Source organism: Ursus arctos, unplaced genomic scaffold, assembly GCF_023065955.2.
Source record: "Ursus arctos isolate Adak ecotype North America unplaced genomic scaffold, UrsArc2.0 scaffold_19, whole genome shotgun sequence".
NCBI lineage: Eukaryota > Metazoa > Chordata > Mammalia > Carnivora > Ursidae > Ursus > Ursus arctos.
In genome coordinates, this window is record NW_026622863.1 from 50,711,583 (window position 1) to 50,770,314 (window position 58,732).

Sequence of the window (58,732 nt, forward strand, 5' to 3'; positions counted from 1 at the left end):
AGAGCTTTCTCTTTGAGAGACTGATGTCATTTCCTCAGGACAAATATCCAGAAGTGGGATTGCTGCATCCTATGGTAGTTCTATTATGTTTATATTATTTTTTTGAGGAAACTTCATACCATTTTCCATAGTGGCTGCACCAATTTACATTCCCACCAGCAGATGCTTAACCAACTGAGCCACCCAGGTGCCCCAACACTTCTGTCTTTTTGGTGATGGCCATCCCAACTGGTGTGAGGCAATATCTCATTGTGGCTGTGGTTTGCATCTCCCTGATGATGAGTGAGTGCACTGAATCTTGAAGGAACATGAAGATCTGATGTGACTGGAGAGCAACCCAGGCCAAGGGGACAGCATGTGCAAAGGCCCAGAGGTAGGAAACAGCCTGGCGGGAACTTAATGGTTTGAATGGTCACACACACCCCCAAAAAAAAGATATGTCCACGTCCTCACCCCTGGAACCTATGCGTGTGACCTTATTTGGAAAAACAGTCCTTGCAGATATAATAAAGTTAAGGATCTCCAGCTAAGATCATCCTGTGTTACCCGAGTGGGCCCTACATCTAATGGCAAGTATCCTTGTAAGAGACACCCAGGGGAGAGATGCTTCTAGAGAAGAAGGCCAGGTGAAGACACAGGGATGGAGTTATGCAGATACAAGCCAAGGATCCCTGCAGCCCCCCAGAAGCTACACTTAGCCCACACATCCAAGGTGGAGGTGAGCTGTGTCCCAAGGAGCCAGAGGTCAGGGCAGAGCAGCAGCAGGGAAGTCTGTGGGTGCGGCTCCAGGTGGGGGCGCCCTCTGTTGGCTCCACATGCACCCCTCACCTGCCCCCCCACCCACCTCGCCCCGGGGCCCCTTCTGTCTCTTCTTTTCCAGGTCCCATTCCACTCCATCCAGGGCTTGGCCCTCCTCCTTCTGGCTCCTCTGTCCATCTCGGACCGGCTTTCCCTATTCGAAGGAAGGATGAAGGCCCCAGGCTGGCCCCCTCCTTGCCCTGTGGGTATTGCTCCTGGCTGGAGGCAGCTCCCCCTTTGTCCTGTGTCCCAGCTGGGGCTTCGACCCAACTCAGGGCTCTGGGGCGCGAGTCCCGCGGAGGCGCCCTCAGCGGCATGAGGCGCCACCTGTCACCACCAGGTGGCGCCCCTTGCCTCAGCCAGATCCACCCCGGCTCACTGTCGCCCCCCAAAATTTCCTTTCGCTTTCGATCTCTGGCTGTCACCCGGCCTGGCCCCTTCCACGCCCTGCCGGGGCAAGCCTGGTGCGTGAGGAGAAATGGACTCCGGGTCCCCGAGGGGCGGGGCTGGGGTCCCCCTCCTGGCTGAGGGAGGAGGGATGGGGGTCAGGTCGCTGGGTCCCTGGCCTGAGGAGAGTTCCGAGGACCGGACGTCGGGGTTCTTAGAAGGGGAGATGAGTTTTCACCGTAACTGGGGCTCACGCAGGAAGCCCGAGGGAGTAGGAGGCGGAAACTTAGCCACATCAAGGAGCCAAGGGAGGGGTGGGGAGGTGAAGGGGCGGGTGAGGAAGGGACTGGGGTGTGGGGGTCTGAGACTCCCTCTTCTGTCCCTTCTAAGATCCGGCCATAGGCATGAGGGGCCTCCGGCCGAGATGATAGTGCTGGCGCCAGCCTGGAGCCCAACTGTGCGTATACTGGGGGACAAGGCGGGGGAAAGGCAGAGCGGTACCAAGATGGGCAGAGCTGAGAGAGCAGATGGACAGAGGTGGGGGACATGGACAGGAGTAAGGGAGAGATGGACGGGGTGGGGGATGTGCACAGGGGCGGGGAACATGCACAGAGAACATGCAGAGGGGTGAGGACATGGACAGGGGTGGGGACATGGGCAGGGGTGGGGGATGTGCACAGAGGTGGGGGACGTGGAGGGGTGGGGGACATGGACAGAGGAGGGGGACATGGACAGAGGAGGGGGACATGGACAGGGGTGGGGGATATGGGCAGGGGTTGGGGATGTGCACAGAGGTGGGTGACATGGACAGAGGAGGTGGGCATGGACGGGGTGGGGACATGGGCGGAGGAGGGGGACATGGACAGGGGTGGGGGACATGGGCAGGGGTGGGGACATGGACAGAGGAGGGGGACATGGACGGGTGGGGAGGACATGGACAGAAGAGGGGGACATGGACAGGGGTGGGGGACATGGACAGGTGTGGGGGAACATGGGCAGGGGTGGGGACATGGACAGGGGAGGGGGACATGGACAGGGGTGGGGGACATGGACAGGGGTGGGGGGCATGGACAGAGGAGGGGGACATGGACAGGGGTGGGGGACATGGGCAGGGGTGGGGACATGGACAGAGGAGGGGGACATGGACAGGGGTTGGGGATGTGCACAGAGGTGGGTGACATGCGCAGGGGTGGGGGAAAGACACGGAGGGAGGAGGGTACAAATGGGGAAGGCAGGACCCAGGTGGAGGGAGAAACAGGAGAGAGGAACAGAGAGGGGCAAGTGGGTGGGCAGAGAGGGAATGTCTGGGGCTGAGGTGAGCAGAAACGGGGAGCCTTGGGTGCAGCCGGGAAGTGGGGAGAGGAGCCAGAAAGGCCAGCATAGAGGCAGAGAGGACTAGGGAAGGCTGGTCCCAGATGGACACAGGAGCCAGAAGCAGGAGGGCCAAGCCCTGGACGGAAGGGAATGAGACCTGGAAAGGGAGAAAGAGGGGAGACAGATCCGGGCCAGGGGGGCCCAGATGAGGGGTGCATGTGGAGCCAACAGAGGGCGCCCCCTCCCCGTGTCGCGCCCACAGACCTCCCTGCTGCTGCTGCTGCTGCTCAGCCCCGGCCTCCGCGGGACCCCCGACTGCTCCTTCAGCCACAGCCCCATCTCCTCCACCTTCTCGGTCACCATCCGCAAGCTGGTGAGAGCCTTGTCCCATCCTCCCTGGGCGCCTTTCTGAGGCCCAGGTTCTGTCATTGGCGCTGAGCTCCCCCACCTAGGTGTCCTTCTTTGGGGCTCCCTGTCCCCTTTCCCTGGCTCGCTGTCCCCTCTCTGGATCGCTGTCTCCCCCCTCTCTCTGTGGGTCCCTGTCCCCCACTCTCTCTGTGTCCCTGTCCTCCCCCTCTGGCTCGCTGTCCCCCTTTCTCTGGGCCCCTGTCCTCCGCTCTCTTCATTGGTCCCCTCTCTCTGGGTCTCTGGGTCTCTGTCCCCCCCCAGGCTCACTGTCCCCCCCTTTCTCTGGGTCCCTGTCCCCTGCTCTCTGGCCCACTGTCCCCCTCTCTCGGGGTCCCTGTCCCCTAACCTCTGGGTCTCCATAGTTCTGTTTTCTCCTGTCTTCGGCCAGGCCTGACCCTGTTTTCTCCCGCAGTCTGATTACCTGCTTCAGGACTACCCAGTCACTGTCGCCTCCAACCTCCAGGACGTGAGTCACAGACGGGAAGGGCTGGGGCAGTGGGGGAAGGAGAGACTCGAGAAGCACCACCCCTCAGGGGACCAGTTGGCTGACCTGCCCCCTCCTCCCCTGGGACGCAGGACTCCCGGCCCCAGCCCCTCACCCTTCCAGCCCCCAGCCCCCTCTGCTGACTGGCCCCTGAGCTTGGGTTGTCTCTCCCAGGACGAGCTCTGCGGGCCGTTCTGGCGGCTGGTCCTGGCCCAGCGCTGGATGGAACAGCTCAAGGCTGTGGCCGGGTCCCAGATGCAAATCCTGCTGGAGGCTGTCAACACAGAGATACACTTTGTCACCTTATGTGCCTTGCAGGTCAGCCCTGAACTTGGGGGACAAGCTAGGGGAGCGAGTTGCCTTCCTAGGGACTGGAGGCCAAGCTCTGCTAGGCCTTGCTGGAGATTTCTTTTGATTAGCAACCCACGGGAGCTGCAGCTGGAACCCCAGTCCCACTGGGGGCCCCTTGCTGAGAAAGCTCTTCTGTAGGCACTGACAGAGGGCGGGGGTCCTGAGCCCGGTGCGCCGATTCTGAGTTTCTTTCTCAGGCCCCATTGCTGGGCACCCTCCCCGAGCAGTCCGGGGGGCAGGGGTCCAATGTCTCTCTGTGACCCAGGCCTCACGGGGCCCCGGTAGGCATTGCCAGGCAGGGAAGGCCCTTGGCCTGAGCAGACTGCGGGGGTGATGCCCTGGTAACATCTCCCTCCCCTGCTCCCAGCCCTTCCCCAGCTGTCTTCGCTTCGTCCAGACCAACATCTCCCACCTCCTGCAGGACACCTCCAAGCACCTGGCCGCCTTGAAGCCCCGGATCACCCGCAGGAATTTCTCTGGGTGCCTGGAGCTGCGGTGTCAGCCGGGTAAAGGCCCCCAGCGCCCCTCCAGCTCCTCCCCCGCCTCTCCCATCCCGCAGCCCCTCACCCCCTCCGCCCGCCTGGGCCAGCCCAGACCCCACCCTGCTCCCATTGGCTGTGTTCTCACTTTGTCCCCACACTTCCGATCATTTCACCCTCTATGTTAAGCTCCATGGGTCACCCATACTTACATTTATGACTATTCGTTCATTTGACTGCATTTTGGTAGCCACAGCTCTGGGGTGCCTGGCATTGGCAACACAGCTCAGGACAAGACCCAAGTGTTGCACATGTGGGTCTGACATGCTAATTGAGGCAACAGACAATAAACATGTGAGCAAAGAATTAACAGTAAATTCTCTGAGCGTAATGAGCCCTACGCAGGCAAATTACAACAGGGTGATGGAATCATGGCGTGAGGTGGTTGGATGGAGAGTCACTGAAAGTTGGGAACAAGACAGCAGCCAGTGCAAAGGCCCTGAGGCAGAAACCTGCCTACGTGTTTCAGGAACAGTGAAGAGGCACAGGTGGCTAGAGTCTAGCAAGTGAGGGGAAGAGAGAGCAGCTGGGTGAGTGTATAGAGGGAACAAAGATTGGGGCGATCTTTGTTTCATTACTTGTCAATTTGTCATTTGGTCCAATATTTAATGTATGAAATTAAGCTATTATAATATTATTTAACGAGCACTAAGTAGTACGTTCTGGCAATAAATAAGACAGAGAAGGTCCCCGGCGCCCACAGGGAGCTCACAGCCCACTGGAGGAAAAAGAGGAATAAACAAATCGATGCATAAGCACTAGAAGTATATTTGTCCAATTGTAAAAGAAAATGCAAGCTGACCAGGTGCCACACTGTTCTGAGAACTTCCTGTGTGGCCACTCATTTAATGTTTGTGACCACCTTACGCAGTAGGTATAATGAATATCCCCATTTTACAGATGAGGAGACTGAGGCACAGAGAGGCGAGCGGCCCACCTGAGGTCACACAGCCAGCACCAGGGCTGCTTTTATTTCCTTCCCTTCTCTGGCCCGGCCTTTCTCCTTGGTCACCCGGCCTCCTCTCTCCCCTCAGACTCTTCCACGCTGCTGCCCCCAAGGAGCCCCGGGGCCTTGGAGGCCACAGCCCTGCCGGCCCCCCAGGCCCCTCTGCTCCTCCTCTTGCTGCTGCTGCTGCCCGCGGCTCTCCTGCTGATGTCCGCGGCCTGGTGCCTGCGCTGGCGGAGGCGGAGGCGGAGGCGGAGGACGCCCTACCCTGGGGAGCAGGTGAGTCTGCAGGTGGACAGAGGGCATGGGGAGGTCTGAGGGGGTGGCGCTGACCCTGTGTGGCCACAGCTGACCTGCGCCTCCAGTCTCCACGACGTGCTGCGCCTGTGGCTCGTGGCATATGGACTCATCTTGGTAAATCCTTCACCAAGCTGAGAACCGTGGACTTGGGGGGTGGGGGTGGAAGGGACGTGAGTCTTCTCTGGATGAGGAAGACCACTCTGGGGCCATGAGGGGGGACAGACTGGAGGCCGGGTGAGGGTCCAGGGAGAGAGGACAAGGCTTAGGCAGGGCCAGGACCAGCAGCATGGGGACAGAGAGGAGGGGACAGGCAGAGTCAGGGCTCAGGCATCAAGAAGGACAGGGCGGGAGGGGTCGTTGGCTGGCTCAGTCAGTGGAGATATGACTCTTGATCTCTGGGTTGTGAGTTTGATCCTCACGTTGGGTGTGGAGATTACTTAAAAATAAAATCTTAAAAAAAAAGAAGGGGGGGGGAGGACAGCACTGGAGATTGACAGACTTGGGCAGGTGACGCAGACGACCCTGGGTCTGGCCCAGTGGGAAATCTGGGGGAACAGGGAGATTAGGGAAAGAGGGTGAGCTCAGTGGGGACCTGGGGGGGCGGTGAGGGGCCCCAGGGGAGATATTTGGCTGCAGGGGTCTGCAAGCAAGGAGAGAGTGGCCTCCTGAAGGAAGCGGGCAGAGAGGACCACCTCTGCAAAGCCCTCCAGGTGTGAAAAAGCTCTGAGTGTTCCAGTAACTTCAGCGAGCCTGGGGTGGGTGTGAGTGAGAGTGTGAAAAATCTAGGCCTCAAACACCAAGCGAGGGAGCTGGGACTTCCTGCCCAGGGCAGCAGGGAGCCAGGGGAGGTGAGTGATGGAGGAAAGGACGTGGGAACAGGTGTGGAGGCAGGAGGCAGCTGGGCCAGGAGGGAGGAAGCGGGGGAGGCCCTAGTGGGTTCTTGATGGACCCAGAGGGTTCTAACAAGAAACATTTTGCCATAATTGCTCACACATACAATGCCTCAGCGATACAGCCCTTATGCTGGGGCTTTCCACGAACTAACTTCATTGAGAAGCTGGTGCCATTATTATCCTGTTTCATAGAGGCTGAAACCAAGGCACAGAGAGGTAAATGATTTGCCAAAAGTTTCCCAGCACGTGAGTGACAGAGTCAGGATTGACTCTGGGCCTTCTGGACATCGAAGCTTCTCATTCTTCTGCCTCAGTTTCTTTATCTGTACAAAAGATTCTAATAATAGTCTTTCTACCATAGAGTTGTCTGGAGGTTTAAGTAATGCATGCAAAGCCCTTAAAAGAGAACACAACAGAAAAAGAACACAAGCCACACACGTCATTTCAAACTTTCTAATAGGGAGGCTCAGTCGGTTAAGCGTCTACCTACAGGTCAGGTCATGATCCCAGAGTCCTGTCATCGAGTCCTGCATCGGGCTCCTTGCTCAGCGGGGAGCCTGCTTCTCCCTCTGGCTGCCTCTCCCCCTGCTTGTGTGCTTGCGCGGGCACGCGCTCTCTCTCTCTCTCTCTCTCTGGCATATAAATAAATAATCTTTCAAAATTTTTTTAAAAATAAAACTTTCTAATAATTGGGGTGCCTGGCTCTCTCAGTCAGTAAAGCATGTGACTTTTGATCTCAAGGTTGTGAGTTCAAGCCCCACATTGGGCATAGAGATCACTTAAAAAAAAAAAACTTTCTAGGGGTACCTGGGTGGCTCAGTCAGTTGAGTGTCGGACTCTTGGTCTCAGCTCAGGTCTTGATCTCAGGATCATGGGTTCGGCCTGCGCTGGGCTCTACTATGGATGTCGAGCCTACTTAAACAAACAAACAAACAAACAAACGAAAACTTATGTATTTAAAGTTCTTGAAATTTACATTTACAAAAGTAGATTCACCTGCTTAAGTTGTTCAAAACAGAAGTTTTCAAAAAAAAAAGGAAGGAAGGAAGGAAGGAAGGAAGGAAGAAAGGAAAGAAAGAAACAAGTTTTCCAATAACTGAATCCAAGATTGGTTTCTTTTTTTCTTTTTTTAGAGACAGAGAGCACGTGGGTGCATGGTGGTAGGTGGAGGGGCGGAGGGAGAGGGAGAGAGAGAATCTTAAGCAGGCTCCACGCCCAGTGGGACTCATTCCCCAACCCTGAGATCTTGACCCAAGTCAAAAATCAAGGGTTGGACGCTTGGGGCGCCTGGGTGGCACAGTCGTTAAGCGTCTGCCTTCGGCTCAGGGCGTGATCCCAGGGTTCTGGCATCAGGCTCCCTGCTCTGCTAGGAAGCCTGCTTCTTCCTCTCCCACTCCCCCTGCTGGTGTTCCCTCTCTTGCTGGCTGTCTCTCTCTCTCTCTGTCAAATAAATAAATAAAATCTTAAAAAAAAAAAAAAGAAAAGAGTCGGACGCTTAACCATTGAGCCATGCAGTCGCGCCCAGGATCAGTTTCTTTGTTTAAATGATTTTTCATTTCAGCACTTGTTTCTGTACAATAATCTTTATTACAACTTTTTTGGAAAAGGTAATCTGTTGAGAAGTTTTCCTCGCATCCTTGCTCCTGTCCCCTCTGCTTTCCTGCTCTCCTAATAAGCACATTACCAGTTTAAGTTTAAATTAGGTAAAATGTAAACCTCAGCTCCTCAGTTGCCCTGGGGGCATTTGGAGTGCCCAGTGTTCCCACGTGGCTGCTCTGTAACTGTGTGGGAGAGCCCATATTGCTCGGTTTCCATCTTTGCGAAGAGTTCTCTTGGAACTAAAACACAGTGGGCACTCGCTGGAAATGGAATTGTTTTCAGTACTCAGTCTGTGCAGAGCGCTGAGCTTGGTGCTCTCCTCTCCTCTGTCCACGATCCCCAGACGGCCCAGTGAGACAGACATGTCTATCATCCCATTTTACAGAGGTCACTGAGGCCCAGCGAGATGAGTCACCTGCCAGAGGACACAGAGCTGGGACTTGGAGGAAGTCAGCTAGAGACTGGTCCCTTCTTCGACGGTGGTGCCCCGCTCACTCTCTCCCCAGGACGGAGGCAACGCCAGCCCCCAACGCCAGCCCCAGCCCCACCTATCCCCCTCTGTACAAAGTCCTTGTCCCCAGGAAATTGTATATAAACCATTTTTTTCTACCAGCTGTGGCTAGGCCTGTCTGTAGATGGGACAGGGTGCACACGGGGCAGTTGGGGTGTGAGTCCTGGTTTTTCAGTTAATGTAATGATTCATCTGGTACCGGTTTTCTGAGACCTCTCGGGGCCCAGAGCCGGTGCGCAGCAGTGCTGGGACCCAGACCGAGCCAGAACCCGCCCTCTCGGAGCTCCTGATCTATGGGGAAGAAGACAAGGGACCAGGGTGCTTCAGTACAGCGGGCCACCCGCTCTAACGGCAGCAGTACAGGCACTCCGGGAGCCCAGGGAGGGGTACCTGACCCAGCCTGACATCCCGAGACTCGCTCTGGAGGAAACAGCTCTTGAGCCAAAAAGCCCTGGGACTGTGACAGGCCAGATTTTAGAAGGTGGGGCTGGAGGGGAGGACATCCGAGGCAAGGGACACAGCCAAAGAGAAGGTCTAGAAGCCATCTGGAACTCATTCCCTTATGCACGCTTGGATCTCACAGGGAAAACTACTTCCACCTGTTTTACAGATGGGGATACTGAGGCCCAGACAGGGCGGGGGATTCGGCCAGGTCACAAGGAAGCAGAAGAGGTACCGGAATCGACCTTTAAGCCTAGAATGAGCGCTGAAGAGAGAGCCCACTTGCCCCCTGCGGGCTACCACGTGCCCTGCAGCCTGCTGTCGCCTGAGCGAGTGACGGCGCTCTCCCCGCCCCCCCGCCCCCGCACACACCCGGGCAACCCCGAAGAGGGAGATTAACGGCCCCTCAAAAATATGGCGGCCGAGGCTGGCCAGCCCCGCCCCAGCAGAGCCGTTTCCTACCCCACGTGATCTCTCGCCCCGCACAGCAATGGCTGCCTAACAGCTGACGGGAAGGATTGGAACCAGATTGGACAGTCAGAAGATGACCCGCCTTCTAGAGGGGCCCCTCTGCGCACGCGCAAGACACTTGGTCCAATGAAAAGACGGAAGGCTGCCCGCACAGCCCATGCGGCGTCACTTCCTCCGCCCCTGTTTCAAGGGATAAGAAACCCTGCGCCGAACCTTCCTTCTTTCCCAGGCGGCTGCCGAAGATGGCGGAGGGGCAGGTGCGGGCTCCGCGCGGGCCGGGGAGGCGTGGGGCTGGGTGGGATCCAGGCCAGAGCGAGGTTGAGCCCTCTTTCTCCTCGTAGGTGTGTTGTGAAAGCTAAACTCGATAATTGATCGAAATGAGAGGCTTTGGGCCTAAAAAAGTTTGCAACGGGGGAATAATACGAAATACTGGGACGGTTTTTTTGACCCGGGGCTAAAATGCGGCATCATCCGTTCGTTAGGGGCGACTGTGGGGGCTCCCAGCACGGGGAGAGTTACTTTAAAATTAACTCTGATTTTGCCATTCGAGTCGGCCAGATTTTGGCCGAGTCGGGGTCATGTGTCCCTAGCTACGGGGAAGCGCGCGGAAAGCGCATGGGCAGCTGCGGGGCGATGGGGAACCGAGGATTGGCCAAAATGGAGGGCGCTCCCGCACTGCCCCAGGCGCGCGGCGCTTCACCCTCGTGGGAGTGCTCATCCGTGTCCTGCAGCCCTGGACGCTTTGCTGGGAGATTTTACGCAGTGGGTCCAGAGCGTTCGTTCGTGCCTACAAGACGTCTAGGAACGAATGGCTCTCTCTTGTTCGTTGGGGCTGACGGATGGTTTAAAATGCCAGAGAGCTGCTAAAAGGCTCCACTGCCCTTAACCACCTGGGGGCCCTCGAGGGGCACAGCAGAAGCTTAGCTCCGAGTCCCTGGATTCCTCGTCTCCTTTGTTCTATGTAAAGGAGGGGATGGCTCGGGAAAGGGTATCCATGTGAATTTCCTGTAAGGAGTCTGAGCGGTGGGGGAAGGAAGGAGCACGTTTGTGGGGTCAGGAAGGTGGCAGAGTTCCCGAAACACGTGTTTTCTGCATTTATTGGGTGCCTGGCACAGTTTGCTTTATATTTGGTGTCATTCGGTTAACTTACAATAATGTTCCTGAGGCAGATCCTGTTATCCTCATCTTCTAGGTGAGGAAGCTGGAGATTTTTAGCCAAAGTCACATTGTCAGGAAGCCTGGCTTTAGATTCTGTACCCTTCTGCCTTCCAACAATCACAAGTATATAACAAGTACTCGGTAAGAGTGGGCACTTGACTCGTGGTGAAGCTGAGGATTTGGTTTTGAGCAGTTCAGCCAGGGACACAGAGTTCAATTCAGCATAAGATACAGCCCAGGCTCCTGACTACTCGCAGAGCCTCACCACTCTGAGCCTGTTTCCTTTAGGATTCAGTTTGCACTGGAAACTTTCACCTTGAGAGAAGTGGTCTGTTGGAATTCCACAACTTGTGTCAGGGATTATACATTCTGACTGGATCAATGGACAGTGTTGCCAGCCTTTGTTCAAATCCCAGCTCATCCTCACCCTTCAATGTAATCGGGGCTTAAGAATTTCGGCCCTTCAGGCAGCTGAGATGTGAGGAAAGGGCTTTGTTCTATGCCATTAACTGAAATCGTGAGTCAGCCATTTGTTTTCTTGGCCACATCTGTAGTGGGGCTTGGATTCTAGTTTCCAGGCCTGTTCATGGATAGGAGGCACTCTAGGGATGCAGTGTTGCTTTGGGGGGGGGTCAAGCTGAGGGTCCATCTAAGCCTTTTCACCCTATTATCTCCACCAGGTCCTGGTGCTCGATGGCCGAGGCCATCTCCTGGGCCGCCTGGCGGCCATCGTGGCCAAACAGGTGCTTCTGGGTAAGTCTTCTCTGCCCACAGCTCCCCTGGGCATGAGTCCCAGCCAGTGGTCAGTGATGAGCAACAATCACCATCTTTCGTTTGAGTCTCACGACCATGAGATCAACCCCATGCACCGCTCTGAGACCTGCTGCCTACTTCCTTTCTTGGGGTCTGGGGCTCTGAGGTGGAAAATTCTTTTCTGTCGGCTGTTACTTGAAGCACAAATCCAGCTCTGCTGGGGTCTTGGCTTTCTTGTGCATTGTGGTCAGCTCCACGGATGAACCCTGTTTCCGGTCCTCAGCAATAACTGGGCAAGTGGGTGGCGGCCAGTTTGTAGGTAGACTCCTTGGGTGGCTTCATCGCCTTTGTCCTTATTTGCCTTACTTTCCTTCTTTAGGTCGGAAGGTTGTAGTCGTGCGCTGTGAGGGCATTAACATTTCTGGCAACTTCTACAGAAACAAGTGTAAGTTAGCACCTGGGAGAAGGGCTGGAGAGGGTGGACCTGGGAGATTCGCGGCCGCCTTCGGCTCCAGAAGTGAGCCTGCTAGTGGTGGGAGGTGCTCATTTGCGTTCCCTAACAGGCCCTTGGGAGTATGGATGTGTGTGTTGAAGAAGGTAGCATGTGGCTGGGGGCTGAGGCCTGGCACCCTCTCTCTCCCCAGTGAAGTACCTGGCCTTCCTCCGCAAGCGCATGAACACCAACCCATCCCGTGGCCCCTACCACTTCCGAGCACCCAGCCGCATCTTTTGGCGGACAGTGCGAGGTGAGCTGGGCCTGAGGACTGCAGGTGGCGGTGGGATGGGTGGCCAGTGATGAGGACTTCTCCCACTCGTGTTCGAGTCCCCCGACCATGAGATGACTCCACATGCACTACCATCTGAGGCCACCAGTGTGCCTGCTTGGGGGGGTGGGGGGTGGGGTCCTCGTGAGCCCCGCGGAGCGAGCCTGCTGTCCCTCCACCCACAGGCATGCTGCCCCACAAGACCAAGCGAGGCCAGGCTGCCCTGGACCGCCTGAAGGTATTCGATGGGATCCCACCACCCTACGACAAGGTGAGCTCGACGGCCGTCTGCGCAGCAGCCGTGTGTCTGGCGTCTGTGATGTTGCAGTTGTACCTACATTGTTTGACCCTCATGAGAACAGCACTGGCTGAGACGCTGCTCCAGCCAGCCTTCTTCCCTGCCTGCCCCTTACTCCAGGGCTCTTAAGCCCCTCTCCTTCTCTAACAGAAAAAGCGGATGGTGGTTCCTGCTGCCCTCAAGGTGGTACGCCTGAAGCCCACGCGGAAGGTGAGTTCAGGTTTCCCTAAATCATCTCGCTAGGGGGCGAACTTGAGGCCCGAGACTGGCAGATGATGGCTCTTTCTCACGATGGTCTGCGGATGCCACTGGGCGGTGCCGATAATGCCAATGGCTCAGCTGATGCCAGCAGGAGCCCCCAGGGGGTGGGTGTGCCTTGAACTTAGGCGTGGTGGGGAAAGTGGAGTCCTCTAGGACAGCTTGTCAACTCCCTGTCCCATAGACCCCCTGGTTCCACTTGCTTAGAACTTCGTTCCCCTCCCCCACAGTTTGCTTACCTGGGGCGCCTGGCTCATGAGGTTGGCTGGAAGTACCAGGCAGTAACAGCCACCCTGGAGGAGAAGAGAAAGGAGAAGGCCAAGATCCATTACCGGAAGAAGAAGCAGCTCATGGTGAGGATGGGCTGGAGACCAAGGGCACCACACTCCTGGGCAGGGCCTTGTGGGTGAACTCTCTGGATACAGTGGGCTTTGGTCCCAGAAGCCTCTACTTGAGGCCCAACTTGGGGCGGGGAGTAGGATTGGGTTCCTGGGATGGCAAAGGTCCTGGGCAGCAGCCATTGACCACCATCTGTTCTTTAAACCCCACAGAGGCTACGGAAACAGGCCGAAAAGAACGTGGAGAAGAAAATTGACAAATACACAGAGGTCCTCAAGACCCATGGACTCCTGGTCTGAGCCCAATAAAATTGACTGTTTATTCCTCATGCTTGGCCTGGCCTGCCCTTCCTCCACCGCCGCCCTAGGATATGGGGGACTCCCCGGGGCTGCTGTCCTCGAGCTACAGGCAGCCTGGGGCTTAGAATGCTGGGGACACAGAAAGGGCTTTAGTCACTGCTGTTATGAAACGCTTTCTTAAAAGGTTAAAAAGAAAAACACACAACTCTAAGAGCTTGGAGGCATAATTGCCTGTGACCTACTCATTCCCGAGAGTTCTCAGAAATTTGATAGTTGGAACAACTACTTCACCGTTTGCAAGAGCGATTTGGAAATGATTGGAGGGGAGCCCTGTGTTGTGAATGGGGTGTTTAAACTTGTCCCGGGCTCGGGTGCTATGCTCTGCAGCAGTTAGGGTGCGAACATGGTGGGGGCCAAGCCTGGTGGTGTTCGCAGGTAGTCCAGATGCGCAGCCTGGGAAGTACAGCCAGAGGGTCACAGGCACTGCCCTGGTGCTTTCCCTGTATTTTGTGATCCCAAACTAATAAATTATTTTTAAAGAAACGTGGCGTCTTTGCAGTGTGTGTCTGCTGTGGAGGCAGGCCCTTGGCAAGCAAAGGGGGCTTGACAGATAACGACTGGCCATGCTCAAGTCACTTTGCACAGTGGTTGGATTATAACCTGTCCGTTGGAGTTTTTATCTACTTACCAAGAGTTTTTACCTGCCATTCAAGGAAATCCTTTGAGAGTCTGTATAGGTGTATTTCTCAAAAGCATCATGCCCTAACGTTGCCCAGTGGACCTAAACTGTCTCACTAATTCAGCTGCAAAGGATGGAATTGTCACCATCTTAAGACCAGTCCCATCGTTGTGGGGGCTGGTGGGCTATTTTTTTGTGCCACACCAGGAGGTCTGTGCTTTGTGTAAAGAAACTGGGACAGGAAACTTAGCAAGTAGCAGTAGGCACTGGAGGTGGGAATATGAAATCTAATGCTTTATAAGAATATAAGACTGAAGGGAGACAGTCTTAAGCAGGCTCCACGCCCAGCGTGGAGCTCGAGGCAGGGCTCCAGCTCACAACCCTGAGATGACCTGAGTCGGAAGCTTACCTGACTGAGCCACCCAGGCGCTCGTAAAACAACTTCTTAAATCTGGAAGGGTAAATGGAGCATTGCTCAGGTACCAGGATCTTCACAATCACTTGTTAACATGCTGCCCTTAAGGATTAGTGGTCAATAACACTTGGAAATTTAAGAAGTTTCAATATTCAAATGCCTAACAGCGCAGAGAAAACTGGTTGAATGTGATAAGACATTTTATTGTAATTCACAGGGCATTTTACTTTAATTCAGGGGGCAGATTACAACTCACATGTCCTGTCTTGGTAATCTTTCCAAAATGTCCAAGATACCGCAGTGACTTAGTTTTCTTTAGAATCTACAAACGGGTAGTATCTCTGCCCCTCCTGGGGCTCCCCCTCACCACGGGAGCTGCCTCCAGCAGTGGCCAAAATTAAATACTAAGTTTAACAAAACTGCCTGTTAAAGCAGCACAATATAGTCCTACCAAAAGCATGATCCCTTAAAAAGATAAATTTGGCTGTACAAACATGTAAAAACTTCCCACTTCAAACACAAGCCACGAAAAAAACAAGCCACGGACTGGGAGGAAATACTTGCAAATCCCACCTCTTTTGAAGAACTTGTTTCCTGGGTATATTTAAGAAAAACAAAAAACAAACCAGGGGCACCTGGGTGGCTCAGTTGTTAAGCGTCTGCCTTTGGCTCAGGTCATGATCCTGGAATCCCAGAATCACGCCCGTCATCGGGTTCTGTGCTCAGTGGGGAGTCTACTTCCTCTGCTCCCCTGCCTCCACTTGTGTTCTCTCTCTCTGTCTTTCAAATTTAAATAAATAAATAAAAGAAAAAGAAAAATTCTCCAAACTCCATAAGAAGGAAAACCAACTAAAGATCGGGCAAGAATTTGAAGAAATATTTCACCAAAGAAGATAGACAAATGGCCAATAAGCACGTGAGAAGGTGCACAACATCCTTCACCATTAGACGATGAAAATGGAATCTCTGGGCATCCCCTTAATCCTTTCTAGAGGGCAAACTTGGAGACTCAGAACCTCCGGGTGGTTTTCAAAGCTCCTTCTTGCACCTTGCCCACAAAGCCCCCTCCCACAGTGTGCGGGCATGCCTGGCCCATCTCTGCCTCGTCCCCTAGGAGTTCTAGCACCCTTTCCCATCCTGGTCCATTTCCCATCCCTGGCAGGGCCCAAGGGAGGGTCTTACTTTGCTAGGCTTTGGGGTGCACATGGGAACATGAGCTTCTCCAGGTCATTTGCATTTCTATTGTGAAACCCTGGTAAATATGTCTGAAATCCGGCAGAGGCCAGAAATACTCCCTCAAGTGATCAGCACTAGAGTTGGCTGGAGTTCATCATTGTGCGTCAAGGCTGTCTGGCACTGCAGGGCCAAAATCAATGTGGTGGGTTGTAACCAGCCTTGAAATGACAACGAAATTGAATAGAAACGAAAAGAAAAAAAATCAGTGTATTGCAGGAAGGAAAGGAGAAAGTTGAATTAGAAAGCAAGAGGAAGGGGGCACCTGGCTGGCTCAGTTGGAAGAGCATACGGCTCTTGATCTCAGGGTCATGAGTTCAAGCCCCACGTTGGGTGTAGAGATTACTTAAACAAATAAGTAAACTTAAAAAAAATAATAAAGCACGAGGAAGGGAGGGAAGGGGAGGAGAGAGAAACAGGTGTTTGGTCAGGATGCGACTGTATTTCCTACTGTGGGTTGTGGTCATTAGAAGCTGTGAACCTAAATATCTCCAAACTGCCCCACCCCTTCATGGTGAAGCAATATATATATTTTTGCTTTTCCCTTATCATCAAAATCTCATCAGCTATTCTGAGCCATTTGCAAAATACTGAGCATTTTAAAAACCAGAGAGGAAATCACACCTAATCTCACCACCTGGAGATGCAAACCACCAGCGGCGATGTCATGCATTTCCTTCCAGGCTTTTTTCTAAGTCGTTTTTATGCATAGCTTAGCACACCTTGCAAATAACAACTTTTTTTAAAAAACTAAACATCATAGATCCTTATCAACTCAATCAAAAACTCCAGAAATTACTTATTTCTTCAAAAAAGAAAGCTACGACAAGGTCGGTGGGGGAAGGGAAGACATAGGTTTTATTTATTTTTTAATTCTTTCCCTAAAGATTGTATTTATTTATTTGAGAAAGAGAGAGAGAGCATGAGCAGCGTGAAGAGCAGAGGTAGAAGCAGACTCCCTGCTGAGCAGGGAGCCCGATGTGGGACTCAATTCCAGAACTCCGGAATCATGACCTGAGTCGAAGGCACTTAACCGACTGAGCCACCCAGGCGCTCTGGAAACCTCACCCTCTTCATAGTGGGTCACCAGTGTGGAGGCTGGGGGTGGGGAGGGGTAGTTTCCGCCAGAGCCTGAGAGGTGAGGCGCTAAATAATTCAACTGAAGGAACAGCAAGTTGAAAAGTCCCAAGGCCCAGAGGAATCCACATGTTTTAGAAGCAGCAAGGAAGGAGGAGGGAGGGGCAGTCAGCTCTAAGAATGTAAAACTGAAGAGCCGCATCACGAGAGAGTTAGGCCTTTTAAATGTGGTCTGCGCACCAGAGCCTCATGCTACAGGTTAAGTACGCAAATGGAGAGGGAGCGTTTGGACACTTGGAGACCAATTCTTTATCAGTTGCATCTATCTATATCTATATATCTATATCTATATAGATAGATATATATAGATATTTAATCTGTTTCGTAAGACTTTGCTTTCTAAGAATTTATAAAATGAGTATCCAATTATAGACCTGCCCGCTCAATGCCGTAGACGTTAGCTCCATGTAGCTGTGTAAATTTAAATCTAATAACATGAAACAAAGTTAAAAGTTGAAGTCCTCAGTCACATACGCACTTGAAGTGCTAGCGGCTGCCGTGTTGGACGGCGGAGATATAGAACATTTCCATCATTGCGGAAAGTTCTACCGGACAGTGCTCAGGCAGAAAATCAGCAGAAGGGTTTTTGTTTTGTTTTTCACTAAACCGTTGTCTGGGGTTGAAACAGGACATCAAGGACAACAAACTTCATTAAACTTGAAAAAAAACTCATGGTCTACGCCCGCCCCTCACAAAGATGGCGACGCCGTTGGCTCATGCTCCTGAGACCGTGCGGGCCGCCCCGCAAAAAGATGGCCGCCACCGCATCCCGTTTGAATTCTGCAGGAGCACAGCCACGCGGTCTCCATACCCCACGTGATCTTAGCCCTGCCGAAACATGCCCGCCTCCCTATAACTCTCGCGATAACGTAGGCGGCTCAAGGCTGGCCTCGCCTTCCCAATGTGAACTAGCGCGCCCAGCACATTCACTGCGTGACTTTAGCGAGACGCCGACTGCCGCTGCCCGACCCCCTGCCCTTCTTCCTGTGGAGCGTCCGCGCAGTCTCCGAATCGCGTGCTAGGTTTGGGCCGCCCGTCAATCGCAGTCGCGCCTGAGGCACCGCCCCAAACCGTGCTCCCGCCCCCTTTCGTCACTTCCTCCCTAGCCCCCTTGCTGTCGATAAGGAAACCCGGACACCCTTCCGGCTTTCCTTTTTTGAGGCGGCCGGGAAGATGGCGGACATTCAGGTGCGGGCTCGGGGCTGGCGCGGATGCTGCGGGGCGCACCCCCGGCCTCGGGCGCGTCCCGGAGAGAAGGACCCCGCGCACCAGTTCGGGGGTTAATGCGAGGCAGCCTCGATTTCCCAGACTTAATTCGGGGGCGCGTGTCTTTGAATTAATCTAGATTAGCGTCTCCTAAGTCCCAGGGCCTGCCCGCGTGGGGTTTAGTGGAGGCTCAAGCCTTTTAGGTGTTATCTTCTTAAAACTCAAGGTTTACGGGGTGGTTTTCCGGAGGCCTTGGGCCATCAGGTTAATCCTGTGAGAACTGAACTAAGGGTTAATCCAGGAGGCCCGTGGTTTCGGTATTTATTTCTGAAGTCGCATATATTTTATAAGGAGAGAATCCTAGATGGGTGTTCCCGTGGCTTGGAGAATAATCGTTGCTGAAAGGTGTCCACGTTGTTAGAGAAATGATTGTGCCTGGGTTTTAAGGAATGAATTCTGCGGGTTATGGGAGGTGTTTTAGAACATTAATGCTGTAGTAACTCTGGTTCAGAGTTGAGTTTGAACATAGAGACTCGGGGTTAGTGTTTTTGACGGTAATTATCGAGGCTTGGGAGGCTGCCGTTTGGGGAGTAAATGCTGGAGAGGATGGGATCTGGGGGTCTCTGGGAAGGTTTCCAGGCCAGGTTGCCGGCTTCAGGCTCACCAGCTTCCTCCTCCCACCTAGACTGAGCGCGCCTACCAAAAGCAGCCAACCATCTTTCAAAATAAGAAGAGGGTCCTGCTTGGAGAAACTGGCAAGGAGAAGCTCCCGCGATACTACAAAAATATCGGTCTGGGCTTCAAGACACCCAAGGAGGTATGGAGGCTACTCTCAGAAGGAAGGAGACCCCCGTGTCCCTACACGTGTGCACAAACCCGGTTACCTTGCCCACATTGGAGTGTCTGGTCCAGGGGCTGGTGGGAAATGTAGTTCATGTTCCTGAGGGCGCCTCCCCCCCACCGTTATTTCAGGAACTGCTTGTTCAAGGCTCACTCCTTTCTCTCCCTTATTCAGGCCATTGAGGGCACCTACATTGACAAGAAATGCCCCTTTACTGGTAATGTCTCCATCCGAGGGCGGATTCTGTCTGGTGAGTGAGGGCCTCTGGGGCTTGGGTTCAGATTTCTGGGTCTGAGGGATGATGGGCTGGGGATGCTCAGATTCCTGGGTGAGGAAGGAGTTGGCAGACTCCTGGTTTCAGGGGGCACTGGCAGATGATGTCCTTTCACGATGGTCTTCAGATGCCCGCCACAGGCACTGCTGAGAAAGCCACTTGGCACAGCTGATGTCAGCAGCGGGACCTGGGATCTGTCCTTGGCTGCTCCCAACTCCCAGCGTGCTCTGGGCTGCTCAAAGCCCCCCTTGCTGGGGGGCTGACCTATGATCCGTCCCCTCCCCCCAGGTGTGGTGACTAAGATGAAGATGCAGAGGACCATTGTCATCCGCCGAGACTACCTCCACTACATCCGAAAATACAACCGCTTTGAGAAGCGCCACAAAAACATGTCCGTGCACCTGTCCCCCTGCTTCAGGTGAACATGAAGGGCCCTCGGGTTCCCAGGCAGAGAGGAGGGGGTGGTCTGCCTCCAACTCTGAGTGACATGGGACCTGGCCGAGGTTAATGGGGCACTCTGGCCGCTGTGTGGGTAGTAAACTGTTGAGGAGAATGGTATAACCAAGCAGATGTCCTCAGGAACCTCCAGTCTGGGTAAACTGGAGAGGATCAATGGAGGTCGTCTGCCCTGAGCAGTCCCTGAAAGGGGTGGAGTGTTCTCTGTAGTTTTGAGTTTGGTATGTTGGACACAGTTTGTGTTCCATAAATAATGACCAGGGGCAGGTGAAACTGGAGCTTGGGTAGGGTTTGGTGGGGCCAAAGCAGAGAGGCCTCAGCCTCTAGTGGCCTGCATGGGACAATCCAGCCCGTGACAGCCCCTGCCCACCTCCACAGGGATGTCCAGATCGGCGACATCGTCACAGTGGGCGAGTGCCGGCCCTTGAGCAAGACCGTGCGTTTCAACGTGCTCAAAGTCACAAAGGCTGCTGGCACCAAGAAGCAATTCCAGAAGTTCTGAGACTAGACATCTGTCCACACCCCTGAAGAAAATAAAGTTATTTTCCCAGTCAGGGGCTTGGCCCAGGGTATCTGCTCCTTTACCAGTGGGATTGTTTCTGGAAATTGAATGGGGTTGATGCAAAAGATGGGGTTCTGTTTCATCCTCTGGACCCCCCATGTAAGGGGTGGGACTGGGAGCCACATCCTTCCTGTCCTCTCATCTGTAAATGAATATATGAACCTGTATTAAGACACTGCTCCCCTCTTTGGGTCTCCTTTTGGTCCATGTCACTTCTTGGTGTCGGAATAAGTAAGCCCTTCTACCTGGCATTGGGGCGTGCCCCCCACCCCCAGTCTCTGGGGAGGAAGTGAGTGAGGGCGTAGGCTCCTGCGTTCTCAACTCTGGTCTAGGCCCTCTGGCCTTGGAGGGGGGGAGAAGTAGCCACTCTGGGCCTGCTTGGGGCGGTGAGGCGGGGTGGGGGGTAGCGCATGGGCTCGTGGAGTCCTGTGCTGCCCGGTTCTGAACCACAGAGGTCTTGGCTTCAACCTGGGCTTTCCTGTCTCCTTGACAGTGGAGGAGTGGGGCAGGGAAGCCAGGCAGCTCCCCCTTCCAGCCCCAGGCCCCACTGCCCCTTCCTGAGTGAGCGCATGCCCCTTTGCAGACAGCAAACTCCTCAGGGGGCAGGCTCTCCCTTCGGTGAGTAGCTGAGCGCCAGGTCTCAGGCTCTAGATACTTCCTTTGCCTGAAAATTAAGGAAATTGGCTTTGAGAGCATCACTCATAGCCTGAGCTGAAGCCAGCCTGGTACCCACCTCTGCAGGACCCGGTTGCAGGCTGCTCAGATACGGGTTAGGAAGCCCCTGGAAGGAAGACTGACCTGGTCGGGGTGGCCTTAGGGGAGGAGAGAAATGGGGACAGGGTCAGGCAAAGAAATTCAGGCAAAGAGCTTTTTATTTTATTTTTTTTAAGATTTTATTTATTTATTCGAGATAGAGACAGCCAGCGAGAGAGGGAACACAAGCAGGGGGAGTGGGAGAGGGAGAAGCAGGCTTTCCGCTGAGCACGGATCCTGATGCGGGGCTTTATCCCAGAACACTGGGATCATGACCTGAGCCGAAGGCAGATGCTTAACGACTGAGCCACCCAGGCGCCCCAGGGAAAGAGCTGTTTGACATGGCCAGACAGTGTCGGGGAAACGTGGGGAAAGGGGAGAGGTTGACCCTAACAGTGGAAGGCATTCTATTAGAGAAGAACTGGGAACAGGGAGCAGGACCTTGAGGGTCAGTTACAGAGATAAGGACAGAGGGCTCCCTGGGCTCTGAACAAGGTCGGAGGCCACGGTAGTGACAGACTCAGATTTCAGAACAAGACCCGACAGACCTTGAACAGGAAATCAAGTTTGAGATGATAGACCTGGGGGTCAGCAAGGGCGGGGGGGGGGTGCTGACTTCTAGAATCTGGAGAGAGACCCTCACCCGAGTCGCAGCAGGCAGAGATGGAGGCACAGAGGACGGGGGGCTGGAGTCACCTGACTTCATCCCTCGGGGCCCGGTGCTGTGGGGTCCCCAGGTCCCTGCCCCCCATGCCTGTACCAGGGACTGAGGCACAGCACTGGTACAAGGGTTGGGAGACAGGGCCAAGAGGAGAGAGGAGCTGCTGCCTCTGGACCGGCTCCGCGGCTCCTTTTTACCAGGACCCAATGAGGGCGGGGGTTCCTGCCAGAGGAAGTGGGGCCACATCAAAGAGGGCAGGAAGGGGCAGGGACAGGTCAGAAGGGGGCACCGCCCCGGACTTGCAGCCTGCAAGCCCGCCCCACCCCGTGCTGGAGGGCAGAGACCCCGCGGGAGGGGACCGGGACCCAGAAAAGGTTCTGAGGCTCTGAGGCTTCTCCGGAGCCCCCCCATTGCCACAGGTGTTTCCGTTTGGGGTGGGGCTGCCCTGTTGACAACAGCAGCCCTGCTCCCCTGTTCCCTCCCAGCGGTCGTTGGGGTGTCTCCTTGGCACCCCACCATGTCAGGTTACCTAGTCACGGGTGGGGCACCTGCCTGGTGTGTGTTGGGGGATACCTCTGGTGGGTCAGGTGGCAAAGACCAAGGAGAGATGCCCTGGGGCCATGCCACTTGTGCTTGGAGGGAGGTGACCACGGTGACTACCCTTTCGAGAGTCAGGTGACGGCCAGAGACCATTCCACCGTCCAGTCACAGCCTTAGCGCTTGCTCTCTGCTCTCCGCACTGCTCTTCCCTCCTTGCTCGGCCAGCCAGCGCCCACCAGACCTGCTCCCTCCTCTGAGCCTTCGCACTGGCTGTGCCCACTGCCTGGAAACTCTCAGCTCAGGCGTCCACCTGGCTCCCTCCTTCATTGCCTTCGCCTGTAATGCTCACCAGCCTCTTTCCATCTGGCAAAATCTCCAATCCGCCCTCCCAACCACCCTTCCTGGCTTTATTGCCCTGTAGAGATGGATGAAGCCCATTTCTTGTATATTTGTATGTTTATTGTACAAATCCTATGCGATACTGCATGTTTGTTTACGTATTAACCACTGGAACGTGAGCTCTGCGTTCTCAGCACATGGACAAGTTGTAAGCCTTCCATACGTGTTTAGAGGAGTAAACAAATGAAAGTTGAATCCCTGCATTCTCACAGGGCAGGCCTGACCCCTGGGTCTCAAGGCCCGGAATGGCCAGAAGCAGGGACCATGAGCAGATACCTCCAAGTGAAAGCAAGATGACCACAGGCTCCGTTCTGGTTTCTACCTCTGCTGCTCACTAGCAGGGGACGCCCCCCCTCCCGCCCGCCGCCGCCTGCAACCACAGAGCCTCAGGTTCCTAATCTGTAAAATGGGTTCTGGCCTCTCTCCCCCATTGGAGGATGAACTATGGTTATGTGCGTTAATGGAGTAGAACTAATTCTAGTAAATGATACTTCTGATGGAAGTAATTTTTCCTGAGCCCATTAGAGAAAGGCCCCAAGGTAGCTTAGTGTGGCAGGCCCTGGGTCCCTTCAGGGGGCCCCAGAATTACTCATATGGTTGTGGAAACTGCGTCTATTATAGCAAGCCCTGGTGGGGCTGGCATGGGACCTTGAGTCTATTTTAGCATGCTTCTAGAATATTCTGTTGCATGCCTCTACAGGAGATGCCGGTGGCATTGCATTTTTCTCAGGGAAATAGCTGCAGGCACGGTTTCATAGCAGGGTCCTAGATGTATGATGTCAGCAAGGGTCAGGCCTATTACATGAAAACAGGGCGGCTCTTGCTGGTATCACAATGTGTCATGGCCCTGCACCTATCACGGCAGGCTTCTGGAATATTCTAAGATAGCTACACTGGCAATCATTGTTGCAGCCCCATGGTATTCTATTCTAGCAGGACTTCCGGAAGCAGGCACCTGAAATCATTTGACTGGTCCTGTCCGGAGGTCTGTGCGTGGAGTCTAGGGAATGTGAATTGTAGTAGCTTCCCTGTGTGTTTGAGCCACCCTGCTGCCACCTTTTGGCACTGCCCTGAGCCCATCATGGGAAATCCCTGGGAATCTAACATTCTGGTAGGACCCAGCTCTATTACATATTCTCACAGAGGGCTACAATATAATTTCTGCTAGAACTTTCTAACAACATCGAAAACCGGGGATGTACTGTATGGTGACTAACATAATATAAAAACAAAACAAAACAAAAAAAACAAACAACAACAACAAAAAAAAACGAACTTTCTAACAAGGACACCAAAGCCATTCTAGAAGAGGTTTAGGGGCATATCAAACCAGCCCAGGGTCATTCGTGGTTGCCATCATTCATTCTACCAATATGTACCATGCTGGCCCCTGGGGATGCAAAGAGGGAGCAAGACATACCTTGGGCCGGGTGTCTGAGGTCCCTGGGACCCTAACAGCAGCTAGGAGATTAAAGGAAACAAATGCTACTACAATGCCCTACCATGTGCCCCATGCCCAACACTTAACTCGACGAAGCCTCTCCCCTGAGATCCACAGGAACATTATTCCCATTTTATAGGTAAGGAACCCGGGGCTCAGAGAAGCCAATGAGGAAGAGGCAGGATTTGGTTTTGAACTCCGGTGTGATTGCCTTCCGGGGTCAGTAGGGGGCACTACGGTGCGGGTGCAGAGGGGAGCGGCGGATGTTAAGGCGTGGGGCCGATCACAGTACACAGTCCCCAGGGCCAACGCGGCTTCATGGACGCGGTTCAGAGGGGACTCACTATGGGTTCAATGCTCTGCTCGAACTGTCTTGAAGTTGGAACAAGGGGCTCCACATTTTCATTTGTCCCAAGCCCCGCAAATTATGCAACGGGTTCCGCCACGGGCTTTCTCTTCTTTATAGTTGGCCCCTGGGGAAATGATAGCAGGAGCCCCCGGGGCTCTGGAGGGCACAGGCAGAACCAGAGCCTGACCCTGGGAATATGAGAAGGGACAGCCAGCAGATGCTGTAAATGGCCCCTGAAGACATAACAGGACCCCAGACACCTAGAAGGGACTCCCAGTGGGTACTAAGCGACCCTGAGGGCTTTCTCTGTTGTAGCAGGAAGGAGGGATGTTATGGGGAATGTTCTGGCAGCCTGAGAGCCCTCACTGTCAAGCCCCAGGAGAGGAGGTCAGACGGGGATATTCTACCAAGGGCAAGAAAGGGCATCCGTCCTGACTGTGGTAGACTGGATAGTGGTCCCCCAAATGTGAATGCCCTAATCCCCTGGAACCCGTGACTATGTAACTACATATGATAAAAGGGACTTTGCAGATGGGATTAAATTCAGGATTTTGAGATGGGGAGATGATCTGGGATTATCCAGGGGACCAGTGTAATCCTGAGAGTAAAGAGGGAGGTGGGGGGCTGAGCGGCTGGTTAGTTCAGTTGGGTAGATTACGACACTAACACCACCACCGTTGTGGGTTTGCTCCCCAAACAGGCTGAGAAAAGCATTCGTTCTCATGTTTAATAAAAATTAATTTTAAAAAAAGAAGAGGAAGGTGGGGAAGATCAGAGCCGGAGAGAGATGTGAGGACAGACGGCCACACACACACAAAGGTCAGAAAGGAGAGAAGATGCTAAGCTGCTGGCTTTGAAGCTGGAGGATGGGGCCATGAGCCGGAGAACGCAGGCAGCTTCTAGAAGCTGGAAAAGGCACAGAAAGGGATTCTCCCCTCGAGCCTCAAGAAAGAACCAGCACCGTGGACCATTTTACACGTCTGACTTCCAGAACTGTAAGATCAAAAATTTGTGTTGTTTTAAGCCGCCGAGTTTGTGGTGACATTACAGCAGCCGTAGGAAATGAATGCACTGATCCGGGGCCATGGTCGATGGCCACTGAAGCAGCATCCTGGGACACATGGGGAAAAGCCTGCGGGGAATTCTCCCAGAGCCCAGAGGATACTCTGACGGTTCTGGAGGGCACAGACTAGCAGGCCCTTGGAGCGTTTTAACAGGAACCTAAAGACTTCATGGTAGAGCTAGGAGGCATTCTTTTTTTTTTCTTTTTTCTGTTTTAAGATTTTATATATTCATTTGAGATAGAGAGACAGAGAGCACAAGCAGGGGGAGAGGCCGAGGGAAAGGGAGAAGCAGACTCCCCGCTGAGCTGGGAGCCTGACGTGGGGCTCGATCCCAGGACCCTGGAGATCATGACCTGAGCTGAAGGCAGGTGCTTCACCAACTCAGCCACCCAGGCGCCCTGCTAGGAGACATTCTAATCAGACCCTGGCAGGACCCTGAGGGCTTAGAGGGGACACCCTGTGGTCATTTTGGTGACTCTCAAGGCCACATGAGGGAAGACTGCACTCATTGTAGCAGGATCCAGGGGACCTTCTGAGTGCTCAGGGGCAGAGTATACAGGTCCTGGGGACACTTTATCAGGAACCAAAGGACTTTTTCTTTTTAAGATTTTATTTATTTGCTTGAGAGAGAGCATAAGCCAGGGGGAGAAGGAGAAGCAGACTCCCCGGTGAGCAGGGAGCCCAACGCGGGGCTCGATCCCAGGGCCCTGAGATCATGACCTGAGCCGAAGGCAGATGCCCAAACGACTGAGCCCCCCAGGCACAGCCCCAAAGGACTTTTTGATAGGACCCAGTGAATATTAGAGTAGGTCCTGAGAGGTGTTGCAGTGACAGTTGGTAGGACAGTGTAGCAGGACCAAGGACACCCAGAGGAGACTGATACCCAGAGAGGGGTAAAGCAGGAGCTGAAGGACAGCTGGGCAAAATGTGAGCATTAATGGAAGGCCCCAGGGACAATGGACTAGAGTCCCAGGAGCACGGTGGCAGGAACACAAAGGCTTGTCCCCAGGGCTCTAGTGGCATTGTTTAGGGACCTAGGCTCTACAGAAGATCCCTAGGAGGGGGGTGTGTCTTAACCAGTAGAGTAGGACCCAGGGGACCTAAAGAGGAGACACAGAGCCACGTAACAAGACCTCAGGGCCCCTTTTGAGTGGGGTCCCAGGTCCCTTGAGGGTGGTTCCCTCCTGGGAGCAACAGTCCAACAGGGGAGGAGACATGGGAAGGGCCTGATAGCAAGTCCCTGAGAAATGCAGGAGGTTTGCTGCTGGCAGGAATGCCGCAGCAGGCGCCAAGGGCCTGGGGCTGAGGCCCCTCTGGGGTCACAGCAGGGGGAGGGCTCAGGACTGGTTTAGCAGGATCCTGGGGCGGTGGGGGGGGGGTGGCCGATTCAGAGAGAGATTAGCAGAAGCTGTTATTGCTGGGCCTCAGGATTCCATCAGGGGACCCGAGGCACATGGGGGCGGGGATCTGAGATATCAGAGCCCCAGCGCCAAGGAGGGGCCTCCTCTGGCCATGGTCCTGCAGGACACCAGAGACAGGGCATTAAAACTCTTTATTGGGCCCCCGGGGTGATGGTTTCCAAGCTCCAAGGGAAAGTAAAGCAGGGACATGGGCCCTTTTATACCCGGGACCAAGGAACATCACAGCAGGGTCCCAGGGCCTTTATTTTATTCTTTCCTTTGCTTGGTTTTGGTCCTGAGGCCTTTAAAATGAGAGTCCCCGGGCTGCTGGAACGGTCCCCTAGAGACACAGGCAGATCCCTAGGGACACAGAGGGGACAGCTGGGCATGGCAGGTTCCTCAGAGTGTTTTAGGAAAGAATCGAGGGCCTATTGTAGGATTCCTGGAGCATGAACGGAGGACCCACCAGTGGCATTAGAGGCCCTCAAGGTGGATCTTAGTGGACCAGGGAGAGGAACGAAAATGAATACAGGCTCCTCACTAAGTCGAACACAGATTTACCACGTGTCACGGTTAATTTCACGTGTCAGCTTGGCTGGGCCCCAGGCCCCAGACGTTGGGTCCAACATTACTCTGGATGTTTCTGTGAGAGTGTTTTGGGATGAGACTTACACTGAAGTCAGGGGGCTTGGAGGAAAGCTAGCTGCCCTTTCAGAATGTGGGTGGGCTACCGCCCATCAGTTGGAACCTGACTAGAAGGACAAAACGGACCTCCCCCAGGCGGGCCCACGGCCTCCGGGGCGCCATCTGCAAGATCCGCTCTCCCTGGTTCTCCGGCCTGCTCCTGTGGGACTTAAACTGCAACTCTTCCCTGAGTCCCCGGCCTGCCAGCCACCCCTATCATATTTTAGACTTGCTAAGCCAGCACAATCACATGAGCCAATGCCTTAAAATAAGTCTCTATATATGTACAACATTCCAGTATAATGGAGGCATTGTCGCCACAGTGTGGGCTGGGGTGGGGTACTGGAGGGGGCCTCTAAGCCTGACCGCAATATATCTTGGGACTAGGTTATTGAGGCCGTATCAGAAGATACTAAAGAAGCGTAAGGGCATTTTCAGGGGACACTTAGGGGACGGGTTCCAAGGAGGAAATTTAGAAGGGGTCGGGAGAACATTCGCTGTAGCAAGCTGGGTGGGAGGTGGGGGCGGCTGTACAATGAGGTAAGAAGGGGACCGGCTAAAACCTCCAAAGTTGGCCCTCGGACAGCGTTGGGCTGTCAGCTTTGTCATGAATTCGCTGGGTGGCTGACACCCTCAAAATAAGAAAACAGGGAGCAACAGAGAAAGAGACCACAAAGAAAAGAAACAAAAATATTTCAAGAGAGAGGCAGAGACAAATACTGAGAGAGGCTGGGCGCAGGGCCTGGGGTGTGCCCTGCAGCTGGGGGGCGGGGTTGGATATTCCTGAAGTCAGGGAGCAGTCTCCGGACAGGATGTGAGAGAGGAACTGGGGTCTCCAGTCACGGGAGCCAGCTAGGGCTGCAGGCTGGAAGGGAACTTCGCTGCTGTGAGCAGAGCTGGGGCCCAGGCCCAGGGAGGACGGCCCCGGGTTGGGACTCCTGGATCTGAGGGAGGAGCGGTTTGGGGTCCTGCACTCCGGGTCTGAGGCTGGAGGTGGCTGGGGGACTGGGACTCCCGGATCGGAGGGAAGAGTGGCATTGTGGGGGGGGGGGGGTGTCCCTGGACTCCTCGGTCTGAGGGAGGAGAGGGCTGGGGGCTTGGACTCTCAGGTCTGGGGAAGGAGGGGCTGGAGACCCTGGACTCCTGGGTCTGAGGGAGGAGAGGCTGGGGGCCCGGACCCCTGGGTCTCAGAAAGGAGGGGGCTGGGGACTTTGGACTCCTGGGCCTGAAGGAGGAGGGGGCTGGGGGCTTTGGACTCCTGGGTCTGGGGAAGGAGGGGCCCGGGAGCAGGGACTCTCCGGTCTGAGGGAGGAGGGGCTGGAGGCCCTGCACTTCTGGGTCTGAGGGAGGAGGGGCTGAGGGCCGGGGCTGCCAGTCTGAGGAGGAGGGGCTGGGGCTCGGATTCCAGGGTCTGGGGGAGGAGGGAGAGGCGGGGTCGAGCTCTCAGACAGAACTCTCAGCCTATCCAGGCTCTGTAATTAATTAACCCAAAAGGAGCAAATGAAGGGGTGAAAGTTCACCGGGGAGGAGGGCACGGTGGCCAGCCTCGGTCGCGGAGCCCCGGGGCCCCCCAGGCGCGGCTGCGCGTGCTGGCCGAGCCCCTCGGGAGCTGGGGGAGGAGGGGGCGGGGCGGGGGTCGGAGCAGTCACGCGCCCCCTCCCGCCCCAGGTCTCCCGCTCAGGATGGGGGTCCCCCGGCCTCGGACCTGGGGGCTCGGTTTCCTGCTCGTCCTGCTGCCGACCCTGCGCGCAGGTGAGGGGCCGCGGCTGCCGGGTAGGAGGGAGGCGCCGGCGGCCGGGAAGGGGCGAAGGAAGCGAAATCTGAGGTTTCACTCGGGCGGGCCCTACCTCCTTCACCGAGTGTCACTTTCTTACTGTTCTTCCTCCCTCGGTGGTTGAGTCTGCGGGCCACCTGTTCCCTTCTCTCTGAGTCTGCCCCCCCACCCCCGGCTCTGTCCCCCCCCCCGTCTGTCCCCCTCACTCTAGGTCTGTCCCCCTCTCTATGGGTCTGTCCTCTCCTCTCTGGGTCTGTCCCCCCTCTCTGGGTCTGCCCCCCCCCCCCCGGTCTGTCCCCCCTCTCTGTGTCTGTCCCCTTCCTCTCTAAGTCTACCCCCCCCCCCAGTCTGTCCCTTTCCTCTCTGCGTCTGTCTGGTCCCCCCCTCCCCCCGCCAGGCTCTCTCCCTCTCTCTGGGCCTGTCTTCTCCTTTCTGGGTCTGTCCTCTTCTCTCTGGGTCTGTCCCCCTCCTCTCTAGGTCTGCCCCCCCAGTCTGTCCCTTTCCTCTCTGCGTCTGTCCGGTGCCCACCCCCCCCCCCAGGCTCTCTCCCTCTCTCTGGGTCTGTCCTTGCTCTTTGGGGTTGAGTCTTTTCTCTTTCAGGGTATCTGGGCTGCTCCCAGGCTAGGTCCCCCGCCCATCTGCTCTCTTCCCCTCTGTCTCCCTCCAGCAGAGAGCCATCTCTCCCTCCTGTACCACCTCACCGCCGTGTCCGCTCCCGCCCCCGGGACCCCGGCCTTCTGGGTGTCGGGCTGGCTCGGTCCACAGCAGTACTTGAGCTACAACAACCTTCGGGCCCAGGCGGAGCCGTGCGGGGCTTGGGTCTGGGAAAACCAGGTCTCCTGGTATTGGGAGAAAGAGACCACAGACCTGAGGAACAAGCAGGAGCTCTTTCTTGAAGGTCTCAGAGCCTTGGGGGAAGGAGGTAAGACAGGCCTCCCGGGGTCTGAGCGCGGAGGGGCCAGGGCCCCTGCTCCTGGGTCCTGCTCACCTGTATGTGGGCACCCCAGGACCCTACACCCTGCAGGGCCTGCTGGGCTGTGAGTTGGGCCCTGACAACGCCTCGGTGCCCGTGGCCAAGTTCGCTCTGAACGGCGAGGATTTCATGAATTTCGACCCCAAGCTGGGCACCTGGAATGGGGAATGGCCCGAGACTGAGACCATCCGTAAGACGTGGACGCAGCAGGCCGGGGCGGTCAGCAAGGAGAGAACCTTCCTGCTCAACTCCTGCCCCCAGCGGCTGCTGGGCCATCTGGAGAGGGGCCGTGGAAACCTGGAGTGGAAGGGTGAGCATCCTCCAGAATCCCTGATCCCCATGGAGCTCTCCGTCCCCATGCCCCCCACCGTAGGCCTCATCCTCTTCCCCGGCCTCCTAGCCTCCACTCTCCCCACTGCAGCTCCTCCCCGACATGTTCCAGAGGGTCTTTCTAGACCCAGAGCTGTCCCCGCTCCTTTACCGCACACAGCCCTCCCCTGGCTCTCAGAGACCTCTGGACACAGCTCAAGTTCCTCAGCCTGGCCTGGGGGCCCTGAGTGGCAGTGGCCTCTGTCCCTCTCCTTAGCCTCTGCCTGCTTGGCTCAGCCAGAGTTCCTCGAGCCTACACCAGCCCTCCCGTTTCTCCATCTCCGCCCTTCTCCATTGGGTCCTCTGGTGTCACAGCCGAGGAGATTTTCCTGTGGCCCAGGAGGCTTTACACTTGCCTCTTTCGGACCCCCACGATGCCTTGCGTGACCCCTGTTATAGTACAGAAACACTGTACTTCCGTGCACGTCTAGGGGGTTCTCAAGGGCTGGAATTAGAGCTCTTTTGTCCTCAGTGTCCCCATCTTGCAATCCCAGCTTCCATCCTGGCCCTCTACCGAGCAGTCAGAAGACCGTTTTGGAAACATAAATGAGCTCAGAGCCCACCACTGTTTAAAACTGTCCGTTAGCTTTTCTCTAGTCTTACACTCCAATGTAACCTCTACTCTGTGGGCTGCAATCCCCGCAGGTGGCTGCTTTCCGTCACTATAATTTCCCAACACCCCATCTGTGCTCGCTGTCTCCCCCTTCCTCCAAGTGTCAGGTTCTTTTCCTCTTCAGGCCCTTTGCACCTACTGTTCCCTCTGCTTGTAGTTCTCTTCCTTGCGATCCTGCCATGACTGGGTCCTTCTCATGCTTTAGGTTTGACCTTGGATGTCAACATGCTCTTCAACAGGGTCCTCCCTGATCACCCTGGTTAAAGTGTGTCCCCGTACGACCCCCAGTACTGTCTCCCCTGCCATTGTTTTGTCCATTTATTCAATATGGTGTCTTCGTGTTGTGTGGTTTTTTTTTTTTTTTTTAAAGATTTTATTTATTTATTCGACAGAGATAGAGACAGCCAGCGAGAGAGGGAACACAAGCAGGGGCAGTGGGAGAGGAAGAAGCAGGCTCATAGCGGAGGAGCCTGATGTGGGGCTCGATCCCACAACGCCGGGATCACGCCCTGAGCTGAAGGCAGACGCTTAACCGCTGTGCCACCCAGGCGCCCCAATTGTGTGTTGTTGTTTTTTTTTAAGATTTTATTTATTTGAGACGGAGAGTGAGCGAGAGAGCGCGAGAGAGAGAGTGCAAGCGGGGGGCAGCAGCAGAGGGAGAGGGAGAAGCAGACTCCCCGCTGATCGGGGAGCCCATGCAGGGCTTGATCCCAGGACCCCGGGATCATGACCTGAGCTGAAGGCAGACGCTTCACCAACCGAGCCACTCGGGCGCCCCCACTATAGTGGCTTTGTTTTTTCTTTTTTATTGAGGTGTAACTCACCTACCCAAGGTAGGTGGCTGATTAAGTTTAACGGGTGCCCATGTACCTGCCTACCAAGATCTAGAACATTTCCAGTACCTCACAAGACTTCCTTGTGTCCCCTCCCATTCCATACCTCCCAAGGGCAACAACTGACCCGGTTTTTATCACCATGGCATTGCCTTTTGAACTTCAGAAGACTGTGAGCACGCGCTCGCTGGGTATGGTGGTGGAGGCCCCAGATTAGCTTTAGTAGGTGGTGCTGAACACTTTTTTTTTTTTTTTTAAATATTTTATTTATTCATTTGACAGAGAGAGAGACAGCCAACGAGAGAGGGAACACAGCAGGGGGAGTGGGAGAGGAAGAAGCAGGCTTCGCTGAGTGGGGAGCCTGATGCGGGGCTCGATCCCAGAACACTCCGGGATCACGCCCTGAGCCGAAGGCAGAGGCTTAATGACTGAGCCACCCAGGCGCCCCGCTAAACACTTTTCTCAAAGGGGTTGAAGCCATTCATAATCCCACCAGCTGGGTATGAGAACTCCAGTTGCTCCACAGACTTGCCAGAATTTGATACTGTCTGTCTTGAATTTGAAGCATTCTGGTGGGTTTGTGGTGGTATCTCATTGTGATGCGTTTTTCAGTTCTCTGATAAATGAGAATTGTATACATGATTTGCCAAATTAAGACAAAATCAGATCAATGAGGGGGCACGTGGGTGGCTCCGTTGGTTAAGCCTCCCACTCTTGGTTTCTGCTCAGGTTGTGATCTCGGGGTCGTGGGATCAAGTCCCGCATCAGGCTCCATGCTCCTCAGGGAGTCTGCTTGCGATTCTCTCTCTCCCTTTCCCTCTACCCCTCCCCGCTTCGGATAAATAAATGTTTTAAAAAATGCAGTAAATGAGTTAATGACTAGTGACAGCGTACTTTTTCGCATTATTGACCGGTTGAGCGTTCACTCTTTTGGAGTGGCTGTTTGAATACATTTGCCAACTTTTAAAGTGGAATTTTTTCTTTTTTTTCTTGTTAGAGGTCTTAATATATTCTGGATAGGAGTCTTTTGGCTATGTCAGATGGTTCCATTGGAAATAACTTCTCCCGGTGTGCAGCTTGTCTTTTTCCTCTCTTGTTGAAAGTTTTTGATGAGCAAATGTTCTTAATTTTAAGGAAGATCAATCCATCCATCTTCAGTCTGTAGCTTTTGTGTGTGTTCTCCTTAGGAAATCTTTCCTCTCCCAAAGCTATGAAGGTATTCTTTTAGGTCTTCTAGGAGCTTGGTTGATAAGTAACTTTTATATGTAACTGTGTGATCCATCTTGAGTTAATTGTGTGTAATGATGTGAGGTAAGGAGTCAAGGTTCATTTGTCCCTCATGGATCTCCAGTTGACCCAGCATCATCTGTTGCAAGACCACCATCCTTTCTCCTCCATTGATGGCAGTGGAGCCTTTTTCCTAAATTACATGTAGATGTGCTGTTTGTTTTTGTTTGTTTGTTTGTTTGTTTGTTTGAAGAATTCGTCAATGTTGTCACCTGGACCTGGACTTTTATTTGTTGGGAAGTTTCGAATTATGGATTAAAATTGTTAAATCATTATAGGACTACTCAAGTTTTTTATTTCTTCTTGTGTCAGTTTCGGAAGGTTGCATTTCCTAGGAATTTGTCTGGTTCATTTAAATTTCAAATGCGCTGGTATGATATTTTTCTTAATATCCGCTTACTATCTTTTAATGATGGTAGGGTCTGTCTTACTTTCTCTCATCACAGCACTTTCGCAGTCTGTTTCCTTTCCATTTATTTGTACACAAATATTTGTCTCTCTCCCCTCATTAGAACATGAGCTCAATGAAGACAGGGACTTTTTAAAAAATATATTTTATTTATTTATTTGAGACAGAGAGAGAGAGAGCATGAACACAGGAGAGGGAGAAGCAGAGTCCCCGCCAAGCAGGGAGCCAGACACTCAGGGCTCGATCCTAGAACCCTGGGATCATGACCTGAGCCAAAGGCAGATGCTTAACTGATGAGCCCCCCGGGCGCCCTGAAGACAGGGACTTTTGTCTGTCTTGTTCACTGCTGTGTCCTGGGCGCCTAGAAGAGTGTGTGGCACATGGTTCGTGCTCAGTATGTGTGTGTTGCAGGAAGGAACGGATAAGCGGTGGATACCCTCACGGTGGATAGGTGGGGGTCTCTGTCCCCTCAGGAACGTCCCTTTATCTTTGCCACTATATCCTCCAGGCTCAGCACCGTGCAGGGCACATGGTGGGACCTGCTGGGTATGGTGGAAGGAATGGAGGCCTCTGTATGTCCTTACCCAGCCCTCACTTGCTCTGGCCCTAGGGGTTCATGGGCTTGGGGCTTAGGTCTGTCTGCCTGTTTGTCTGCAGAGCCGCCCTCCATGCGCCTGAAGGCCCGACCCGGCAGCCCCGGCTTTTCTGTGCTCACCTGCAGTGCCTTCTCCTTCTATCCCCCGGAGCTACAACTGCGATTCCTCCGGAACGGGCTGGCAGCCGGCTCAGGTGAAGGTGACCTTGGCCCCAATGGCGACGGCTCCTTCCACGCCTGGTCTTCGCTGACGGTCAAAAGTGGCGACGAGCACCACTACCGCTGCCTGGTGCAGCACGCAGGGCTGCCACAGCCCCTCACTGTGGAGCTGGGTGAGGTCCCGCTGAGTGATGACACTCCCTGTCTCTGGTAGCCTTTCGTCCTTCCCGAGTCTGACCGCCTTCCACCCCGCTGCTGCCAGTGCTCCTTGAGTCTGACTGCCTTCCCTCCTGCTGCTGCTGGCCTCACTGAGTCTGACCACCCATTAACCACTCTGGACAGTCGTCCCTAAGTCTTACCGCCTTCCCTCCTGCTGCTGCTAGTCTGATCACTTGTCGTCTGCTTCTGCCAGTCGACACTAAGACTGACCGTGTCTTGCTCAGCCACTGCCAGTCCTCTGTGAATCTGACCTTCTCCTGCTCTGTGCTGGCTTTGCTCTCCGCGTCAGGATAGCACGCACCCTGCTGCTACAGGTCCCTGGGCCAGTGTGACTGAGACCCATCTTGCTGTAGCTGGCTCTTCTATGCGACATGGGGGTGTTCTGCACAGACCTAGGACATCAGCAGACTGGTGTTCCCTCTGTCCACACCCATTCCCCAAAACCTGATGCTGGGCTCTCTGAGGTTGGGAGGGCCTGAGAACCCCCAGGCTCCTGCCCTGACTCAGATGGGCTGGAGGGGCCCTTCAGCATCTCACATCATTCTCTGGCTGCAGAATCACCAGCCAAATCCTCGGTGCCAGTGGTCGGAATCGTCGTCGGCTTCTTACTGCTCACGGCAGTGGCTGCAGGAGGAGCTCTGCTGTGGAGAAGGATGAGAAGGGGGCTGCCAGGTGTGGAGCCGGAAGAGGGAAAGAACTCAGAGAAAGGGACAGAAACCCCCAAGGAGGGGGAGACACAGACCTGGGGGGGGGCGGATCTAGACAGAAAGGAACAGAGACTCAGAGGGGGACAGAAACCTGTGGAGTAGGACAGAGACTGGGAAAGGCAGACAGACACACACGTCGGGGAGGGGCAGTCAGGAACCCAGAGGATTTCAGAGATTCTGATGACCTCCCTCCTTCCTCTTCCTTCAGCCCCCTGGATGTCTCTCCGTGGGGATGACGTAGGGGCCCTCCTGCCCACTCCCGGCGTGGCCAAGGATGCTGACTCTTAGCACATACATGCATTCTCAGCAGCGGCCTGATAATCGTTCTCCACTCTGGCTACCACCAGCTAATGGAGTCAGGCCCCTTTCATGCTGTGAGACCTCCTGGAATCCTGGTATTTCTGAGCCTCCAGAAAGAGTCCTGGGCCCGATGACCTTCTGGATTTCTCCTCCTGTGGTCTGCCTCAGTTTCCCCTCCTGACGATCATGGCTCTTTTTCACCTCCACATATAAACGCGAGTTTGGGCCCGAATCCTTGTGTTCTTATCATTTTGACTTTTAGGCAAGGGAAGTAGGAGAACACGTGGGCTGGGGGAGTAAATAGTGTAAGCCTGGGCTTGGAATCTCTCCAGAGGCTAACGTGTTGCCAGTTGTGGAATATGCCAATTTTATATACCAAGTCACGTCTTTTTCATTCATAAATTTCACATTATTTACCCAATGCCTACAATGTGCCACGTATTTTGAGGAATTCTTGGCTGGAGTCTGACCTGACTCCTTGGGTGGAGCGGAAGGGAAGCATTGTTCCCTCTTTGAGGGAAGGGGATGCCTCCTCTGGCCCCTCTGTTCCCTTCTTTCTTAAACCATACTGACAAAGGGAAAGATAAAAATACACCTCCTGGGGGCCTGGCTGGCTCAGTCAGAAGAGCATGCAACTCTTGATCTTGGGGTCGTGAGCTCCAGCTCCACTTTCGGTGTAGAGGTTACTTAAGTAAATAAAGAAATTAAAAAAAAAAAAGCAAAACCCAAAAAAAACTAAAAAACCCAAACCACCTCCCAAGAGGCTTGGGAAATAGAACAGCTAGAGGTGGTCTGTGGTCCGGTAGGGCGCTGCGATGCGTGCCGGGAGTTGTAGTTCTCGGCATCCGCGTCTCTCCGGGGCCGCCCACCCGCCTGCCCTGCGAAGGGGCGGGCGGAACCTCTGGGGCCGCGCTTTTCTCTGTGGACGTGGCGTGGGGCGCCCGCGGCCCTCGCGAGCTCATCGGCCCCGCCCCTTGGGGGTCCTCATGAGCGCTCATTGGTCGGAGGGCGGGGCCTCTGAGCTGCTGGAGGCGGGGCCTGGCTGGAGAGCCGCCAAATTGGGCATCTTTTTCGGAGAACGCAGAACGGACTGTGTAGAGCGAAGTGAAGCTGGCTAAACTGGTAAAGGGAGGCGAGGGCGGGTGGCTTGCCCAGGGAGGACGGTCCGGGTTCTCTCGGCCGGGAAATTGGATCCGGGCTGCACATAACGCCTGGGGGCCTGCATGATTGCTTTCTGGCCACGACCCCGCTCCATACTTTGCGTGGGAAGCGCGCCACGTCTCTCGCTTGAGACCCCCCACTACTGGCTCTGGGACCGTTCTGGGACTCCCTCAGAAGATTCAGTCCCCACTTCTGGGTTTACCTCTGAGAACTCTGCCCCCCTTTTTCCCACCCCCGGCCCTTCTTGAGCCCTAAACTTTGCGACCAGCTACCATCTGTGTCTTGTCTTCGGTCTCCCCCCCTCCATTCTCCTGTCCTGTCTCTATTCTTTTTCCTGTGACCCCTGACTCCTAGCCTCCACCGCTCCCTAAGGACTGATGATGTGGCGACCATCACTTCTGCTGCTGCTGCTGCTGCTCAGGCGCGGCGCCCAGGGCAAGCCATCCCCTGACGCAGGCCCTCATGGCCAGGGGAGGGTGCACCAGGCGGCCCCCCTGAGCGAGGCCCCTCATGATGACGCCCACGGGAACTTCCAGTACGACCATGAGGCTTTCCTAGGACGGGAAGTGGCCAAGGAATTCGACCAGCTCAGCCCAGAGGAAAGCCGAGCCCGTCTGGGGTAGGAGAGAGATGGAGGGGAGGATTCAGGGCCGTAATTTTAAACAGGGAGGTGAAGGGAGGCCCAGTGAGAAGGTAATATTTGATCCATGTGGATATATGGGGGAATAGCATTCCAGGCAGAGGGAACTGTAAGTGCAAAGGCCCTGAGGCAGGAGCGGGCCTGATATTTGAGGAGCAGCGAGGCCCGTGTGGCTGGAACCCAGTGAACAAAGAGGAGAAGGTGGAAGATGATGGCAGAGAAGGAACAAGGAAGTCAGGGCCTTCAGGCCACCGTGAAGATTTCAGCGTTTCTCGGAGGGAGACGGGAGCCATAGGAGGGCTCTAAGCAGAGGGATGATGTGAGCTGACTTAGGTTTCAACGGAATCTTCCTGGTTGCCTTTCGGGGAACAGACTGTAGGGACCGAGAAGCAGGGAGCTGGTGAGGAAGCAACTGCAGTCGTCCAGATGGAAGACAAGAGGCAATGGTGACTGGATCAGCGTGGAGATAGTCGTGGAGATAGTCGTGGTGACTGGGTCTGCTGGCTGGGAGACTGTGCGCGGATGGGGTTGGGTGAAGGAGGGAGGGAGGAGGAAAGGCAGTGCGATAGGCTAACACATTTGGCATAGCATTACTACAATGCCTGGCACTGTTCTAAGTGCTTTGCAAGGGTTAATTTATTTAATCCCCACAACCACGCTGTGGGGTAGGTTCTATTATTTATCCTCCATTTTACAAAGAGGTAAATTGAGGCACAGAGAGGTTTAAGTGACTTGTCCAGGTCACATAGCCAGCAAGCGAAGGTGGCAGGATTTGAACCTAGAATATCTGGCGGTGGAGCCCACGCTCTTGACAACAGCCTGATCCTCAGGGTAGCGTGTGAGTCTGGGGACTCCAGCTCCAGACCGATCGGAGCAGACACAGCCTGGAGTGGGAGGGGACTTGGCCGTGCCCAGGTCGCAGTAGACCCTGGGAACTGGGTTGCGGGGCTGAAGGACGGTGACCAAGAGGAGCGCTCCCTGTGGGCTCTGTGAGCTGTTAGGGAAGGACCCAAACTGGTGGCGGGGAGTGGCCGGGGGAGGGGTCCTGGGAGCAGATAGGAGCGGCCCAAGACAAGGTGCGCGGGGAAGGGTCTTCAGGGGCTTCATAGGCGACGGCACGGTGCACATGATCCGGCCGGAGCTTGGGGAAGGGACTGATGGAGGCCAAGCCCGCAGGGTTGCTGCTGATGGTCCTGGGGCAAACCCTTAGACAGTCTGGGAAAAGTAGGGGAAAGGGGCGGGACGCAGCATAGGGTGGGGCTGGAGGGAGAGGAGCCTGAAATGTGCCCGCGCAGCCAGGCGGGCGGGGCAGGGGGCGGGGTTGGAAGGGACGGCCTGAAGACCGGCCGCGCCTGAAACGGCGAGAGGTGCGGTGTGTGCGTGGCCGTGGCCATCAGAGTTCAGAGAGAGTCTTGGGATAGGGACATGCGGGCGAGGGGCGCGATGTGACACTGCCTCCCTGCCCTGACCCCCAACTGGACAAACGAGAGATGGAGCAAGTTTGGGTCCAGGGGCGGAGTCAGAGTGGAGGGTGTGGCCCTGGATTGCGGTAGGTCCTTCCCCCAACTAGGCGGTGTGGAGGACCTCACAGCGGCAGTAGACCCTCTGATTTTGGATTGAAGGGGCGGAGACCTTCCCGGGGCGTGGCCCCGGGATTGACAGGCGTCTCCCCTCTGTGGGCGGGCGGCTCTGGGAAGGTTTTCTCAACCCTTTATGGGGTGTGTGTCTCGAGTGGGGGCGTGGCTCCATGTGCGGGGCGGAGCCTGAACGAAGGCGGGTCTCCGGGGTGGGCGGAGTCCGGGACTGACGTGTGCCCCGCCCCGACTCGCAGGCGCATCGTGGACCGCATGGACCGCGCAGGGGATGGGGACGGCTGGGTGTCTCTGGCCGAGCTCCGTTCTTGGATCGCGCACACGCAGCAGCGGCACATACGGGACTCGGTGAGCGCGGCCTGGAACACGTACGACACGGACCGCGACGGGCGTGTGGGTTGGGAGGAGCTGCGCAACGCCACCTATGGCCACTACGCGCCGGGTACGCGGCGGGACCCCGGCTCCTGCTCCCTGCAAAACACACACACTGTAACCCTGACCTTTTTGACAGCCTCAACCTGAGAACCTGTAGCCTCTGGGACAGAATCCCTAACCTTTGACTTCAACCCTTGACTTCAAACATTGATCAAGGTCTACTCCCGTACCCCATCACCCCGAAACTCCCAGTCCCTGACCTCTATAACCATGACTGGGGGATCCTTGACCAGTGACATCTGCCTGCCATGTCCTGTCATCCTGACCGTTGATCTCTGACAGAACCCAAATCCATTTATCCCGTCCCCTGACTGTGTTTCCTCCTGTCTGTCCCCATGCCCTAGCCCTGCGACCCCCACAGCTCTTGTTCTCTCCCTCCTGCACCCTCCCTCCAGACTCCCTCCTCTAGCCTGTCCCTCATACATCCCCAGAGGGGTCTCTCCACACCCAGAGCTGACCCCTGATCCTCCCCTGCTCACAGCCCTTCATGGCTCCCCAGGGTCTCCCTCGCAGCTCCTCAGCCCAGCCTGGCCCACCCCCTGGCTTTGTTCTTCTGCATTTTCTGGCCAGCCATATGGACCTTCTGTAGTTTCCCTGAACTCAGCGAGCTCTTCAAACCTCCACATTCCGCTTGTACCCTTCCCTTTGGTGAAAACACCCTCCTCCTCTTCTCTGTCCTATAACCTGAATCAGTGTAACTTAAAGCACCAGAGGGTGACCTTGGGGCCCAAAGGGCATCATTCTTGGCTGCTTGACTTTGGGCTGGTGATTTCCTGTCTGTGGGAATCCGTTTTCTCCTTCATAATGTGAGAATAAACAAAAAAACTCTCTTTATTTGCTTTTTCGGGAGAATTAAATGCAATTTTGCAATTTTGTAGGTAAAGTGTTTCATATGTACTAAGCTCTCCCGACAAGAGAGCTAATATATACAGACTGTGAATCTATATTAATTATTACTAGTTTTGTGGAGGCTTCCTGCCCTGACTCCGCTGAGCTGGAGCCTTTGTCTTTTCCTTCAACCTGCCCGCCGTTCCCTCCATTACGGCACAGCTGAACGAGATTCCCCCTTCCCCAGGTGAAGAATTTCACGATGTGGAGGACGCCGAGACCTACAAGAAAATGCTGGCTCGGGATGAGCGGCGTTTCAGGGTGGTGGACCAGGACGGGGACTCGATGGCCACGAGGGAGGAGCTGACAGCCTTCCTGCACCCCGAAGAGTTCCCTCACATGCGGGACATCGTGATTGCCGTGAGTGAGGGCCCGAGGAGCCTGCTCTCCACTTCCCACCCCCCTCCTGGGACCCAGGCTTCTGATGTCAGGGCCAGCCTTCCAGTGCTTACCGTGGGGGAGCCAGTCACCTGGTCTTCCAGCCCCTTCCCCTGGGAACCCAGCCCACAAAGAGATCAGTGGAGGGCAACCTCTCCCCTGCCCTACGCCTGACCTCCCAGTGTCTGTCCCTCCTGGCCCTGTCTTCCCCTTCCTGTGCTCACATTTGGAGTTCGGGCCCCCTGCTTGAAAACACATTCCCCAGGAGTGCCTTGGGGAGCCCCAATCCTGGCTGAACCCCAGGAAAACCCCAACTGCATACATGGAGTATCTACCCTGAGGCCACTTCTGCTGGCCCATCTTCCTATTCCTTTATAATTTTTGTGGCAATTCCAATTCCTTCTCCATTTTATAGTGGAAGGATTTTTTTTTTTTTTTTGAGAGAGTGAGAGAGATTGTAAGGGGGAAGGGGCAGAGAGAGAGGGAGAGAATCTTAAGCAGGCTCAATGCCAAGCATGGAGCCTGACTTGGGGCTCAGTCTCACAACCCTGAGACTGTGACCTAAGCCGAAATAAAGACTTGGACATTTAACCGACTGAACCACCCAGATGCCCCCTATTGTGGAAGGATTTTTTTCTCCTTCTTTTTTTCCCCAGCAGATCTTAATTTTTATTTTTATTTTTAAAATATTTTATTTTACTTATTTTATATATTTTTAAAGATTTTATTTATTTAGAGAGAGAGTGCGAGCCAGGGGAGGGATAGAGGGAGAGAGAGAACCTCAAGAAGACTCCACACTGAGCATGGAGCCCCATGCGGGGCTCGATCCCACAACCCTGAGATCATGACCCAAGTGGAAACCAAGAGCTGGATGCCCAACTGACTGAGCCACCCAGACACCTCTTAAAGATTTTATTTTTATTTATTTGTTTATTTTTAAAGATTTTATTTATTTATTTGAGACAGAGAGAGAGCGAGCAAGAGAGAGAGAACACACAGAGGGAGAAGGAGAAGCAGGCTCTCCGCTGAGCAGGGAGCCCCATACAGGACTCTATCCCAGGACCCTGGGATCATGACCTGAGCTGAAGGCAGGCGCTTAACTGACTGAGCCACCCAGATGCCCCAGACCTTAATTTTTAGAACAGACTTAGGTTCGTGGTAACATTGAACAAGAGGTCCACAGATTTCCCATACCCTCCCCGCCCCCACACTCGCACAGCCTCCCCCACATGAACATCCCCCGCCAGAGTGGGACACTCGTTACAGTGGAGGGACCTGCGCTGACACATCGTCACCCCCCAAAGTCCACAGTTCACGTGAGGGCTCACTGGTCGTGGAAGGTTTTTTTTTTTTTTTTTTTTTTAAGATTTTATTTATTTATTTGAAAGAGATAGAGACAGCCAGCGAGAGAGGGAACACAAGCAGGGGGAGTGGGAGAGGAAGAAGCAGGATCATAGCGGAGGAGCCTGATGTGGGGCTCGATCCCGTAACGCCGGGATCACGCCCTGAGCCGAAGGCAGACGCCCAACCGCTGTGCCAGCCAGCTGCCCCGTGGAAGGGTTTATACCCGTTTCTACCATGCCTAACTTTTCACAAAGTATTTTTAAAATGTAATTATATGTATGTCTAAAATAGCTAACGTACCGATGTGTTTAAATGCCCAAAGGAGGGGCACGCGGGTGGCTCAGTCAGTTAAACGTCTGCCTTCGGCTTGGGTCATGATCTCGGGGTTCTGGGATCAAGTCCTGCATCAGCTCCCTGCTCAGCAGGGAGCCTGCTTCTTCCCCTCCCCGCCCCCGGCTTGTGCGCTCTCTCTCAAATAAATAAATAAATAAAATCTTTAAAAAAAATGCCCAGAGGATGTAAAAAAAAGTGGATAATCCTCTGGCCTCTCCGTCCCCTTGACCCCGTCCTCCAACCCCTCTCTGCTGGCTCCGTTTCCAGAGCTGGTTTGAGAGTCTGTGGCAAGCCTGTTAGGATCAAGGTCTCTGAGCCCAGAAGGCCTGGGTTCAAATGCCAGCCCTGCAGCTTCCTGGCTGTGTGACCTTGGGCAAGTTACTTAACCTCTCTGGACCTGTTCCTCATCTATAAAACGGTGGTACTGGTAACTGTTCCTACGTCAAGGCTGGTTATAGGGACTAGATGAGTTCATACACGTAAAACTGCAAAACTGACTGATGCTAATTGCTCATTATGTCACATTACACGCATGCATCAGTATGGCTGCAGGGTAAAACTGCTAGCGGTGGGATCTCTGGCCCACTGGGAGGTGCATTTGCAGCTGTTGTAGATATTTCTCAGGCCTTTTCTTGACTTGAGGTGATGTGTGTACCGTTGATGTGGGGGGCTTCAAGCACATTCCAGAGATGACTGCAATCCGGAGAGGAGAGATGTCATTTACCCAGCCTTCTCGAACCCACTAGACTCTCCATCCTCCCAGGCCCAACGTCCCTCTTTTAAAGCGGATAATGTCGTAATACCTCTTTACTCTCCTGAGTTGAGGTTTTATCTTTTTTTAAAGATTTTTTTTAAGTAATCTCTACATTCAACATGAGGCTCGAACTTACAACCCCGAGATCAAGAATCACGTGCTCTACTAACTGAGCCAGCCAGGGGCCCCCTGCGTTGAGATTATTTAACTGACCCTGACTGAGCGTGTCCTGTGTGCCAGGGGCACCGTGGTAACATCTTTACCTAAGGATTAGCTTGATTGAGTCATCATGGCAACCCTATGGGGTTGGGCTATCATCTTCATTTTATTTTATTATTATTTTTAAAAGATTTTATTTATTATTAGAGAGAGCATGAGCGGGGAGAGGGGCAGAAGGAGAAGCAGACTCCCCGCTGAGCAGGGAACCCAATGTGGGACTCGATCCCAGGACCCCAGGATCATGACCTGAGCCGAAGGCAGACAGTTAACCAACTGAGCCCCCCGCAGGCGCCCTTTCACCTTCCTTTTATAGATGAGGACACCTGGGCACAGAGAGGTGAGAGGACTTGCCCGAGATCACCAAGACCAGAAGTGGCACAGCCCGGATTTGAACCCAGGCTGTTGAATCCACGGTCGCACCAGGGGTCAGCCAACTATCTACCCCGCAGCCAAATCCAGCCCTCAGCCTGTTTATGCAAATCGAGTTTTATTGTAACGGAGCCACGCCCCTATGCTTCCATGTGCCACAACCAGAGAGAGTTGTGTGGGTTCCACAGAGACCACATGGCTCACAAAGTAGCACTATTTCCTCTCCGGCCCTTTGTGGAAGAAGTTTGCTGAGCCCCCGTCTAAACTCTGCTGTCATCTTTCACGTTCGTGGATATGGAGCGTAACTCCCCACACACAGGATTTCAAAACATTACTGCTAGCCCCAACTGTACTTTAGAAAGGGGAAACTAAAGGAAAGTCACTTAAAGGGGTGTCTGGCTGGCCCAGTCAGTAGAGCGTGTGACTCCTGATACCCGGGTCATGAGTTCAAGCCGCACACTGGGCATGGAGCCTACTTTAAAGAAAAAAATAATAATAAAGGAAAGTCACTTATAAGAAATGACAAGAATTTCAATATATAAGTGCTGTCGAGTAACCAGATTTAGCAAGTAACAAAGGGCATTCAATTATACTTGAAGTTATAACGAGTATTTATTTATTTATTTATTTATGATTTTATTTATTTGACAAAGAGATCAAGAGAGCACAAGCAGGGGCGCCTGGGTGGCTCAGTCGTTAAGCGTCTGCCTTCGGCTCAGGGCGTGGTCCTGGTGTTCTGGGATCGAGTCCCACATCAGGCTCCTCTGCTAGGAGCCTGCTTCTTCTTCTCCCACTCCCCCTGCTTGTGTTCCCTCTCTCGCTGGCTGTCTCTCTCTCTCTGTCAAATAAATAAATAAAATCTTAAAAAAAAGAGAGAGAGCACAAGCAGGGGAACAGTAGAGGGAGAGGGAGAAGCAGACTCCCCCACTGAGCAGGGAGCCCCATGTGGGACTTGATCCCAGGACCCTGGGATCACGACCTGAGCTGAAGGCAGACGCCCAACCATCTGAGCCACCGTAATTTTTCTTTTTTAGTGTAAGTATGTCCCATAAAATATTTGGGACATACTTATGTTTAAAAAAATCATCTGAAATTCAAATGTAACTGTGTCCTACAGTATAAGTATGTACCAGATACTGTGTGGGGCATCCTTATACTAAAGAATTATTAGCTGCTCATCTGAAAGTTGAATGTAAGTCATCATCTTGTATTTTTTCTGGCAACCCTAAAATGTTGGAGTTTTCTTTGTGAAGAAGGCATAGTGGAGGGTCAGACCCTACACCATCCCACAGTGAGTGAGCTTGAATGTAAAAGTGGGGAACGGGGCAGGGGGGGCACCTGGGTGGCTCAGTCGGTTGAGTGTCTACCTTCGGCTCAGGTCATGATCTCAGGGTCCTGGGATCGAGCCCCACGTCAGACCTCCCGTGCAGTGGGGAGCCTGCTTCTTCCTCTGCCCTTCTCCCCCCACCCCCACTCATGCTCGCTCACTCTCGCTCACTCTCGCTCATTCTCTCTCTTAAACATATGAATAGGGGGCGCCTGGGTAGTGCAGTCGTTAAAGCGTCTGCCTTCGGCTCAGGGCGTGATCCCGGCGTACCAGGATCGAGTCCCACATCGGGCTCCTCCGCTGTGAGCCTGCTTCTTCCTCTCCCACTCCCCCTGCTGTGTTCCCTCTCTCGCTGGCTGTGTCTCTGTCACATAAAAAAAAATATATATATATATGAATAAAATCTAAAAAAAAGTGGGAACAGGGGTGCCTGGGTGGCTCAGTCGGTTAAGCACCTGACTCTTGATTTTTGGGTCAGGTCAGGATCTCAGGGTCATGAGATCGAGCCCCACCTCGGGCTCCACACACAGCGGTGAGTCTGTTTCCCCAGTCTTAAATAATAAATAAATCTTAAAAGAAAAAAGTGGGGAACAGAAGCTGTTTGCTCAAGAAGTGGAGAGAAAGCCAAGTACTGAGCGTGCGTCATAATGATCCACTAAATATGTCACACTCATACGGAAAACAGAGCTAGGGTCTAGGCTCTGCTGAATGGGAAGAGGCTTCTTCCCTTGGAGAGCGTTTGCTGTTGGATGGGAGAAAAGTGTGAGGGATGCAGGACAGGTCTCCTTGTGCGGCAGCAACCTGTGCGTCCCAGGATATCTGGGTTCTCTGCCCCCCCCCTAAGTGCAGGTAGGACCTGCGTCATCATGCACCCCAGAAAGCCACCCAATCTCTACCCCCACCCCGGGACAGGTAGACCCCATTGAGACTGCTCTGATGCCTGGCCATACAGCCGAGCCCGAGCCAGAGTCCCTGAGAGAACCTCACAGCCCAACCCCGGGGGGCCAGCCCTCCTCGGGAGCCAGCCCTAACACCCCTCTTCCCCCAGGAAACCCTGGAGGATCTGGACAAGAACAAAGATGGCTACGTCCAAGTGGAAGAGTACATCGGTGAGTGGGACCCTCCCTGAGGGCGCCTGTCCTCCCCCAGACAGCCCAGTGTATATCACCCATAGGAGAGCAGTGGCCCTCTGAAGTGGGGGCAGGGGCACTGCTTGAGTTCATGTAGCCACCAAACATTAATGGAGCACCTACTGTGTGCTGGACCCTAAAAGTATTTTTCGCTCACCCACCGTGTGTCGGGCCCAGCCAACATTTGTTGAGTACGTATATTTGTTAGGCCTAGCAAATCTTTCTCAAGCACCTACTATGTGCCAGGCCCAGGAAGCATTTATCCAGTACCTTCTGTGGCCAGACCAAAAAAGCATTTATTAAGTGCCCACTGTGTGCCAGGACCAGGAAACATATATTGAGCACATACTGCATGTTCATGGTTGAGGATACAGCAGAGAATGTCACAGACCAGGTTCCTTCCTGGGAGAGTCTGGAACGTCTACAAAATCAGGCCTCAGCGGCTGCAGTGGTTGGAATTGGGAAGTCGGGGAGCTTGTCTCGAGCCTGCATTTGCACAGCAAAGGCTGTGTCTCCTGTTACTCAGAATTTGGGGGGCCCTTGCGACACCCCCAGATTTCCCCTTGGCCCTGCCTCTACCCCTGTCCTCACGAGGCAAAGAATTTAGTTGAGGGGAAAGCTGTTAAACATGCATATTTTTACGAGTTTGAAAATATTTTTCATGTTTTTCTGGAACAAACCCTCAGGCAAGACATTTTTATTTAAGCATAATTTATCTTACTTTTATCTGTGAGGAAGATAGAATTCTTTGTGTGTGTGTGTGTGTGTGTTGGAAAGAATTCAGGCTTCACCACTAATTGCAGCAGCTGGCACATGGTTACCACACGCTAGACTCTGTTCTAAGTGGTTAACGACTTATAAATTCGCTTAATCCCCATATCGACCGACGAGATGGGTATTATTGCCCCATTTCACAGATGAGGAAGCTGAGGCCTGAGCCGTAGCTGCTTGACTGAGGTGGAGCAGGATGGGGGTCCAGGCGGGCGGAGCCCAGGGTCCCACCCTGCCCCCTAGGCTGCTTCCTTTCCCTGTGGGGTTCTGGAGAGACTGAGGCAGGCAGGACCCCAGGACTCCCCAGAGCAATGTAATTTCACAGCTGTCGAATGGTATAGGGAAGAACATGAGCCAGGAGGGTAGAGGCGGCGTGACCCAGGCTGGGAGGGAAGGTGGCGTGTCAGGGAAGGTGGGAGAGGTGGGGGTACACTGAGCTCAAGGGTGTAGGCTCCAGAGCCAGTGTCTATGCTTCCCACCTGCCACCTCCCAGCCATGGGACCGGAAATGAGTTCCTCGACCTCTCCTGGCCTCGGCTTCCTTACCCGTACTTACCTGTAAAGGCGGTAGTAGAGGGGTGCCTGGGGGGGCTCAGTGAAGTGTCTGCCTTCTGCTCAGGTCGTGATCCCGGGGTCCTGGGATCGAGCCCCGTGTCGGGCTCCCTGCCCAGCAGAGCGCCTACTTCTGTCTCTGGCTGCCCCTCCCCCTGCTTGCACGCACTCTCTTTCTCTCTCTCTCTCTCTGACAAACAAATAAATAAAACTAAAAAAAAAAAAGGCGGGAGTAGAACACCCAGCTCCCACAATGCCATCTGGTCAACCCAGATGCCCCCAGAGGGAGATCCATACAATGGGAGGAAGTACTCGTAGACGCTACAATATGGGTAAATCTTCAAAACCATATGCTAAGTCTCTATGTCTGACGCTCCAAACTAATGTAACATTGTATGTCAGCTACACGTTAATACAAAATAAAATCACTATGCCGAGTGAAAGAAGTCAGGCACAAAGGGCCACAATATTATTGTATGACCCCGTTTACACGAAATGTTCGGGATAGGACATTCATAGAGACAGGAATGAGATTGCTGGTTCCCCAGAGCTGGAAGGGTGTGGGGGCCTAGGGGCTCACTCCTTAATGGGAAAGGGGGCTCCTTTTGGGAGGATGAAAATGTTCTGGGTGGTTGTCGTCCAACAGTGTGGGTGTGTTAAATGCCACCGATAGTGGGCTTTATGCTATGTGCTTTTTACCACAATTTTTAAAAAAAATTTAAAGCTTATTTATTTAAATCTTTTTTTTACATTAAAAAAAGATTTTATTTATTTATTTGAGAGAGAGCACAAGCAGGGGGAGCTGCAGGCGGAGGGAAAAGCAGGGAGCCCCATGCGGGACTCGGTCCCAGGATCCCATGACCTGAGCGGAAGGCAGATGCTTAACTGACTGAGCCACCCAGACTCCCCCTAAATTTTATTTATTTAAGTAATCTCCACACCCAACATGGGGTTTGAACTCATGATGCCCAAGATCAAGAGTCAAACATTCTTCCAACTGAGCCAGCCAGGCGCCCCTTATTTCTTTACATTCAAACCTATGTATTTAATTGTTTTAATTTTTTCTCCACAATTTAAAAAAACCTACACGACCCCCATCTACTGTTACCATCATTTCCTGTAAGAAACAATGACTTAGGACCATTAAAAAAAAAAAAAAGAAAAAAGAGGCTCTGCACTGACTATTCTAGAAGGCTGACTGAGTGTCCACCACCTGTTCCATCCTTGGTGACATCCTTGTGACAGCACCCTGGCCTGGTCCCTGAGGGGAGGAAGGCATTCTCTAGTAATTATCATGGTTTTGTATCAGGCGTAAAAGACTTACACTTTTTAAAAAATATTTTATTTATTTATCTGAGAGAGAGAGCAGAGTGAGAGAGCAAGAGAGCACGAATGGGGGGGGCGGAGAGTGAGAGGGAGAAGCAGACTCCCCGCTGAGCAGGGAGCCCGGTGAGGGGCTCGATCCGAGGACCCTGGGATCATGACCTGAGCTGAAGGCAGACGCCTAACTGACTGAGCCACCCCGAGGGAGCTTTTTAAAGTGGAGTGAGCTGTCCCAAGGGTGGCTTTTTAGTATCTGCTCACACGGCCTGCGCCCGTGGGGCACAGCATTCATGTCACGTGTGTCTCGGGCAAACTGACGTGGTTGGAGGAAATGATCAATGCCTCCAGTCCCTTTCTCTGCAGCCCCGTGATCACCTGTTAGTTCAGTGTCGCTATTAGCCCCGTTCCAACAGCCGATGACACCGAGGCGGGAGAGCAGGTGCAGTGGGCTGCCGGGAGTCCCGCGGTCCGGTCGGGTCAGGGCCGGGACGGAGCCCCGGGGTGCCCGCCCGCCCCGAACCGCCTGACGTCGCCCCTGTCGCCCGGCCCAGCGGATCTGTACTCCGCCGAGCCCGGGGAGGAGGAGCCGGCCTGGGTGCAGACGGAGCGGGAGCAGTTCCGGGACTTCCGCGATCTGAACAAGGACGGGCGGCTGGACGGCAGTGAGGTGGGCCACTGGGTGCTGCCCCCGGCCCAGGACCAGCCGCTGGTGGAGGCCAACCACCTGCTGCACGAGAGCGACACGGACAAGGTGCGCCCAGGGGGCCGCTGTGCCCACGTGGCCGGACCGGGCCCGGAGCTGCCCTGGGGTGCTGTTGGGCCAGGGACAGAAAGAGGAACAGAGAGACCGAGGGAGGGGGTGGGGGAAGGGGAGGGACAGAGACCCCGGGTGTGTTGGGGGGGCAAACTGAGGTTCAGAGAGGAGTCTCCCAGGCAGGGCCCCTTGTCACCCCTGCTGCCGTCTGACCCTCCCTCCAGGATGGGCGTTTGAGCAAGGCCGAGATTCTGAGTAACTGGAACATGTTCGTGGGTAGCCAGGCCACCAACTACGGCGAGGACCTGACACGTCACCACGACGAGCTCTGAGCCCCTGTGTGCCCGCTGCAGCCTTGTAGCCCCAGGGGGGGACCCGAGGAGGGGCCCCCGTGGTCAGGCCCCCCTCCCCATCTGGACCTGAAGCCTGCGGACACCTACACCCTGTGTCCCTCTGCCCCTGAGCTCTCAGGGACCCACCAGGTCAACTTCTCCAAGACACTGCAGCCCCTCCCAGCCCGTCCCACCCTGCCCCTGGGGGTCTCATAGACCCAAAGGGTAAGTGAACAATCCAGTTCTTACTGGCAGAATCGCCCAGCCCAGGGCCCCCCAAACCAAGCTCAGCCTCCAAGAGCCTCCACTGACCACCCCAGCGCCCCGTCTGAGCCTCACAGCACCCAGCAGAGAAACACCCCCACACCGGCCCCTGACTCACCCGCTGCAGGCTCTGCCCCCAGAATGCCTCCTCTCTGTCAGGAGGGAATAAACTTAGTGCTGGGGCCTTGTCTCTGTGTCCCTAAGGGGGTGACAGGGGCCTTGGGGAGGAATTGGGGGCTGCAGCTGGGCGTCAGGGGGACTGCGGTGCTGAAGGAGGGATCAGGCATTCGGAGACGGGGCTCTGGGTGTCGGCGGGCTTTGAGGGCATTCCTGGAGACAGAAAATGAAACTAGCAGCCTGGACCCAGCAGAGAGCAAGCCAGACAGAGGCTCTGTTGCCCTCTGGATAGCACAGGAAGGCCATGCTCTGTTGAGTGGCCCGGAGGGGCTGCGCTGGCGACTGCAGGGGACGTCAGCCCTGGGGAGATCTGGAGGCAGAGCCAGGGGGGCAAAGGGAACAGAAGGGACCCTGAAGCCAGAGTGTGTCGTGTGTGTGTGTGTGTGTGTGTGTGTGTGTGTGTGTGTGTAGACCAGCCAGGGGGCCAATGTGGCAGGAATGGAGTCAGCAAGTGCGAGAGGCAGGGAGGTGATTGGGATCGGGTCATCCAGGGTCTTGTGGCTAGGTCCTCAGGTCCCTTTGTGGTGGGACAAGCTCGATAGAGGCAGAGACCCAGAGAGACAGGGACAGAATGTACTCTCCCTGAGCTGGGAGTTCCTGGAGAGTCCCGAGGAGAGGAGCAGATGTGAACCCTCTTGGGTTATAACAGAGTCTTTGCTGCTGAGTTGGGGCGGGGGCAGGAGGACAGGCTATTATAGGCATTTATTCCTCCTGCAGCCCCATGAGACCTACTTGTTAAATTCTCCTCTAGAGGGGCGCCTGGGTGGCTCGGTTATGCATCTGACTCTTGATTTTGCTCAGGTCATCATCTCAGGGTCGTGATATCGAGCCCCATGTGGGGCTCCATGCTCAGTGGGGTGTTGGCTTGAGATTCTCTCCCTCTCCCTCATTTGCATGTGCATGTGTTCTCTCTTTCAAATAAATAAGGGGCACCTGGATGGCTCAGTGGGTTAAGTGTATGACTCTTGATTTTGGCTCAGGTCATGATGTTGGGATCGTGAGATCGAACCCCAGGTCTGGGTCTGTGCTGGGCATGGAGCCTGCTTGAGATTCTCTCCCTCTCCTTTCCCCCTTCCCTATCAATGTTGGCTTACCAAGTACAAGAAAGTACCCACTAAAGCAAGATGCTAATAAGAGGGGAAACTGGGGGTGGGGTAAAGGGGATATGCATGGGGACTCTCTGTACTTTTCTCTAATTTTCTGTAAACCCAAAACTGCTCTTAAAAATAAAGCCTATTTCGGACGCCTGGGTGGCTCAGTCGGTGAAGCGTCTGCCTTCTGCTCAGGTCATGATCTCGGGGTCCTGGGATCGAGTCCGCATCAGGCTCCCTGCTCAGTGGGGAGCCTGACAAATAAAATAAAATTTAAAAAAAATTAAACCTATTAGTTAAAAAATCATAAGCAACTAAATAGAAAAGAAAATATAAATCAAGTAATAAATCCCCCATATTTGATGATTTTTGTTTTCCTTCTTGGGGAAGGAGATGGAAACAACCCAGGGTGAGAATGTAAACCTATAGCCCAATGTGGGGAGAACTGGCATCTTAACAATATTATATTTTCCAATCCATGAACATAGTGTATTTCTCTAGAGATACAAATGTCGGCATTCTCTCAGCAGTGTTTTATAGTTGTCAGAGTAAAGGCGTTAGATCTTTTATTAAATTTATCCCTAAGTATTTTCTGGTTTTTATGGTATGGTAAATGAAGTTATTTTTAAATTTCATGTTCCAATTTCTTGCCTCTGCAATATAAAATACCATTATTTTTGTATATTAACCTTGTATACTGTGAACTTGCTAAATTCATTTATTCATCCTAGAATTTCTATTCAATTTTTTTTAGATTTTATTTATTTATTTGACAGAGAGAAGGAGTGCGTGCACAAGCAGGGGGAGGGGCAGAGGGAGAGGGAGAAGCAAGCCCTACATGGGGTTTGATCCCAGGACCCTGGCATCATGACCTGAGCTGAAGGCAGACGCTTAACCAACTGAGCCCCCCAGGCGCCCCTATTCTTTGTTGTTTTATTTCTATACCAAGATTTCTTCTTATTCAGTAGAAACATTTTCTTTTCGGTTCTTGAGCATAGTTATAACGGCTATTTTTTACATCTTTTTTTTGCTTTCTTATTCTAATATATGGGTCATTTGGTGTTGGTCTCAGGTAACTGATTGCTGGTCTCAGTTAACCGAGTGCCTTTTCTCTTGAGAATGGGTCGTATTTTCCTATTAGTTTTTTTAAATTTTGAGTAATGTTCCAGTGTATCCTGGATGCACTGTAAGAACTCTGGAGTCTGTTATATTCCTCTGAAGAGCATCAATTATTATTTTTTTTCCTGAGCCACCCATCTCTGTAAAACTCCCTCCTATAAAATTTGTACCTCAAATTTCTGTTTACATTTTTTAGGCTTAGCTGGGCTTTTTGGAGCGTACCCCATGCAGGTGTGGTTCAGGGTCAGCCAGATATTTGAGCCGAGTTTATAGAAAAATATTTGGGGCGCCCCCACCCTCGATCTCTTTTCTAGATTTATACCTTACTTTCCTGTTGTTCTGGTGGTTCAAGCCAGGAAGATTGGATTTTCCTCTGGTGTTTTCGTTTTAGCTGTGCCTCCCAGCCCAGCATGGACTACAACCCCCCCCCTTTTTTTTAAGCAGGCTTCACGCCCAGCGAGGAGCCCCAGGCCAGGCTAGATCTCAAGACCCTGAGATCATGACCTGAGCTGAAATCAAGAGTCCGCCGCTCAACGGACTGAACCACCCAAGTGACCCCTTCCTTTTTTATTGAATGTCAATTTCCCTCCAGTTTGTGGCTGCTTTTTTTCACTTTCCAGTGCCTTTAGCTATGTTTTCCTATTTTATCCAGAGTTTATAATTGTTATCTGCGATGGGGTTGGAATTTGAATCCACCTGCGTCTGAATGCAAGCTTTTAATTATGATAATATACTGCCCCCTAGTGGCTGGACGTGGAGAACTGGCTTATGAAAGCGTAGGACGAATTGGTACATCTCTGGGGGCTGCCTGTTTGAAAACATTTCGGATTCTAATTTTTTTTTTCTCTTTTCAAATTTGTATTTAAATTCTAGTTAAAAACATTTTTTGAATTCGAAATAATCAACAAATTACTTGTACGGAACAGCTTAAGACAGAAAGCTGTCCGGCATCTTTTCATCCTTAATGCCTCTCCCCAGTTGTCTTTTTTTTTTTTTTTTTTTTTTGTCTTTTGCACATTTTGTTTATTTTTAAGTTTTGGCAATATACTTATACGATACAAAATTCTAAATGTACAAAATGTTATATGCTAAACTCGAGTCTTTCTTCCATCAAGTTCGCCTCCTCACAGACAGCCGGTATTTCTTTCCAGGGAGAAATTTACATAGATTTAGGCAAATACGTACAAACTGTTTTTCTTTTTAATAGAAAGGATAGCAGATGACTAACAATATTTTTTTTTACCTTTCTTGTTTCACACAACCATTTTTTGAATCAGAATCCTGATTTTTAATTTTCATCATTTATTTTTTTAATTGAGGTAATAAAGAATATATTTTTAAATTCATTTATTTAAGTAATCTTTCCTCCCAACGTGGGACTCAAACGCATGACCCCGAGATCAGGAGTCACATGCTCTTCTGACTGAGGAGCCTGGGGCCCCAAGAATATATTTCGAAGACTATTTCAATTCAGTCCGTAAAGATTTAACTCGTTCTCCACTGACCAACACTGAGGCTGTTTCCAGTCTTTTCTAAACGGTGTCGCACGGAAGGCTCTGACATATCTGTAATTTTCCATGAATTTAATTGCAGATAAATTCCTAGAAGTGGAATTTATGAATTTGGTAGACGTTGCCAAGCACACCTCTTTGTTATTGCTGCGAATTTCAGTACGTTTTTATGGGAGGACAGCACATGGAATACAGCTCAAGTGTTTGGTGAACAGACGGCTCGCACGCACTTGTAGCTGGTATTCAGGTCAAGAAACAGAATATTATCTATCAGTCCCTAGCAGGACCCAGACATGGCCTCCCCAAACATAACCACTATCCTGATTTCAAACAGCACAGTTTTGCTTATTTACTTTAGAGAAGTGGAATCACGCTGCGTGGACGCTTGTACTGGGCGGGTGATTCCTTCCTTTTCACTCCACCGTGCGGGGCCCGCAATTCACCTCTTCTACTGTTGATAAGCTTTTCAGTCATTCCCAGCTACAGGTATTATAAACTGAGCTGCTGCGAACTATCTTTCTTCTTTTTCTTTTCCTTTTCCCTTTCTTTCTTTCTTTTCCTTCCTTCCTTCCTTTGAAAATGCAGCTAGCAAGCCCAGGCTTTTATTTCACTTTTTTAAAAGATTTTATTTATTTATTCGACAGAGATAGAGACAGCCAGCGAGAGAGGGAACACAAGCAGGGGGAGTGGGAGAGGAAGAAGCAGGCTCATAGCGGAAGAGCCTGATGTGGGGCTCGATCCCACAACGCCGGGATCACGCTCTGAGCCGAAGGCAGACGCTTAACCGCTATGCCACCCAGGCGCCCCTATTTCATTTTTTAAAAGAATTTGTGTATATATTTGACAGCATGCACAAGCAGGGGAAGCAGCAGGCAGAGGGAGAAGCAGGGTCCCTGCTGTAGGGAGCCGGATGCCGGACTCGATCCCAGGATCCCGGGATCATGACCCGAGCCGAAGGCGACTGAGCCACCCAGGTTAAAGATTTCATCTTTAAGTAATCTCTACACCCAACGGGGGGCTTAAACTCACACCCTGAACTCAAGAGTCACACGCTCTTCTGACTGAGCCAGCCAGACGCCCCATACTGTGAACATTCTAGTTCGTGTTTTCGTGAGCATGGTTGTGTTCCTGTGGGTGTGTATGTCCGTGGAGTGAGATCAGGGGACCACAGGGTCCGCACGACTTTAGCTTTGACTAGATATTGCCAAATTACTGCTCCAGTTTCCATGCCTACCAGGGTGGTAAAAAAAGTTCCATTTTCTCCAGAAGGAACTTCTGAACTGTTTCTGCTTTCAGTTCTTTCTATGGCGACCCCCACACCTCCAGATCAGTGTGGATTAAATCCACATGCTTTTGAGAGCCAGCCTGGGAGAAACAACTAGGTGGGGCCTCTGATGATGTCAGATCTTCTGATTAAAAAAAAAAAATGGGGGGCGCCTGGGTAGCACAGTGGTTACGCGTCTGCCTTCGGCTCAGGGCGTGGTCCCGGCGTTATGGGATTGAGCCCCACATCAGGCTCCTCTGATGGGAGCCTGCTTCTTCCTCTCCCACTCCCCCTGCTTGTGTTCCCTCTCTCGCTGGCTGTCTCTATCTCTGCCAAATAAATAAAATCTTAAAAAAAAAAATCTTAAAAAAAAATGGGGGTGGGCGCCTGGGTGGCTCGGTCAGTTAAGTGTAAAACCCTTGGTTTTGGCTCAGGTCGTGATCTCAGGGTCCTGGGATGGAGCCCCACGTCGGGCTCCATGCCGGATGTGGAGTCTGCCTGAGATTTTTTTCTCTCTCCCTCTCCTTGTGCCCTTCCCTCCCGCTCTCAAGTGTGCACGCTTTCTCTCAAAAGAAAATTGAAATACAACTGACATACTATAAACTGAATCCTTTGAAGTGTAAAATGCAGTGATGTACAAGGTTGTGCCTCCATCACCACTAATTCTAGAACATTTTCATCCCCCGCCCCCCATAGTAGACCAGGACCTTTTCATTAGTCGCTCCCTATTCCCTCCTCCCTTCAGCCCCTGGCAACCACTAATTTACTTCCTATCTCTATGGACTTGCCTTTTCTGGACATGTTATGTAATAGGAATCATACGGTAGGTGACCTTTTGTGTCTGGCTTTTTGCTTGGGATATCATTTTTCAAAGGTCGTCCACACTGGAGCAGGTCTCAAGACTTCATCATTTTTTACGGCTGAATAATATTCCTCCGTATGAACATGCCAGGTTTTGCTTATCCATTTGTCACTTGATGGTTGTTTCTACTCTTCGGCTAATGTGATTAGTGCCTTCTTGTGGAAGTTTCTGCATGGACAGGTTTTCAGCCTTCTCGGGTATATGCCTAACAGTGGAGGGGAATCACTAAGTGGATTTTTTTTTTTTTAGAAATTTATTTATAAATTTGTAATTTATTAATGACCTGCCTTCGGCTCAGGTCATGATCCCAGGGTCCTGGGAGTCGGGCTCTGTGCCCAGCAGGGAGTCTGCTTCTCCCTCTGCCCCTCCCCCCTGCTTGTGTGCACGTGCTCTCTCTCTCAAATAGATAAAATCTTTAAAAAGAGAGAGAATTATTTATTTGAGAGAGGTGGGGGAGGGGCAGAGGGAGAGAGAGGATCTCAAGCCGACTCCCCATCACTCACCACACGAGGAGCCCAATGTGGGGCTCGAGCCCACAACCCTGAGATTATGACCTGAACCAAAATCAAGAGCTGGATGGATGTTCAATCGACTGAGCCACCCAGGTGCCCCACTAAGTTCATTTTTTTAGAGAGAGAAATGGAAATCTACTCTTATGAAATCCCCTTTTAAAAATTTCTAATTTTGACTTTTAACTCAAAGTCTGCTTTTTGGTTACCGTTCTATGAATTTTGATGAATCAGGCATGTAACCACAATCAAGACACAGTTCTGTGGCCCCTGCCCCGAAGTCCCTTGCTATCCCCTCCTTCCTAGGCCATCCCTCCCCCTCCCTTACAAACCAAGGATTTGCTCCCTGTGTAGTTTTCCCTTTCTGGAATAAATCTGCCTATTTAAAAACCTTAAGAATTGCAGGGGAGCCTGGGTGGCTCAATGGGTCGAGCGCCTAACCCTTGATTTCAGCTCAGGGCATGATCTCCGGGTCATGAGATCGAGCCCTGCGTGGTACCCTGAGTTGGACCTTAAGATTCTCTCTCTCTCTCCCCCCCCTTCCCCAGTTTTCTGTGTACCTTCCGTGAGCCAGTTGAGACTAGAGCCCCTTAGGAAAACCCCGCTGGAGGTAAGCCCTGCCTCCCTTCTTCCTCTCAACTTTAGACCAGTGTCTACGGAACCTCTGCTGAGAAAACCTTTTTTTCCACTTCCTTCTCTCCCTTCAGCTGCTGTAGCTGAAGCTGTGGTCAGACTCTTGCTTCCTCTCCCTGTCGCCTTTGAAACCTCAAAGGAGCGAGGACCTTGGCACGCAGCCCGTCGCCTCCCCACAAAGGGTGTTTTGAAGGGCTCGTCAATCAGTGGGATTTGGGTTTCTTGTGGAAACCAAGGTGCAAGATTGGGAATCCGTGAAGCTTTTATTTGGGGTGGGAGGGTGGTCTGAACACACATGAGCAAGACTGGGGGGTGCTGAGAAAGAACTGGAAGGACCCAGGGGTGGTTGTGGGCTCTTGAGAAAGAGGCTGAGGATTGGGGGCGTTTAGGGACCAAGGGGATGACTTAGAACACACTAGGTAGAAAGGGTTGGGTGGGAGTTTGTTAAGGGGGAGAGGTCTATGGGGTACCAGTGTGGGAATTTTTTGCGGGGGGGAAGGGTATAGGGGATGGGAGGAAGGGCGGGGCTGGGGAGTCTCTGGAGGTGGCTGACTTCTAAGTGAAGTTGGGTTCTGCTACAGCTTTGAGCAGTGTGACTTTGGGCAAGTGTGTTTTCTCAGACTCAGTGGGCTGTTCTGTGAAATGGGTACAAGCGTCCCCCTCCCAGGACTGTGACCAGGACACAAGAACCATAGATTGACAGGCCCAGACGGCAAGGGCTCCTTGAATGTCAGCTGCAACCAGTTTCCAGGGATTGGGCTCCCAAGAGTAGGGTGGGAGGGCCCTTAGCGACAAAAGGAAGGTTCTAGAAGCGTTTAGGGGAGCAAATTCTGGATGTGGGGGGCTCCCCAGGGTGCAACGATGACACCGCCCACTCTCCTGCTACAGTCTTCCTCTGCAGCCAGAGGCACCTCAGCTTCAGCAAAGGGCAGTGAAGTATACTTCCTGGCACTTTGAATTGGGTCTGGGCATTAGATGAGAACTTTTACTTTTACAGAAGTGAAAAGGTAGAGATTGTTCACTGAACAGAACAGTATGTGCACTGAGAGGTCACGCTGGTTGAAAACACTTCTCCTATGCGGAGAAAGATCTGGAAGGACAGAACCTAGGTATCGCTCGGGAAGGCAGGAATGCTAAGGCTTGATCTTTCTGATCTCTGCTTGACTCTATGTTCTGCCTCGCACACTGCCCGGGGGTTGCTTTTGGGAGTCAGTGGTCGTTAAAACAAAACTCTGAGAGCTGCCCCTGTGCTCCCAGCCCTGCCAACTGCAGGCAGGCCCGCCAGGCCCCACGCTCTACAGCTTCCTTGCCCCTCCCGGCTCTGCTCCTCACCCCTGCCAGGTCCTATGGCCCCGGCA

The 58,732-nt window shown here is 53.3% G+C and overlaps 5 protein-coding genes and 5 non-coding genes across 20 annotated transcripts; all 10 read left to right on the top strand.

Moving 5' to 3' along the window:
* The first annotated feature begins 1,181 nt into the window (after positions 1-1,181).
* FLT3LG (fms related receptor tyrosine kinase 3 ligand) lies at positions 1,182-8,631 on the top strand. 2 transcript variants are annotated; one of them, XM_026481829.3, is made up of 8 exons: positions 1,182-1,262; positions 1,576-1,642; positions 2,762-2,872; positions 3,320-3,373; positions 3,566-3,709; positions 4,110-4,248; positions 5,316-5,506; positions 8,405-8,631. In XM_026481829.3, the coding sequence occupies exons 2-8, from the start codon at positions 1,610-1,612 to the stop codon at positions 8,612-8,614; spliced, it is 882 nt and encodes a 293-aa protein (XP_026337614.1). In that variant the 5' UTR covers positions 1,182-1,262; positions 1,576-1,609; the 3' UTR covers positions 8,615-8,631. The 2 variants fall into 2 exon arrangements, with proteins under 2 accessions (XP_026337614.1, XP_026337615.1); XM_026481830.3 differs by having other exon boundaries at positions 4,164-4,248.
* Positions 8,632-9,618: 987 nt separating this feature from the next.
* Positions 9,619-13,854, top strand: RPL13A (ribosomal protein L13a). The gene is made up of 8 exons (XM_026481832.4): positions 9,619-9,699; positions 11,281-11,353; positions 11,733-11,798; positions 11,998-12,099; positions 12,303-12,388; positions 12,566-12,625; positions 12,904-13,026; positions 13,225-13,854. Exons 1-8 carry the CDS (start codon positions 9,685-9,687, stop codon positions 13,309-13,311), a joined length of 612 nt encoding a protein of 203 aa, XP_026337617.1. The 5' UTR covers positions 9,619-9,684; the 3' UTR covers positions 13,312-13,854.
* LOC113243648 (small nucleolar RNA Z195/SNORD33/SNORD32 family) lies at positions 11,400-11,483 on the top strand. The gene has a single exon (XR_003312185.1). It is a non-coding gene; the product is annotated as a small nucleolar RNA Z195/SNORD33/SNORD32 family (small nucleolar RNA).
* Positions 12,139-12,223, top strand: LOC113243647 (small nucleolar RNA Z195/SNORD33/SNORD32 family). Its single transcript, XR_003312184.1, has one exon. It is a non-coding gene; the product is annotated as a small nucleolar RNA Z195/SNORD33/SNORD32 family (small nucleolar RNA).
* LOC113243649 (small nucleolar RNA SNORD34) lies at positions 12,426-12,496 on the top strand. The gene has a single exon (XR_003312186.1). It is a non-coding gene; the product is annotated as a small nucleolar RNA SNORD34 (small nucleolar RNA).
* LOC113243651 (small nucleolar RNA SNORD35) lies at positions 12,683-12,767 on the top strand. The gene has a single exon (XR_003312188.1). It is a non-coding gene; the product is annotated as a small nucleolar RNA SNORD35 (small nucleolar RNA).
* Positions 13,855-17,847: 3,993 nt separating the features above from the next.
* On the top strand, positions 17,848-20,106 carry RPS11 (ribosomal protein S11). The gene is made up of 5 exons (XM_026481828.3): positions 17,848-17,963; positions 18,667-18,798; positions 18,997-19,072; positions 19,385-19,514; positions 19,931-20,106. The coding sequence occupies exons 1-5, from the start codon at positions 17,949-17,951 to the stop codon at positions 20,052-20,054; spliced, it is 477 nt and encodes a 158-aa protein (XP_026337613.1). The 5' UTR covers positions 17,848-17,948; the 3' UTR covers positions 20,055-20,106.
* Positions 19,192-19,277, top strand: LOC113243650 (small nucleolar RNA SNORD35). Its single transcript, XR_003312187.1, has one exon. It is a non-coding gene; the product is annotated as a small nucleolar RNA SNORD35 (small nucleolar RNA).
* A 7,586-nt stretch (positions 20,107-27,692) lies between the features above and the next one.
* On the top strand, positions 27,693-35,875 carry FCGRT (Fc gamma receptor and transporter). 8 transcript variants are annotated; one of them, XM_044378194.3, is made up of 7 exons: positions 27,693-27,827; positions 29,074-29,157; positions 29,847-30,101; positions 30,187-30,462; positions 34,321-34,590; positions 35,192-35,308; positions 35,552-35,875. In XM_044378194.3, the coding sequence occupies exons 2-7, from the start codon at positions 29,088-29,090 to the stop codon at positions 35,629-35,631; spliced, it is 1,068 nt and encodes a 355-aa protein (XP_044234129.1). In that variant the 5' UTR covers positions 27,693-27,827; positions 29,074-29,087; the 3' UTR covers positions 35,632-35,875. The 8 variants fall into 8 exon arrangements, with proteins under 8 accessions (XP_044234129.1, XP_026337611.1, XP_026337612.1 ...); XM_026481826.4 differs by lacking the exon at positions 27,693-27,827 and adding an exon at positions 28,177-28,291; XM_026481827.4 differs by lacking the exon at positions 27,693-27,827 and adding an exon at positions 28,181-28,291 and having other exon boundaries at positions 29,850-30,101.
* A 675-nt stretch (positions 35,876-36,550) lies between these two features.
* RCN3 (reticulocalbin 3) lies at positions 36,551-50,391 on the top strand. 3 transcript variants are annotated; one of them, XM_026481824.4, is made up of 7 exons: positions 36,551-36,765; positions 37,159-37,423; positions 39,276-39,478; positions 40,547-40,719; positions 46,132-46,192; positions 49,410-49,609; positions 49,837-50,391. In XM_026481824.4, the coding sequence occupies exons 2-7, from the start codon at positions 37,182-37,184 to the stop codon at positions 49,942-49,944; spliced, it is 987 nt and encodes a 328-aa protein (XP_026337609.2). In that variant the 5' UTR covers positions 36,551-36,765; positions 37,159-37,181; the 3' UTR covers positions 49,945-50,391. The 3 variants fall into 3 exon arrangements, with proteins under 3 accessions (XP_026337609.2, XP_057170532.1, XP_044234141.2); XM_044378206.3 differs by having other exon boundaries at positions 36,668-36,765; positions 37,177-37,423; XM_057314549.1 differs by having other exon boundaries at positions 49,410-50,391.
* Positions 50,392-58,732: the final 8,341 nt, after the last annotated feature.

What these genes read in the sequence shown, in the direction of transcription:
- FCGRT (XM_057314546.1), top strand. Translation starts at nt 29,088, where the DNA reads ATGGGGGTCCCCCGGCCTCGGACCTGGGGGCTCGGTTTCCTGCTCGTC. An exon ending in GCTGCCGACCCTGCGCGCAG is followed by an intron (nt 29,158 to 29,846) that starts GTGAGGGGCCGC and finishes GTCTCCCTCCAG; the next exon opens with CAGAGAGCCATCTCTCCCTC. An exon ending in GCCCCTCACTGTGGAGCTGG is followed by an intron (nt 34,591 to 35,191) that starts GTGAGGTCCCGC and finishes CTCTGGCTGCAG; the next exon opens with AATCACCAGCCAAATCCTCG.
- FLT3LG (XM_026481829.3), top strand. Translation starts at nt 1,610, where the DNA reads ATGATAGTGCTGGCGCCAGCCTGGAGCCCAACT. An exon ending in CGCCAGCCTGGAGCCCAACT is followed by an intron (nt 1,643 to 2,761) that starts GTGCGTATACTG and finishes TCGCGCCCACAG; the next exon opens with ACCTCCCTGCTGCTGCTGCT. An exon ending in TCGCCTCCAACCTCCAGGAC is followed by an intron (nt 3,374 to 3,565) that starts GTGAGTCACAGA and finishes TGTCTCTCCCAG; the next exon opens with GACGAGCTCTGCGGGCCGTT.
- RPS11 (XM_026481828.3), top strand. An exon ending in CCGAGGGCGGATTCTGTCTG is followed by an intron (nt 19,073 to 19,384) that starts GTGAGTGAGGGC and finishes CCCTCCCCCCAG; the next exon opens with GTGTGGTGACTAAGATGAAG. An exon ending in CACCTGTCCCCCTGCTTCAG is followed by an intron (nt 19,515 to 19,930) that starts GTGAACATGAAG and finishes CCACCTCCACAG; the next exon opens with GGATGTCCAGATCGGCGACA.
- RCN3 (XM_057314549.1), top strand. Translation starts at nt 37,182, where the DNA reads ATGATGTGGCGACCATCACTTCTGCTGCTGCTGCTGCTGCTCAGGCGC. An exon ending in CTATGGCCACTACGCGCCGG is followed by an intron (nt 39,479 to 40,546) that starts GTACGCGGCGGG and finishes CCCCTTCCCCAG; the next exon opens with GTGAAGAATTTCACGATGTG. An exon ending in CCAAGTGGAAGAGTACATCG is followed by an intron (nt 46,193 to 49,409) that starts GTGAGTGGGACC and finishes CGCCCGGCCCAG; the next exon opens with CGGATCTGTACTCCGCCGAG.
- RPL13A (XM_026481832.4), top strand. An exon ending in CAACTTCTACAGAAACAAGT is followed by an intron (nt 11,799 to 11,997) that starts GTAAGTTAGCAC and finishes CTCTCTCCCCAG; the next exon opens with TGAAGTACCTGGCCTTCCTC. An exon ending in TCCCACCACCCTACGACAAG is followed by an intron (nt 12,389 to 12,565) that starts GTGAGCTCGACG and finishes CTTCTCTAACAG; the next exon opens with AAAAAGCGGATGGTGGTTCC.